Below are 65,528 nucleotides of genomic sequence, written 5' to 3'. Positions count from 1 at the left end.
AATGAACCACTCGTGCCCGATGTTACATAAAGCACCTAAAACAGTCATAGCTGGAAACTCTCCATGACAATCATGGCCTGTTTGTTCCTTTTTCTACTCATTAGTTTGTAAAGATAAAGCATGCTAATTGTAACAAACAACCGGAGACTCCCCCCAAAACCTCTTTACTCTGAAAACTAACAGTTTTTGCACAAAAGGTTTGGTATAAATAAAGAGTTAAGCTGTTTAACTCTCAGATGAAAACCGGTGATCAAATATTAGAAGTTTTAAAGTATTAGTCACAACAGATTCTTGTACAGCCATCTGTCTGAATCTGCAGCATCTGTTGGTGTATTTTCCATCTTACCTTCACTTGATTTGTTATATATACGGAATTAACGCTTTTTGTTTTAAATTTGATCTTCTTTTAGCTGCCTTTTTTATTTAATTGGTATACTGTCTGCTTCATTTCTGAACTTGTGACAGTGTTGCAGGTTTGTGCTTTCCTCCTGGCATCTTAACATATTTCCATAGAATTAGGTTTAGCTTTTTTTTGGTTGAAGTACCAGCTGTGGTTTCTGCGGCAACCTGAAAGTGCTTAGGATATTCCCCATGCCCCAAGGCCTTGCTGCTATTATCATTAATGCTTTGTTAACATCATTAAATATGCAGAATGTGTTGTTGTTCTCTATTCCAATTAAAGAAAAAAAGCTCTTGTGGTGCAAAAGAAGCAAGTGTTTTGACTTAATGTGCTTGTACTATATGCCACATGCCCTCTGGGATGACTAATAATAACATAGGGGAAGGAGATTCTTGGAAACACCGTGTTTCCACGAGAACACTTGTCAAGAGTCGTGAATTGTCACCGTGAAGGAGCATAGAAATCCAATAATTAACCTTTCGTTCAAGAAATTTGAAGCTGTTGTAAATCTAAAGGACATGGCTAAATAAATGTTGTTACGAGGCAAACCGTTGGCGTCCTTTCACACACTTCTGCATCCATACCTGGCGTCACTGGAGGCAAGCCGAGACAGACGGTCAGATCATACAATTACGACTGCTCAAAGATTGAATGCCAGCCAGCTTTTTGCATTACCTTTGCATGTGGTAACCATGGAGATGAGTTTCCCCTCATTGTCTGAAAATGACAAATGTGTCTTTACATTTAGGAGCAGAGTCCAGTAAATTAAGGAAAATGAAGCAAACACTGGGTTAAACTACTGACCAAAATACAGGTTCTAGACATTCTTCTGAAAAGCATAGGCACCACAAAGGAATTTAAGGATGAAAGAGTTGGGCATACACACCAAGAACCAATCATTAGATGAATAGCTCTGTCTAGACACGAATGTGAGATTGAAAATATCCCAAAGTTCTCCTTTCCTTATCTTATTGATTTACACTTTGCTCAAGCTAAACCTGAAACTTCAATAATTTTTGAGTTTTTACCATTGACTGTACTAAAGACACGGAATGAGCGAGTGTGACATCATCTATAGAAAATGACTTACTTCAGGCTCCAATGAAATAAAGTCAATTCAGTTGCCATTTTGCAGTGACACAGTAGCCGCCATGTTGGAGCCAGATGACGTCAGTAAGCAGTGATTGGTTCAAGTCTGTCTCATTGTTCTATGGCAACCAGGAGTGTGCTTGTTGGAAGTCAACATCCTACCACTGAATAATTTGCACTACAAAAAGGGAAAAAATACATAAGGATAAGCAAGACATGTTAAAAGCAGAACAAGAGTGGTTATTCTGATAAATATGATGACTGATTAACATCTGTATATTTATCTATAAAAGCCTATGAGATTTTGTTTTTTTGGCGCCAGCGTGCTCTTCATATTTGTAACGCCAGGGGGTGGAATCAGTCAGTTCTAATTCACACTCGCTGGCTTTAATGTAAAGTTGTAGTTTTTGCCAAATTTTAGTATTTGAATCAAAAAGTATTAAAACATTTCCTTTAGGAAAAACTACAAGATTATTAAATGATGGTGTTTAAAACCGGAGCAACAAAAAAAAACAAGAAAACGGAAACCGAACAAACTCAACATTTACATGATTCTTCTGTGAATAAAAGAAATTACTTTGAGCTCACAGCTTGTTCTATCTGCTTACTATTATTTAAGTTACTAAAATATATAATGCTAAAAATGCGGAAAGGTAAAAAAAAAATATGAATATGTGCTTGACCCTATCAAAAAAGAAACCCTAACTTTTAAGAATTTGTCGGGATAGTTCACTTTTTCAAACTTCATAGTTTGCTGACCAGTTTTGAGTGGCTATGTCAACATTAGGCTCAACACTTGTTACATAAACTATGGTCCAGCAGGCTGTTATTGAGGAAGGTACGCTACGGTGTTTATGACATATATATTGTCAGGAAATCAGTGTGAGAAGCAATGTGTATCACATGTCTGCATTTATGAACTGTTATAAGAAGGAGTATAAATTTTAAAATGTGTTAAAGATACATGCACAAATTAAATACATATAATCATATTAGTGACATGGGGGTATATTCTTTGGAATTTATATCACTTACTGAAAAATATAGAGTATGTTTCCAGTATGAGAAGGCAAGAACAGCAGACTATAATGGAGTGATTAAGAACACAGTGAAAATGTCAGAGCTGCGGAGGTTTTGTGAAGGTTGTAAACAGATTATTCTCAAGGAAGTTCCGATACTTGTAACCAATAAAATATGTTAATACGTTGATTTATTGAGGAATTAGTAAAAACCAAAAATCCTAACCTGAAACAACACATTTTGATAAATATGGTGAAATGAAGGCACATGTAGATGTAATTATAAACATAAAATTTGCTGCCTGTGCATTTTAAGGATGATCTGGCTTCATCATAAAGTTCTTGTGATGTTTGTGGTTTCTGAAACAAAAGAAAGAGCAAAAATCCCTCCCACCCATGTTCTCACTCTGCCTTTACGAGAGCGTAGGCTGAAAGCAGTGCACAGGTTCCATGCTGTAAAACCCTGGGAGACCACATCTACTCACCCACTGGAAATGGTTCGATGTCCAGTGACTCAGTATGTTGTACTTTGGTCAAGTAATGTGTTCTCACTAGTCTCACTAGTCAAAGTTGTTTTTCTCGTCACACCTTTTTTCTGCACTGCGGCAGTAGTTCATTACAAACTCGCCTCTGGGCGAACCACTGACATAGAGTAAACCCCCCTTACCCTCCCTGTTACTTCTTAGAGCTCTCTGTTTATATGCTCTCCTGCTAGCTTACAGCCCCTAACACTCCCAGCCCATTACCAGTGCAACAAAAATGGTGAACAGTATTGGAGCTGTCCAGCCGTACAATTTTGAGCTAGATCCAGACGAGAAAAAAGAAGACGTACACAAATCTATTTGTCGACAAGTGGATGCATCAGAATGGAGCAGAGCTGGCAGCCTGTGGCCCGCCTTGTGTATTTTTCATGCAAAAAATACGTTCTTTTTCCAAAGATATTTTTTGTCTGCTTCTGATTCACTACAATTTGAAAAAGAACTACCACATAGTGCAATTTTAAGCTTATATTCTTTATATTTGTCTCCTATCATAACAAAAAAATGCAACAAAAAATTATAAAAATGCCAAAAATAGAATTTTTGTGGAGTTCTTTTTACATTTGCCAATGCACAAAAGCACACACTCAAACACACACACACACACAAAGTCTGGTTTGTTTCAAAAACCCCACCAAAGAAAGGATTGATGTGTATTTATACATCTTGAGGTCTGACTGTTGAAGATGAATTTCATTCTCTTCTGATGAATGCAGTAATTTGCATTCAAACTTCCATTCAGCATCATTATGTCCATCATCTCATTTGCTGGGGCCGCATCCGCACTGGGCAGACCGCAAGGCTTAATGACACTGACGTCCACATTTGTTCAAATTGCTCTTTCAGAATCTGATGGTTGCATTCTCATTTCAATGCCATCCAGCTCTCAGCACACTCATTCTGTCAGTGATGGGTGAGATGGAGAGCGCGTGTCTTTCTGATCATGAGCAGAGAACAAGCCAGTCTGCTGGATATTGTTCATCAATCAAAAATCATTGGAATGCCAGAACCTGTCTTGGATATGCAGTCCATAAGGTGGAAGTATAAAGGCAGGACCAGGAACCATAAAATTTAAAGCTACTGTATTTCTCAGTGAAGACACAAAAGAAGTGATTAAATCTGGATGTTTCAGTTCACCTCAGGGACTTTACAAATACAGTAGCTTGCAGCACCACATCAGCTCACTTTTTTTACACACTTGTGTAAAAAAAAATCAACTTTAACAACCTCTTAAAGCGCACCCGAATGTTTTTTAGTATTTCCAGTGCATCATGCGTTGGTTAATTCCCTCACGGGTCAACTGAGACTACTGGTATGTTTCAACGTATTATAAAAAAAGAAAATTACCTTGAGTTGACATGAAATAAGAATATAAATGCTGCCATAACTTGTCATGACTTGCATCACTGCACACGCTAATGCCACACGTTACAGTCAGCCAAAGTAAATACTGTTTGCATTTGAAACTTAGACAACAACAAAAAAGTACTCAGTCAAGTTACATGAAACTTTCAGAAGGGTTTGGGCTGAAAAAGAAAAAAATCTCTTTGTCTGCAGAAATGGATCATTTGCTATAAAATACAAGGGGCCATTTGTCTATTCAACCTTTTTTGTGTGTAATTCCATTGTCATGAACTCTTGTACAATGCTATTTTCCATGATAAAAAATTGCTACTGACATTCAAGTTGATAAATATAACTTGAATAATGACTAGAAATTGCCCCTAATGGCTATTTTGAAAGGGCTTAGTAATCGCCATAGGGGTGTAAGGGTACACTAAAATCTCAATTCGGTTCGGTTCAGAATTTCATAGGGCTTGTTTCGATACATTTTCTGTATTTTTTCGGTACAAAAAAGGCAGAAATAAATTTCTTGCAAAATGCATTTGGTTTTATATAACAATAAAGAAAATAACCTATGTAGGTGATCTGCTAAATAAAATAATACAACTATTAGCTGTGAGGAACCAAAAACTTTGGATACTTAACACTGGCCCGAAAAAAAACAACATTTTAACTTGCACATTTGTTTTCTTGTAGACCCGATTTTTACAGTTGGGTGATGCCGTTTTAGTTGCGTTAACAGATTAGATATGTAACCTGTGGCATATGCTATCTTCGTGTAACATTAAAATGTCGAAACACAGCATTCAACTCATCCAATTTTCTTTTTCTTTCATCCAAACAAATCCAAATCCTCCTGCAATGATGTTTCTGACTGTGGTCGGAAAATGAAGGGGAGATCCTCTCCGCCGAAGGCGGGTCTTCCTTCAGGGTTCACTTCCCCGTTCAGACCCTCAGAGCCTCCAGAGCGGCTCAGTCTGGTTGATAAAAGAACCAGACTGAGCAGCACACCCTGAACGTGCGCTCACACACACACACACCCTTGCCCTCTTTCCTAAACGTGCACAAGCGCAGACACCGTTGAGCGTCTCGCCGGAAACTCATGGTTAACATCAGTTCTGCCTCGGCGCAAAGTTAATACATTTGGGGGGGGGGGGGGGGATGAAGACCGAAACGGTACAAATGTGAACTGAATCGAAATTGCCATACCGAAACTGTTCGGTCCAACTACGTGTACCGTTACACCCCTAGTAATCACTGTGTGATGCTGTGTGGGTGTGGCCTGCTTTCTTTCATGTCCAAAAACTCAGACTGAACAGGAAAATAAAATGTTTGGTTTGTTGGATTTTGTCAGCTTATGTACTTTCTTTTTTTATTCCCCATAGTTGTAGTCACTAGTAGTGACTAATCAGTCACTAATCACGTTGAGTTTTTGTTAATTAGTAACCTCAACATTTTTGAAGACTATGGTCTTAACTGATAAATAGTAGAGCTCTTGTCCCACTTTTGTTAGTCCTTTGCCTAAAGAATTTGTAATGTTTTTGTGAGGTTTGAGGGACTTTGTTTTTTGGTCATGTTCTTTTTGCTGTTTTCCCTCTGCCTGGTTTAGTTTGCCAATTATCCACAGCTGTCTTGGTTTGAGTTGATGATCCTCAGTGTATTTAAGTGCCTAGTTTTCATTTCTTCAAAGTCAGGTCATGTGCTTTGTCACATTACTATTTCACCATGGGTTTGTTATGTTCAAGTTTATTTACTAAATGTTTAAGTTTTTGCCCCCAAGCCTGGTCCCCTGCATATTGAGTCCAACACCACCAGTACTGACAGGTTTAGTTAGTGATGGAGAAACCAAAGCTTTGTGAACCACAGAACCAAAATGAATAAATTTGTGTTGAAATGGTTCAGGGTTTGAGTCATATTTGACACGTTAAAATTAGAGACATCTGTTGGCCAAATTTCAGAATTTTAACAAAAAGAACAAAATGACCAGTGTGTCATAAAAGAGTAATTGTGCGTGTAAAACCATGTGCAGCAATTAAAATCATGTGATTTCCAAAATCAGCTTCTTTCATCAATAATCTCAATGTGGTTTGTGTTATAAAATGAATGTTCATGTATGAAATGTAAAGCAAATACTGTTTCAGTTTGCACTAAAGACTGACTCAAAAGAAATTAGAATTCCTTTAAATACCACAATCTACAAAACTAGTAGAACTATGAAACGCTTGTTACTGAAAAAAGATGATTCTGTAGTACACAACTGTTAGGTGTTTACCCAAGTTTGTGCTCAAGTCCAACTTAAAAAAAATATCCCCTCAATTTGGTAAAAATTAGCATTTGTAATATTTTCTTTTAGAAAATAGACAAACGACTATTTAAATCTTTGTCACATTAAGACAAATTAAAACAATGATTGGATCAATTTTAGAAAAAGCTGAACAAATCCCTTAACCTTGTCAGCATTACCAGCCAGAATTTGTTCTAATTGCTTTTGTCAAAGTGGATACGCTTCATTTTATAAAATCTTAACAGTGCTGCCAAACAGGATTTTGCCATAAAAAATAAACATCATTACACAGATGTAAATTGCCTTTTGTGTTTGCAGTAAAACAGAGAACAGACTCATAAAAGGAGCTAGAATAAGTAAGAAACAGGTACAAATAAAAGTTACAAATGATTATGTTGAATTAGTTCACTGCAATCCTTTGAGATGAGCTAAATCTCTATATAGGAATATCACAATTTTTGGCCCTTTTCCATGCACAAGAATCCAAAGAAATGATTGCACCAAAAATCTACTTTCTTTTTTACATAGTCCAAGTGGATAGAAGTACACTGTCTAATGATTTTGAAAACAACAGATGTGTATTTGGCCGTACTCTAGTCCAATTATTTTTCTGCAAAGAAAGTAACAGAAGGTTGAGTGCTGAACATCAGAAAGGTTAGGTTTCAAAGTCTGCTAGCATACAAGGGTGCTGGCTTCTTCTTTTTGAACGGAGCAGTGTTTAGTCCCTTCAACATCATGTGCACCAGGCGTGCACAAGCGATGTTTTCAGTGAAATTAAAAAAGTCAGGGTTAAAACAGCTCAAAGAACACGTTAACCCTGTTTGATTTATTGAAAACATTTTTTAGAAAAAAAACAAATACAACAAACAGAAAAGCAATATACAAAAAACTGTTTTTTTCCTTGCAATTTCTGTTTTTCAAATCCAGATTAAAGATCCATCCATCAATATTTTACAGTTTATTCAAGTGAAGGTCACTGCATAAAGATGCTCAGATTCTTCTTTTTGTCAGTTACCATATCCAGAACTTAATGGAGGGGATACTAATATACTAATAAAGCCAGGAGGGACTTTTATGCATTGCTGTTTCTGCAAGTCATGATGTGAAAGAAAGTTGCGTATTTTGTAATCTCACCAAATGTCCTAACAACCTCAGCTGGCTTCTCCTGACTGATATGAGCAAATCTACAATCAGTTTCCACATGATTGAACTTTGGCCAAGCTTCAATATGTAAAATGGCATCATAGTTCCCCCTTTTTTTTATAAAAAAACAATTCCTCCATTACTATGACCAAGGGTTTGACCACCAAGGCATTTGACTGTTCTCCAAGCCACATTACACCAGCCCCTCAAGAGCTCTCCTGCAGGCGGTGGGTCCACAGGGGAGAAATCCTGGCTGCCTCCCTGGGAAGGTGTTCCAGGCATGTTGCACCAGGCAGAGACCCTCCAAGGAAGAGCCAGAGGGGAGACTACATCTCCTGGCTGTTCTGGAAACTCCTCTGGAGTTCTATGGAGGTGGAGGAAGTGGCTGGGAAGAGGAAAGACCCGGCATCTCTATTTGAAATACTTCCCTGCTCCTAATGAGTGGAGCGATGGATGGATGAGAGACAGGATCTTTATATGTGAAACCAATGTTTTCAATCAAAAAAGTGCCTGGGTATTTAAAGCTCTATGAGGGCTTTAAATACCTATTGATGATAAATTATTATGGGTGTCTTCTTCAACTGTACCACTTGTCTATACCCTTCATTAATGCCCATGTCATTGCTGCATTCAGTAACTCGTTTATCTAATAATGGCCAGACTAAGAAAATCTATTTAATGTGCCCATTTTCTGAATGACAAAATGAGTATGACTGACTTCTCTCATTATAGTTTTAAACGTGAAACTTATGGTGGGATTTAAAAAAAATCAAACCTTCCAGAAAGGAATGGAGTTAATTACGTTTTTTGTGATATACGTTGATGCAGTGACTCTTTTTCAGGATGTGGGATTGCCGTAAATCCTTTTTCAGTGACTGAAACATAAAGGATGCTTAAAATGGATTGCTGCCTGAATCGACAGGCAGACAGAAAGCTGAAACAATGGCAATCACAGAAATCAATAGTTGTATTTTAGATAAAAAGAGGTGAGAAGTTGTATAGAGAAGAAAACACAGAGGATTCCACTTAGCTATACCAAACTGTTGGTCTGGGTCTGCACAATGCGTGTAGCAGGACAGCACATTGCATTTTGCTGCTTGTTTTTGGGAAGTTGAGTATCTCGACTTTTCCATTCTGCTGTGTTTGTTCCCAAAAAGAACTTAAAACTCCTCATTCCGTCACCCTTATTGATAGAAGTGAAGCAGGAGGCAACATTGTTGGCTCTCTTGGTGCACAGATGTTCACACATTATTTTCCAAAAAAGTGAGAAGATCTGACATCCAACCCAACACACACATATAGATGATTAAGGCACACGTGTGTAAACCTCACTGATGCATGTGCACACACTAGGTGCAGCAGTACACAGTAACTGGAGTATGTTGGTTCATTTCATCCTCCTTTTACACTCTTTTTCTTTAGACTAACTGTCACAAAACAAACAAAAATAACATTTTCCTTCAGATGTCCTCTAACCTTTATTTATACTGGCTTTCCCTCTGGTCAGGGTGATATGGTGCCTCTGTCAGACTCCTCCCCCTTTCCTCTCCGCTTGGCTCCTGATTCAGCCCAGCTGCAACCACTTACCTCATCTCATCACCTGCCTTCATAAGGAGCTCCAGGATGAGTATTCTTCACCAGTCTGTTGCCCCTGATGGTGCATATTTGGTCTCTAAGTCAAGTTCTTTATTCTCTCGTTACGCCTAGCCTGCGCCTAATCTCTCTGTCTACTCACCCCCAGGAATCCATAGCCACAAGTGGTCGCCTGAATCAGCCTCAGCCCGGAACCCTCATTCTGCCTACTCCTCTAGACCAGTGTTTTTCAACCAGTGTGCCGCGGCACACTAGTGTGCCGTGGGAGATGGTCAAGTGTGCCGTGGAAAATTGCCCTCATTAACTGATCTAAAAACATTTCCCATCTCCAGGATTCCAGCTCTGTGTTCATCCAAACAGGCCCTGATAAAACACTGAGGAGTTAGGAATATAAAAGATCGTAAAATACTTTTTCTTTGCGTTTATTTTATTTTATTAAAGACATTTTGATAAGAATGACCGTACCGCGATTCAGCTGCAGCTCCGGCTGTATTTGGGAAAAGTCCCGTCCCTTTGACTGTCTCCACCAATCATTCTTGAGGGGCTTAATCACATGTCATCAGTCTGACCAATCAGAAGTGGTTAAAGTCTTCACTTCCTTGTCCCGATTTAGCTCGTAAAGTCGCTCAGTTCTAACAAAAATACCAGCTAAAGCTCGTCTTTAGCGGTGTAGCTTTCCACAGAATCCGGTATCAGACCGTGGAACAAGTGAACAAAACAATGAAGCTCCGAAAACCGATCTCCGGCCGTTTTATGCACTACATCTCCCATGATGCATTGGGTTGTGAGAGTGACAGGGCACAAGGAGGTCTGTCGTTAGACGTCATGAAACCAACGAACACACATAGACTATTTTTAAATCTTCTAACTTAACTTTTATTGAATCTTTTAGAAAAAAACAGCTGCAGTTTCCAGCTTTTTCTGCAACAATTATCTCAAAAATGCATGTGAGATTGTGGAGGGGCTGTAGATCAATACAGACTATGAGTTTCTCCTTCTTTTTTTAAATTTTTGGATGCTGGTGTGCCGCGGGATTTTTTTTAAGGTTAAAGTGTGCCGTGGCTCAGAAAAGGTTGAAAAACACTGCTCTAGACACACCTCGAGCCTCTGCTGTTTCTCCTGTCCCCGGATCTCCACTGCCGACGACAACTTCTTTCAGGACCTGCGGAGGAACCCACCAGTGACGCCACCAAAGTCTGCCTCATGTGTAGTGATATCCACGAATCCTGCTCACGCTCGTCTAACTTACCTGTCCATTAAATCTACTTACCTGCCATGCTCGTCCTCCTCTGTTTCTTCCGGGTTCCAGTGTCTGGGTTCGAAATTGTTCTGTAGCCATCACACAGGGTCACATGAGGAAGAGCTCGTCCAGCTGAGATCTGGAGAGAAACAGGGTAAACCCTGATCAGATCACTTTTCCATCACAGCCCCATTCAACAGTAAATGACAAAACCAACCATGCATGCACGCCCCTATGGCAGATTAAGAATCAGCAATCATCCCAATGTAAATGTTTCAGAGTGTGAGAATGCCAGAGAACACTGAAACTCCACATTCTAAAAAGAAATATTAATGTCCTTTTAAATTGTAAATTGTTTTCTTAAATGTAATATTTTGTGCTTAAGTTAAAGTATGGTCATTTGGGAGTTTTGTAAGTTAATTAAAAAGTATAGATACATGCAAATCTAATCCATCCAATCCAGCATGATTTTTTTTTTTTTCTTTTGTAGATTTTAATTTCTCAAATTGCAAAGGCACAAGACGAAAGACTGGATATGTATTATCTTCACTGTAATGAAGAAAAAAAAATGAAAAACAACAAAAAACACATGTTTTCACTACTTTATTTGTCCCACATATTTAAAAAAAAATCGTTCAAAGGAAAAGGACTAACAATGATAAAAAGATGTTTCAAAAACACTTTGCAGTCCAAGAAAACGTATTTACTGACATTTATTCATTTTTATCCTAAAGTTAGTTCAAAACAGATATATTTCTTTGACATTTAATTGCCCTCTATACTATGACACTGTACAATTAAAATCAATAGTAGTACATCGAGCTGTGTTTTGATGTTTATTTCTATGGTTTGTGATGTTTTCTTTTCTTAAATCCTGTTAATTACAAATGCTCAAAATTAATGGAGTTCTTAAGCTCGCAGTTTAATAAACCACCCATTAGTAACTTCTAAATGTAGCGGCCTTTGGCTCTTTCCTTTAATAAAAATAAAAAGAGAGGATGCAAGAAACCTCATTAAACTCGAATTAATGGGGGTGATCCATGCCAAGGCTAACGAATTTGTCTTTATAAGTCTGTGTTTAATGCACAAATGGATAAAACAGGCTTGTCGGTTTAAATCAGATTTTGTTGTGGTTTAAATATGGTCAGTAAAGCCTAATATTCATTTTACTTAACATGTGTTTCATGAAGCTAAAAAATTGTAGCAATTGAGTGATTCTTTTCTGATAAGAGATTGTATTGATTGTATTACATTGCTAGTATTGCTCTTGTGGTCACACAGTCTGCCAATTCTTATGAGACTGCTATTGAAGTACTGGTTTAAAAAAACAAACCACAGAAAAAACACATTTGTTTTCACAAATTGTCCCTTTTAGACTGACTTATACAAGCAGCTACAAACAATTTGATAGCTGTGAGCATAAAAGCAAGCCAACAGTTGAGCTCTTTCACATGATTGAAAGTTTTCTAGACTTCTTACTGCCACAAGAAGTCAGTCCAGTACTTAAAGAGACCTATGTTATTTGTGACAAGACATTTTTGATAGAATCGATCTAATAACTAATTTCTCCTTTGTCCAAGCTGTTTTACTCACGAGAGACAGCTTTCTGTGAGATAAGGGCCGTTATAGGTGTGACATGTGAGACAAACTGGTTAATTCCATTGTGTAGATATGATAACTTAGTCAATAACATGTGACAACATAGTCAGGTTTGTAAGTATTCTGTCATTGTAATGTTGGTACCTAATAGTAATGTTATTTTATGCAATTATTAAAAATGACCAGGTACTAAAGAGCAACCATGCGCATGTAACAGCAACTGACAGCTGCAGTCGCTTCTTTCTAACCCTAAATGATTAGAAATAAATGCTAGAAGGCTCGGGAAAAAAAGCTAGATATGACAATTAAACTGCCAAGATTATAACTACATGTTTTTACCCACTGTGGCATATATATGACAGTTTTCTTTGGGGAAAATCCCCCTTTCAAGATGACACACGGTGAGAAATGTTTCATTTCCCATGCTTAAACGCTTGACAGTAAGTGCACCGTTTTGGCTACGCGGAGATGGAGATGTAAAATGAATTAAAGCCAAATCTCATACTGCAATAAAACTGAAAAAGCTGCCTTTCTTGATGGCACTTCTTGTGGGTGTGATGGATTATACCAGTGCCCTCAACCGTGCAAAAGTAGGTATACAGAAATATTTATTTTAATTAAAAACTGCCACAAACAAAGTCACACTGTTACATTCTTAACAAAAATGAAGAAAACACAATAGTTGTTACTAATGTATGTCTTGGCAATGTTATAATGAAATTGCTTCTGAAAGCAAAAAATGATGCATCCAATTTAAGTGGCAGGTCATGCCACCTAGAAGGACAGCTGTGGATTCAAAATAAATGCAATGTGCTCTTTCAGTATAAATTCACTAAAGTGCTTTGAGAGCGATTAAATGTTCTTGGGTGACTTTTTTTGAGCTCAAATTACACAGAGAAACTCTAAAAGAGCGTGTAAGAACATGCTTCCTCATCACCTTTTAGAGGAGTGTGAGACTTCAAGCCTTCCTTAAGACATCAATTTTTTCTTTTGACCCAAATGCTCATTGACCATTAGTGAAACTGGAAAGTAAAAAAAAAAAGTTAAATTTAGCTGCTATAGATTCATAGATAGCTGCTGTGCTTTTGGAACATGTCAGCAGAGAAATAAAGGGTGCACAGTTAAAATGTCCCCATTTGTGGTCATTACGTATTGTACTGCAGGATGTGTTTGGACAGAACGTGCTTTCTGTAGCATTCTTCATTTTTATTTTCCTTTTAGGGTTCAGAAAAAGGTTAGGCAGTGTAAACCTGCTGCCGTTTGTATTTTCTATAGAGGAGCTGCTTACTCACTAATAATATCAAATATTCACAACAATTTGAAAATATTCACAACAATTTGAATTAAATAAAACTTTATAAATAAATTTAAAGTAGCAAAGAAATTACTGGAGTTTAAAATAGAACAACTAATAAAGTTATTGTAGATTTTGATATAAGAAACATAGGTCTACAAGAAAAATCATCTAACAAAAAGGAAAAACTTGTAGGGATTCTGTGGTTTGGTTTGGTTTTGTTGTTCAAGTTTTTGGTTTATGATCCATAGCTGTCTTCAGTTCAGTTAATTGTCTATTTAAGTGTCTTGTTTCTGTTCATCCTTGTCAGATCATCTGCTCTTTTCTACTTTATCACCTTTTTGTTGCTCCCCAGGATTTTGTCATTTTTCAGTTTGTTTATTAAATGTTTTATTTTCTGTCACCAAGCCTGGTCTCCTGCATTTTGGGTCCTCCACTGCCAGTTCCTGAAAGACGATAAGCATCTCAAGAACCCATACACTGTCCCTCACTGAGAAAAACATCAGTAGCCCTCACAGAGAGAAAAAAATGTAGAAAGCTCCAAAAACCTCTACAACCTACCGAACACTTGGAGCTCTTGCCTATATTAGGGTTTTTTAACCAGGGTGCCGTAAGAGATGGTCACGTGTGATGGGGGAAATTACTACGTTTTATCCAATCGGTCGAAAAAACATTTACCATTGCCAGGATATCAGCTCTGTGTTCAACCTAACAGCCCTAAGTTTCACAGAACGTAGAACATGAAAGATCAGATAGACTCTTTGGTAAGAATGACTATGTTCTTAATACAGACTACAGAATTTTTTTTTTTAATTTCTTTTTAATTTTCAGTTGTCAGTGTGATGTGAGATTTTTTGTTCCTTGGCACAAAAAGGTTGAAAAACACAGTCTGAAAACATTAGCAAGAGTCAAAGAGAATAAGCTAAATCTAAAACAGCAATCCACCAGAACATGAAGTGGTCAGACAGTGCCAGATCTTCAAGTGAGAGTTTCAAATATGAAGGGTCAAATTGTTTCAGAAGCTAAGATACTTCCTTAAATCAATGCATGGAAAATCAATAGAAAGCATTAACAAACTGGTTAGAAACCGGGAATATTAAGAAGAGAAGCTAAATGTTTAAATTCTTGAGTGGAGCCCAGACAGGAATTGAAAGAAGTATCAGAGAAGGCAACACAAACTACAAACTGAAACAACCGTGCTCCTCTTTATAAGTTAACCACAACATCAAAGTCTATAAAGTCTAAAGTTGAACAAAATCTAAGTAATATACTCATCGATTTTAGACTGAATCACCATAGCAACTGGAGAAGATAGAAGCCAATGACATTGATGCTACATTCACACCGGGCCTGGGTCACATGTTCTAGAATGCGCTTGACCCGGGTTCTTGAAGGCGCTTTTAGACATGTGTTGCAGAGGCCGGTGTGAATGTAGCATCTGAAAGCTCCTAAAGGTTTCTCCCAAATTATAAAATACATGTATGTCTTCCCAATGAAAACTCTAATTTTAAAAGTGTTGTTTCTCAAGTCTGAATGTTAAACAAAAGTCTAAAAAGCAGAACTTTAAGAAGAAAAGTATAAGGAGGACATAAGCACAAGCCCCTGTGTGGCATGTACCATTTCTTTCTTCCAGGGGCTGGAAAGGGTTGGCAGACACAAATGGAGCACTTATCATAGCAGCACAAGAACTAGCTTAGAGCAATGGAGGGTAAAGTCTACAACACCAGACAAGACTGCAGGGGAAGCATGCTTTTTGTTTATATTTCACATACGCAGTAGTCATGTGCAAATAAGATAGATTTGGAATCTATTTTACTAACTCTGAAGTTCTGCAGAAACATTTATCAATCTGCAGTTTTTCACTCCAACATGCTTGAGCAAAATTAATTAATCTGGACCATTTTAACTGTTTAAGCTCAAGAGAAAAGCTTACAGACCTTTGAAGGTCACAAAGTCAAGCAGTTTGATCAGAAAAACGATTTCGATTGGATATCAAGCAAGCTAATTGAGATAACAAATGTGTACCTGAGAGAGAAAAAAAACATCACAGAAGGAACACGCTCCATAGCAACATGGCAGGTATCTGCATTTAAAGTCTACAATAGACCTAAAAAAATAAAAATGAGAACATGACTGCTTGTTGGAGATTGAACAAAACGTACTTGAATGATTCTTTGTGGTGACAGAAACCCTGAACTACTTGGCCACAGGGGATGTTGGTGATGCTTTCCTGTGAAAAGAAAGAGGCAGCCATGAAGAAAAGGAAGAAAAAGATGATGTAAGCAATACAGTGAGATAAAACAGACAATGCAGCAGTTTTTTTTAATTTATTTTTTTCAGAAAACCAACTCGGGCAGGTTTTGATTAGGTTCGAATTGGTTATTCTGATGCATTGGAAATCTTCGTTTGGTTTTCCAAGCAGCACTTTCAGAGGCGTCTGAAGAACTGAAGTGAACCGAATCACCACAAAATGTGTGCAGTTCCAACAGCTGCTCATTTGTGAAAAATAAAAGCTCTCACTAGGAAAGGAGATAAATGCTCCAAAAAGGAAAATGTGTCTTTGGGTGCAGAAGCCTTGAACAGTCTTTATCTTTGACACCAGAAGTGGTGGACAACAGCCTGCAGGTGTGAAAATCAGGCCTGTGCTAAAGAGTATCAAGCAGCTAAAGCACTACTATCTGTTCTCATTATTCTTTACCTGCTAACCCCTGGCCTTCCACCAGTCCATTTCTCCCATCTATGTGGCACCTCCCATCACCCCCGCTGGCCACTTTTCAGCACTGATGTGGGTCAGGTGTTAGGTGCCTGGGGATGGCTCTTGTTTATCACCTCAAACTAAGTTGAAGGGCATGTAAAACTCCATTGCAGTGGGCGCCTTTTTAATTTACAAGAGCCTAGATTTCAAGTGTGCAGATCCCCGGGGTCCTCAAAAAAAGATAGAGGGGATTTTCTGTTCAGGCTCGGGAGGCTGTGGGGGTTTTTACCCCCTTTGCCTTGGTTGGGCAACCTGATAATCTGTAACCCTGGGCCATGATTTTAAGATTCCTGCCAGCGTGCATCAGTTTAAAGAGGAGGACTTCCCTTGGTCTTCATTCATTTATTCTGCTTTATTTAGTTTTTCCACCTACTATGCCCAAATCGCTACCTTTCTCCTCTGTCAGCCTAAGCTCAAAAATAGACAAATAAAATAAGAAATAAAAATAGACTACAGGAGTTCAAATAAATACACTCTAACACTCATTTAACCCCAATGGTTACATTAAAATTACCTTAGGTATACAGTAGGGGGAAAAAAGTTTTGTTTACCGCTGGTACTTTGATCAAGGCATTTCCAACTATTCTGTGATTTGTGCTTTTCTTTGGGTTACCTTTTCGCTCCTTCATTTTTCTGCTCATGCTTTGAAAAGTCCACAGAGCACTCACATGGAAGCAAAGCCCACGTTAGTTCATCTTCAAGTAAACTGAGACCACAGATTGCTTGTTTAGCCCTCACCCAGAGTTCAGGTGAGCCTTTTGCACTTGTCGAACTGAAACAGATCGGCCATGAAATTGTATTTTGGTGCAGATATGACCTGTCAGTGTAAATATGCCTTAATTAAACCCTGCCACCATGAATGTAGGCGAGAGAAACACAGATGACTGACAGTGCCACCTAAAAAAAATGCCTTTTACGAGACACAGCAACTAAAATGAACAAAGTGGCCCACATCCCAAATATGAACATACATAAGGACAGAGTGTCAAAGCATTTTATTTTGTTTTTTTACATTTCAGAAAAATAGCTCCTGAAAAATAAAAATCCTTGAAATGTTAAAAGAAGCTTTAAAAGACAAAAAAAAATCTACCACAAAATGTTGCGTTACAATTAAACTAACAGAAGATTGTAGAGAATTAGAAATAAATCTATAAACAACAGATGATGTAACAGAGAGTGCGGCCCAAAGCTGTCATAAAGCTTTCACAGAGACTGTTAGAGTTTAAACTCTGAGTCTAGAGCCTCAGCAAACTGGGGAATGTCACTAAGAAGAAACAGAAATGATGAAGGAGTGAGAGTGAGCAACCAGCTCCAATTAGAGGAGCAGTACTGAACATTACTATGTGACTGTGAAAATCAGAGCCGAATGAATCGTTTTATCGGGCTAGGTATCTACAAAATGTTTTTTTTTAAAGATAATTCAAATCTGTACTTATAGACAATCACTAAAAAAAGCACAAAAAAACACATAAGATGTACTTAACTGGAAATGATATATTTGCATTTTTTTCCCTACAGAGAAACAAGTTTGGGACATAAAAGTCAGTGGAGCTAAATCAGCAATTCCATAGCATTTGCTAATATGAATGACTGAATGAATGCTCTCCCTTGTCTTGAAAAATTGTACTCACTGCATCTTTTAAGAAGCTTTCATAAAAAAACGATCATTTTTAATTACCCAGTATTCACTAAGAGAGAATGAGAGTAAAAAGAATCTAAAATATGTCATAACTCCCACGGATGCACCCAGGAGAGAATGGGGCTTCTGAAAACCTGAGGGTTATATAATCATGATGTTGACAAAAAACTGGTGCGACTCCGAAAAAGGGTGACCAACATTCAGCTTCAGAAGCCTTTGAATAGATTAGCCTGTCAATGTGTTTCTACTTAACTGGAAGAAAGAGACATGCACCCTATTAAGGGATCAGGCCAATTCATTGTTAAAAGACTTGCGAGAGAATAAGACGGAGTGATGGGAAAGAGGAAAAAATGCAAGGAGGGAAGGCAGAGGGACAGAGGGGACATGCTACAAAAGGAGATGTCACTGCCAACTTGATGCTTTCATCGGAATAGCACGCCTGTTACATTTCACAGGAGGAGAGGGTGCTTGTTTGCTGTGCTGCAGAAGCAGCCTTCCTCCTGTTCTCTTGGGTTTCCTTGAACCTTGATGTGAAGCTCACCATCTGTTGAATCTCATAAAACCTAACAACAAGACTGCACAGTCATTCATAAATGCACAGCTTCAAAAGCACCCGTTTATTTTCCGTTTTGGTGGTGTGAAAAGTTACTGAGGTAACAGTGGTGTGGGAAAACCACTGAAATATACCATACGAAAAGTTTACAATTGGCTCAAGCAGTAAAGTTCTGCAAAAATAAAAAAAAATATATTTTTTACTACCACTGCTGCTTTGCATGCAGCAGCATGTTTACGCTTAGCTGTTTACTCAAAAGAGAAAAAAAAACTGCAAATACCTGATAAGCAAATTCAGCACACAAGAGCTAAAAAAAATAGAAAGTGTCCCCCAAAAAAGGCCTGTGTTCTAAAAGCCATAGGCTGTATCCAAATTCCTTCACTACTCACTTCATAGTGCACTATATAGTGTGTTTGCCATTTTGTAGTGCTGTCTGAATCCACAATTCTAAAATTGAGTGTCCTAGAAATTTCCCTGAAGTCTCTGCAAAAAACCAGTGTGCATGATGCTCACTAGATTGGCCACATTTAGACCACAATGCATTGCGTTTGAACAAGTTTTGCAAAAAAATTACTTAAATGTACTTTTTGAATAAAGCAATGTTTTCATCTTCAGAACACAGTGAATAAATAGTCATCACAAAACGCACATTAATTAGATTTTCACTTCTTGAGATAGATGAAGTCATATTCATTGTTTATTAAAAAAAATAAAAGTAGTGAGTATTGTGTCTGAATTGCTTTTAAAATCCAGGGGACTACATAGTCCCACACTGTATAGTTTTTAGAAGTTAAGGATTAGGGTGAGAGATCAGACATTGACATACTGTTTTCTCAACCAGTGCATAAAATGTTACCTTTATCAGAGGGAAAGGACTGTGCTATTTCAAGATAAATATACAAATAATAAAAATGTATGAGAGGGACGAACGGAGTCCTATAGGTATATTCTAGATATCTACCGGTACTTATTTGAGTCTAATTTACCCTTTCGAAGGTGAACACAATGGCTTTGAGACTATTTTAGTAACAAAGGGGTATTTCTGTATTTCAACTGTCAGCCACAGGTTTCCAGTAAAGTAACGTGGTCTGTTTCATTGCATTCAAAGTGTTATTTCTCTGGAAAGTTGTGTGTATGCTCTCAAAAGAACGCCAGCAGGATGCCATTGAGATGTCAAATGAGTAGCATTATTCTTTATTTACTAGGATTGTAACAATTTATTTTAACAGCAGTTCAATTCATATCATAATTTGTGTTTTTTGATCCGATTCATAGTCGATATTGTCTCATTGTGAACAATCTGATTCCAACTGGTTCACTGACCTAAAATCGATCCAGAACATCTTTAGCCAAATTTTTAACCATTGTGACTCAGAGATAAATACACCCCTAGTACTTTCACACCTTTGTTGCCCTTTGTGCAACAAAAAAATTGTATTATTTACCTTGTTTACAGTTAGAATAGAACTTTACTGATCCTACATAAGGAGATTGATTAGTTATTCTCTAATCATCTAATTCAGTAGATGTTATAGTTTAGTTTGCGTACTACTGTAGTTCAACATTCTTTAGCTGATTTTCCTTCCTTTCATGCAGAAATAACACACCAAATAGGGCACCATTGACTTGATGGATAGTTTTAACTAAACAGCTCACTCAAAAGGTTATTTAAATCTCAAACATCTGTTATTCTTTCCAACAAAATTTACTTTTTTCCAATGTCAATTCCCTTGGGACTTGTTCGATAATTAGTTGTTGTAATGCACGAACTGTCGCAAACCAAATTGATACATGCTCATTGCACTTGAATTTCAGACTAAAATGAGGCCTTAATTTGAACTGCCTTCTGCAGCACTGATGACTTCAGTATGTGTGACAGATCCCACTGCGTTCACTGTTTTGCTTCGCTAAAAGACCTCATGTAAAGCAATAAGGAAAAATGTAATTATCTTTTTTGGTGTCAGCTTTGTTCATAACACTAATGTGCATCTTGTAGCTTCATAATCTTCATTATTATTTTATTTATTCCGGCCTGCTAACTCCCATCTCTTTTCTGTTCTGTATTTTTAGTACATCTCAACATTGATTACCTTTCCATTTAGTTACAGAAACTGGCTTGCCAGGAGTGTGTGTTCTTAATCACCATTATGTAAAGGTCAAGCTGTTAAAAAAATCAATGCTATCATATTGTTGGTAAAAGATTCCTATTTATCCTCCAAAAAATGCTGCGCTGAGATCATTTTTAGCATCTCTTTATCTATGGAGTGATATTTCTGCAATCATTGTCATGTGGGCGTCGTCGACCTCACCAAGATGGCGTCGCGCTCCGCCACCGTCGGCCAGGCTTCTAAAGCGGGCGTGTCTCCTCTAGCGATATAACTCATTGTCTGCTACCACGGCAGAGAAACCGAACCAGTTCTTGTTACCTTCAATGTTGTCTCTTTGGATGAAGACGTTTTCATTTTTTTTTATCATTTTAACCACAATTCATACTTTCTTTCTTTTGTAGCATTGATTAATCTTTATTTGGTCAGATTTGTGAATTTTTGGTCGATGATTTCCTGAAACTAAATAAACTGTGTAGTTTATATACTGACATTATATGAACAGGCCTGTGTATGAGATGTGTGAATCTTCCGGAGCAATATATTACAAAAAAAGTTTGATTTTCTTTAAGATCTGTTTGTTAAAACAAAACAATAAAATATTTAAAGCACATATTACTTTATGCTGCAAAAGTGTTTGGGATTAGATAAACAGCAATAATAAACAAAAGAATGATGGCTCACCACAGTAGTCTCAATGTATTTTATGGAAGCAATTGTGCAGCATAAATAAAAAGAAAAGTCAAAACCAGAAATGCTTTTTCATTTTCAAAATGTAACAGCATCAAATGACTCAAAATTAAAATGAAAAAGCAATATTTCAAAATGCTTTTTCATTTTATACTTAAAACCGCTTATTGTGTGTCATAATTAAAACGAAAATGCAAAGAGGGGATTGCATTTGCATTTTCACATCCACCCTGCGAACCTTGTCTCAATATTCATTTAGAAAAAGCATTTCCAGCGAGGAGGCAGGGCGATGACGTCACTGCTTTCTCCGTGTGTCCGGCTGCTGAAGTTGGCTTGCGATTCACAGCTTCTGATTAGCGAAGGCACTAAAGGAACATTCCACTGCATTTTTTGCATTAAGATCCTGGAATCCAGGTTTGAGCAGTCCAGGTCCAGCGGTTTGTGAACAGGACCAGGTTTTAGGTGATCTTAATGCGAAAAATGCAGCGGAATATTCCTTTACTGCCCTCGGGAATCAGAAGCTGTGAATCACAAGCCAACTTCAACGTCGTCTGTCTGCACGGATTTAAAAACAAATGATCGAGCAGAGCAGGCCCTTAAATATAATCTTAACTGTGTGATAAAGCACATTATGAAGATAGTCTCCTGCAGCTTCGCGCTGAGTGAGTGTTGTTGGTCCAACCAGCAAACGTTTAGCACGGTGAAATCTGCTATCTGTTGATGGGGCTCCATCTGTCATCAAACAGCAAATTCAGCGCGAAGCTGCAAATAAATTTGTAAATATGTGGGAATTACATCAGTCTTTATTTTTGTTCTGGACACCACTGGAAACACAAATTCATATGATGGTTTCTCAGATCGTAGCAGTATTTCCGCCTTCAGCGATCAGGAGATTCGCGCTCCGCTGTGCGGAGGCAGCTGGCGGTCCGAAGAAAAAAAGCTTGTCCGCGGTGCGTCCGAATGAGGACTGCAAAAGGCGAACATGCTGCTATGTAGTCCTGAGAAGCTGTGTAAACTCATCAGAAGTTCGTAACCAACTCAAAGCCGTCCTCTCTGCCGCTAACAGAAAGCTCCACTGCTCGTAGTCTGTCTGTCTCTTAGCAGGCGGACACACAGAGAAAGCACTGACGTCATCGCCCCGCCTCCCATCTAGAAATGCTCACTTGTAATTAATTTTGCTACAGATTTTGCAGGGTGGATGTGAAAATGCAAATGCAATCCCCTCTTTGTATTTTCGTTTTAATTATGACACACAATAAGCAGTTTTAAGTATAAAATGAAAAAGCATTTTGAAATATTGATTTTTCATTTTAATTTTGAGTCATTTGATGCAGTTACATTTTGAAAATTAAAAAGCATTTCTGTTAATCCATTTTAATTGTCAAATAAGACATTTTTAATTGAATTTTGCTACACATTTACCTGATAACTTTTTGAAAATGAAATGTCAAATACCATTTTCATTATCAGCCACAGGTTTTTGACTTTTCTTTTTATTTATGCTACACAATCGCTTCCATAGTATTTAGCAGATGAAGCATTTTTAACATTTATGTTCATTTTCACATTGTCTTGTGTTTTAGAACTCGTGAGCGTTTTTCCAAATTAAAAAAGAAATTACTCATGAAAAAAATGTTATTTTCTCTTAATATTTCAACATTTATTGATGAAAATAAAACAATAGTTCAGATACAAATCTTAAAAAGTGTTACTTCCTGCTGGACGGAGTCGGAGCTCTGACATTTTTTTTTTCTGCGGCAGACATTTTAAACACGCTGGTCACTACACTGACATAAATAAAAACAAAACTTGGTTCGATTTTAGTTGCTTTGCTGCTCCTTCTGGGTTTTACTCTGAGAGAAACGGGCCACAATGGTTGAAAACGGCAGAATCCCGTACAAACAGAACCAACACAAAGTCCATGTCTGCCTCCAAGCACAGTCAATAACAGACAGAGACAGCAAAATCAAAGATAGGGAAAAAGCGAGATTTGACACAATGCACGCGAAAACCTGTTTTGCAAACGCAAAAAAACGTTTTGGAAAGCAAAAAAAAAAAATTCAATGCAAAAAAAAAGTTTTTCAATGCAAAAAAAAAGTTTTTGTATGCAAATAAAAATTGAAAGGAAAAACAAAAACTGAAAAGCAAATATTTAACATTTTCATTTGCAACTTAGAAAGTTTTGTGTGCAACGTTGTGGCAGAAATATCACTCCATATTTATCTGGAGTGAGCATCAAGGATTTGGAATTTTGTAGAAAATCCTCCTTTTTTGTATTTCAGTTGAAATAATTTAAGTAAGTGTAGCGTGTCAATCCAGCATCATGTCTGCTTAAAATGCTCATGCACTGTCAGCATGTGAGCATCATAAAAGACAAAAGTTCTTGACATTCAAAGATGAGGACAAACCTGAAGCATAAACACAGACTGTATCACACTCAAAGATACACACTGAGACTTACGAGGAATGAGTCTGGCCATGAAACTGTGTAAACATGTCAAAGGGCGTACAACTGCATTGCACACTCTTGGGAGTGCTGTGCAGCATCAGCTCGGCAGACCTTAGACAACAGCACAAAACTAAAATGTTTAAAGTGTGTTTGAAGGAGGACTGGTAAATTCATCAGCAATCCATTACACTGGGATTTGCAAACATGCCTGAAATATTCAACTTACTAAGAAACATGTCGGAATTTTGACAAACTGCTCTATTATGGCATCTTTAAAATAAACCATCATTTGCTAATGTCTGGATCTATGCCTCTGGCACAAACCCATCACACACTGTTGTTTGAGGTGTTCAATGATAACTCTTTTGAATTGTTTAATATTAAATATTTACATTATGCATCCTAACCTTTATGCTTCCAGCTCATATATTTCTCTCAGTGGCAAATGGGCAATTGAAATCTGCTGTCAGTAGTTGGTAAGACTTAATATGTAGGAGGCTTGGTGGCAGAACTTTACACAACCCTGTATTTTCAAGGCACAGGAAGTGCTACAGCGGCAGCAACGCAAGAAGGTCTTGCCGAGAGACCCACGCTGGTTTTCAGCTCATTGCTCCCCTGAGAATCGAATCCAGGTTTCCTGCATTGTTGGACCAAAGTGAGCTGTCCAGCGTATAAAAACTATGGGTGTAACGATACACGTAGTTGAACTGAACCCTTTCTGTACGGCAGTTTCGGTTCGGTATTTTCGGTTTGGTTCACTTCTGTACCGTTTCGGTACATTTTTTTCTCTTTTTTCCTTTTTAATAATAGTTCATAAAATAGCAGTTCATATAAGGCAGATTTGTTAAACAGCAATACAGAACCGAAATGTACCAAACCAAGGACTATGAAATTCTGAATCGAACCGATTTGAGATTTTAGCGCATCGTTACACCCCTAATAAATACTGAGGGTAATTACTAGAAATGAAAACAGCTGAGATGATTACGAAGATCAACCTGGTGTAAGTGACTAACAAAAACATGACCCAAAAAAAGAAAAATTACACTGAATCTTTAACCTAAAGTGCCCAATTCTCAAGCTATTTCCACATCATTCTCTGCATGGGTCTTTCAGGCTTCCAAGTTCAAAACTCTCACGCGTAGCTAAGGAGTTTCTACAACCGTTTTTGGGTTGAACGTACCATGAAAGTTAAATCAGGTCAAACTTTGATCAATCAGGGACTCAGATTTAGTGACGTATGGATGGCGTCCTTTTTAATTCATGGAAGTTCCAACCGTTTGAAAATTGATAATGGAGGAAAAATGAATAATTGTGTTTTTTTCCCAGCCTGAATGACATGACATCAAGTCTTTCATATATTGGAATAGGGCTGTGAAAGAAAAAGCCTGGAGTAAAATTACCGTGATAACCTCTTTGTCATTTCACACCAAGCCTCTTCCAACTGGTGGGGGGCATGTGCTAGTGAACAGTAGAAGCCCCTCCCTTCTTGTCTAGTGTGAGCACCATGGGCAATATGCGGGTTCTTGAAAGCCCATCACATGCCTGCATGTAGCCTCAGTTGTTAACCCTAATGAGGTGGACACCAACTTCATTTTTTAACTAATACTGACGAATTTTCAAAAGTTTTATTTATTTATTTCTATTTGAAGAATACGTTTCCAATCAAAAGAGTGCTGAGATGCTGGTTTAATTCCTCTACCTCTGGCTGTGGCACATTGCGGCTCCAAGTGCGCACGGCCCCTCTGCAGCAGCTCTCTGCAGACCGCCTGCCAGGCATCTGGATCCTCTGCGTTTATTTCTGGAGCCGCAGCGCTTTGCTCCATCTCCCCCCTCCACCACCACCCCAACAGGTGGATTAAGTCGACTGGGAAAGAACATTGGGAAATCAGACCGCAGGGGGATAGTGGAGGCGCTGCAGATTCAGATGTGGTCTGCAGGGGAAACTTGTGCGGTTGTTCCTCTTTTTTGCTCTGCTTGGGTTTGTGTTTCGCGGCGAGCGGGATGCGGCGTTTGCCTTGCGTAAGAGCAAATCGTGATCAAAACGGAGCTGCTGCACCACCAGAAACCGATCTCCACCAACATGAGTGGAGAATGAAGGTTGGATTTAGAGAAAACAACTAGAGAAGACAAAGTGGCTCCAGCGGTGGCTGGAAAGCAGCTTCGTCAGTGTGGATCCGCGCTGATGGTTTCTCTTCGATGCAGGTTGTAAGAAGTTGAAAGGATTGTTTTTTTTCTTCATGCTGTTTCCCAAAAGAAGGACATTGGGTTTCCAGAGAGAAGTTCCAATGCTCAGCATCCAAAAGGTTTGTTCTTTAGGGTTATTTTGCAGATTTTTACGCATTGATTTGAAGTTAGAAACTGATGGGCTGTGAACACATTTCACGGTTTTCCTTTTGCAGTCCATGTTTTTCCTCTCAGTGAGCATGGGGTCTATTCTCTGATTGTACTGCACGATCTCAGCTGTACAGGTATTTTTAATGCTCCAGCAATTTTAATGCAAAATGTATACATTTTTTCTTAGCAAAAAAAAAAGTGATTATCTTTAAGTTAATGCACCCTAAAATAACACTTGTCCTCATGCAGGCTCCTTCTAGAGCAGCCTCACTTTGTGGAGGCAGAGCTTTGTGGTTATTTCTGTTCAGTTAAACAGCACCTCAGGCTCTCTGGAGAGTAAAGAATGTAACTGACTTGTATGACATAATCCAAAAAGAGTAAATATCTTCAGCTAAGCTTTGGTACTTTTTTGTTTTTTTCCTTTTTCACAAGAATCCTCACATAAATCTGGCAGAAAATTACAATATGAGCTTTCATAAAATGTCTTTAGTCACAGAAACTGACAACATGAATAAAATGGATGGGAGAAAATAGGATATGGGGAGAAATAAGTGACAAAGGTCATGATGATCCCAAATATAGTTCTTTTAAAGAAGTCTGATCATTCAAATTTAATCTAGCTACAATTTGTCACAGTTTTGTTTTAATTAACACAAATTTAACAGCTGCAGCATGAGGACATTTTTCAATTTCCATAAATGTTTGGATTTAGAATTGTTTTTTCAAGCAATCAATCTTTTCAACTCCTTTTTTGTCCAAATCAAAAGTAACTACCCAATATGCGGGGAAACAGAAGGTAAATACAAGTAAATAAACCTCATAAGTCATAATTTAAAATCTTACCGCGTAGACATTTGCCATAAATTCTTACATTTGTCAGGAACTCTGAGATGATTTATGGCGTCAGTTTGGAAACTGAATAATTAGTTTATATACAATACAAGACTTTATGGTGCTGCAGTCTACAAGTATTTCAGTGATTTACTATGTCACTATGTGACACTTCATTTCCCATCATGCATCAGCTGGACTAAGCCATAAATTTATCTTTAAATGTGCTACTATTTTGTTTCTGATTTACACATTTTTGCTCAGTTATATCCCTAAACTTTATATATGTCCTCAAGGCACCACACCGATGACATTTGGTAGATATTTATAGGAATACCAATTCAGCCAGAGATTTGAGAAATAATGAGAATTTAAATCCTAATCCATTGTTTTACAATAGGCTCCAGGATTTATTAAATAGAAGACACCTATTTTAAAAGAATAGCAGTGAAACACATAAAACAAACTTATTTCCTTATTCTTAAGGAACAAGTAATAAAATATCGTTTTCAGACATAAGGATCCCTTTTCTTATTTGTTTCAAAGTATAAAATGTCAACTTAACAAGGCATTCAGCTCCTAAAATTGTTTGCAAGGCTCAAGGTAAAAAAAAACACACATGTTAGAGAGTTTAATTGTGAGGCAATTTATTACAATACAGGCAGTTTCTGTGACTAAAAACGTTTTATGATTATTTTATATTGTAATGGTGAAGTATAATAATACTGCACCATTACAATATCAGCAATTTGAGACCATCACATTCCAAATCTAGAGTTATCAAATAATTAAAGCCCACATGGGGCTTTGATTTTAAATTTAGATAGGAGCAAACATCCAGGTTTCAATTAAGTTGATTTTGCGTCAATCTGCATCAGGCAAGGCTAATTTTGTAAAAAGTACTTTTAAAACCAGATAATTTCTTTCTAATCCTGGCAACAGTGTACTCAGTTTGAATAAAACATGTACTGCTAATTTCATTACTGGTTTGGGCCTTGAGCCAGCAGCCCTCATGCATTTCTTACTTTGATTAAAAGCCTCATTTGTCAAATATAAAGTTGGCAAAAAAATGTAGAAGTTTTTATCTCAACTTTCACAGTACTTGCCTGCAGTTTGCAGATTGTCAATTTTCAAAGAACATACAGCAGTTTTTTGTTTTACAGGGTTTGAGCTCAAATTTCTCAATGGCTACGTTCACACTGCACTTTTTTGAAAAAATCTGATTTTTTTTTGCAAGGCTGTTTATATTTACAATTAAATCCAAATTTTTGTGATCTCCTGTGTGACCGTGAAATTAGAAGTGACCCGCATGCGCAGAAGAGTACTCACCACTGAACGACGTCACTCCTTGTTTGCGGAAGTAGCTAACGTTAACAATGGATGTCAACAACAGTGTTGTCAACAGCGGAGCTCTTTTTGCATTATAAAATTTATTTTCACAAAGGAGCCAGCACAATTACAATCTTCTCATTTTAAGAAGGCATTGGAGCCGGGATCGTCTGGACCCACTGTTTTGGAACGGGGATGTGAATATGCTGGGCCGCGCGCGTGTGTGTAAGAAAGAGGAGAGAGCGTGTAGAGCGTCTGAGGGAGTGTGTGTGTGTGGGGGGGGGGGCAGCGGAAGTGTGTCAGGTGCGGGCATTCATGTTGTGTGTTAAGGAGGGAGGACAATGGTAATAAAAGAAGGCTTCCCCCAGAATAAATGCTATTGACTCTTTATTAACCCGCCCTGGAGAATCTGTGGGTCTGAACGGGGAAGTGAACCCCGAAGGAGGATCCGCCTTCGGCCCTGGAGAAGCCGGTCTCCCCCGTGCTTCTGACCACAGTCAGAAAGGGAAAAAAAAAGTCATTGCAACACCACGCTCGGCCATTTCGCTGGAAAAATTGTCAAAAATCGCCCGGTTGCGATAAGAGCCCTCGAGTTTGGCCTGAATTGAGCTGTCACCCAAAATATGAATCAAATCGGTGACCTCGCTTCCCTTCTACTGAATGGTCTCTGCAGCATCGTCCGCCATGGTTGATGTTTAGGTTCTCGTTCCCGCCTCCTTCAACGCAGAATGACTTTTGTAGCGTATCGATGACGTACGGGTCAGATACATGTGGCCTGGCCGTTCAGACGGAGGTCACATTTCAAAAGATCGGATACGTATCAGATTCAGGACCACATACCCAGGTGGCCTGGGTTGCATTTGAAAAGATCAGATCTGTGTCGTTCAGACTGTCACGAAAAGATCAGATACAGGTCGCATAGTGGCAAAAGAAATCGGAATTGGGTTGTTTCAGCCTGCAGTGTAAACGTAGGCAATGATTCCAGTTTGAAGATTAATCAAACTTAGGTTTGTTTTTAAAGTCCCACTCTGATCACTAGCTGCGTTTACATGGACAAAAGTAATCGGAAAGAAAAATGCGTCATGTAAACACGCCGTTCGGAATACTCAGCCCCGATCAGACTCGTTCGGATCAAAATTTCTTTCCGCTCGAGATAGGTGGGTTATGCCGATTGTTTATCGGCATGCCGAGTGTGTTGCATGTAAACGGTTCATTCCGATCGTGTGTCACTACTGCCCTGGTTTACGTCACGCATAGACGGTGCGGTGCTTCAGAGAAAGCTTTGGAGCTCAAACAGGACCGACCGGCTGCTCCGCACGAGTGAACCGTGTCTCTGAGCAGAGCAGCCGGAGTGATAGCTTTGTGTTTGCGAGCGGAGGGGGGGGCTTTGTTACGTGTGCGCTCAGAGGGGGAGGCTTCCGTCCCGCCGTTCCGAGTTTACGATGTGCCAGAACCATGCTTTTGGGGGGGTGGGGGGGGGGGGGGGTTAGCTTGTCAAAACAGAAATGCCACTCAGTCCTTAGAAACCGTTGAAAACAATCACGTTGATTTGTGTTTCCAGTCGTGTCCCGACAAAATAAAGGCTGATGTTATTCCCACATATTTACGTGCAGCCAAGATGCAGATTGCAGCATTTCCCGCATGGATTTAGTGTTTTTGTTTGTTTTTTTGTCAAAAGTGTTTTATATGCCCTATGGAAATATCAAGATTTACATTTTTTATGTAGGTTTCTTTCTCCTGTGTTGTAATGTTATTTTCTGTGCTGTAGTACAAAGAAAAATGCTGCAGTACATTAGAGTTTGCAGTTAGACGGTTCTTTCTATTTTATAACAAAGGCTGGCGAAGTGAGAAGCCACAGCAGGAGGTCTTTTGTCACACACTGTCGTTAACGTCTGTTGGGTTTATAATAGTCCTTACAATTAATCTTATGACTCAGACGTCCTTCTACCACCAGTGACATGGCAAAATAGGAGCAAACTTTGACTTTTGGAGGCAAAGGTTTGTTAGGTCCTTAATTTTGGAACACATTTTATCCCAGCCAGTAAGGCCAAGTGGGCCCCATACAGTTTAAAAGTGGGCAGAAAATGTGGGCCCCAAATGGGTTTGTCCGCAGTTTCTGTATTGGCCCCACCTGTGTTTACTCACATAGATTGTAGCAATCTATCCAGCAACCTAAACCGTAATGCGTAATAAAGATTTGATGCTGCCCGGTGGACAGCGGACCTCTACGCTGTCCACCACTGAGTGCCCAGTTAAGCAAATGTGAGTAAACACAGGTGGGGCCACCAAGGAAACTGTGGACAAACCCATTCGGGGGCCCACATTTTCTGGCCACTTTTAAACCATATATGGCCAGTAAGGCCCACTTGGCCTTACTGGCTGGGATTCTTTTTCTCACAATACAACATGTTTGTAATCTATTTTTGGATCTCTTTTGCTCACAAGCATTGCTGCAATAGCTTTGGCAATTCCTTCTGGTGGTAAACAAATTAAATTTATTGTGGAAGGTTGAGGCTTTCCCCCTGCACTTTCTTAAAAGTCAGACAGGCAGAGGGAGCGTGTGTTTGTTTAATCTGAACGTACCGACAGCAGTATTAATTTGTTCTGTCCACGTACATTTTAAATATCAAAATACCTTTTTAGATGTTCTCTTTCAATTTGTCTTTTCACACTCTCATGAAAATGTCTTCAAACAGAGGTTGGCGGATAATGGTTCCCTGCTTGCATCATCGCCGGGCCCTTGTGTCAGAAGCAGGACCAAAATGCAAGATTTTAGAGAAATTCCTATAGAAATGCAGCTATTTTATTCAAATCAAACAGAACTAAAGCAAGAGGTGCTGTTAGAACTCTGAAAATAAAAACAACCCTGACTCAAAAACTGTGTAAAATATTATTAGAAAAAATTTTAGGACCAAATAAAATGGAACATTTACTACTGAACTGAAGTATTTCCAATTCTTGAAAAATATTTTACTCAGATATTTTGACAGAAACATTTTCCACCCTTTTAGAAATGACAAGAATTGTACAAATGAGGGACATGCAGGCATGTCTCTGTTTCTCATTTGAGAAACATTTATGAAAACGTTGACTGTGCTTATGACTCACTCAAGGCAATGAGCAATAGAAAAAAAAAATTATTTTTCTTGTTTAGGTTGTTAAAGGGTTACATGGTGGGATTTTACTTTGATCTTGGTCTTAGAAATGTTAAAAAAATGGAGAAGAAAGACGATCCAGAGTGTGAAGAGAACAATAAAGTTAAAATAAATGAAAAAGAAAAAATGTCTTGCTAATTGGAAAGTGTACAAATCCTCCTCCAGGATATGTTCCAGTAGCCTGCAAAGCTTCAGTTTAAATAGCACTGATGTCACTGTATTTTCTTAAAGTAAAAAAAAAAAAAGAGGTCAACTTTTAAGTGTCCAAAGGTTAGCGTGACCTCTTTCATGATTTAAATCCATCTGTTTTTTCACTATTTCTTACTTGAGAAAGTCAAAGCAAATAAGTTTATTTTTACACGTTTCCCTGGTAGTGTGAAGTCCCTCCGGCTGGCACCAACTGCAGCAGTGTTAACAGGGTGCTGGAAAGCTGAAGACCAGGGAGATGTCACAGCTGTACTACCGGAGGACTGACAGCTCTTCCTACCGGGATCGCATCCCACTGAGAATTGTGCGGGCCGAGTCGGAGTTGTCAAATCTGGAGAAAGCCTACCTGGGAGCTGTGGAAAAGGGGGACTATGCTAGCGTCAAACAAGCTCTGGAGGTGATAAATTGATTAAATAGAAAACTTCAATTCTGAATTAGATTGACTATGTGTCTCTCTGATACGTCAGTTTGATTACTTTTTAGTTGCGAAAACTTTATTTCTTTTTTTGCTAGGAGGCTGAGATCTACTTCAAGATCAACATCAATTGCATCGACCCTCTTGGCCGCACAGCTCTGCTGATCGCCATCGAGAACGAGAACCTGGAAATCATCGAGCTCTTGCTAAGCTTCAACGTCTATGTTGGTGATGCTCTTCTGCACGCCATCCGCAAGGAAGTGGTAGGAGCCGTGGAGCTACTGCTTAATCACAAGAAGCCTAGTGGAGGCATGCAGGTGAGAATTGTACCAAAAGCTTCAAATTTAGGGGATAATCGCATTTGACCTGCAGCAGAAAAATGTTTGCACGGATAGTTTGATTGCTTTGGAAAATACAATATTTTCTGTGGCATAAGGCAAAATTTACTAGGTGCAGTTTCAAATACTGGGATTTTTTCTGTAGGTAACGCATACAAGGGGAACGCACCGTATTATAAGACATATGCTAAAACATACAGTTTACAAAAAAAAAAAAAAAAGATTATGGAAGCAAAACTGAGTTTAGTTGAACTTTGCTTCCACTAGTCAACATTACAATAACATTCATTTTTGAATCAATAGTCTCCCACAAATCCATCAAAGTCTTCTATGTCTGAATTGAACAGATCTTACAATTAAATGTTATCAGCAACACATAAGTAAGGTACTCTGTGAGGTGTATGAGGAAATAGGTTACCTATTTGAATAATGTCGGACACTTTCAAACCACCACTCATAACTCATGATGTCCTTAGTCAGTAAACGTTGGTGATCAGGTTTTCAAATTATAAATTTTTTCTTGTTAGAATTTTTTTTGAAATTGCTCCCCAAACCATTTTTTGTTTATTTCAGGTTTCTTTGTCATTATAACAACAGCTTGAAAGTTAGTTTGTATTCCTGTGTAGAACCTAGTGCAATTATTGACAAAATGGTTCACATACACATCGAATAAACCTATTGCTTTTCACAAATTGTTTTTTTGATATTGAATGCAATTTATATTTTATCTTATATATGGATTTTTATTCACTTTTAAAAGACTTAAGAAAAGCATGATATAGGCCATAGAAGGGACATGTATGTTTGTAGATACTTTTGGGTCTTGTAAAACATCATTTGCACCCTTATAAAAATTGTAAATTCTTGACTTTTTCCAGACAAGTGACATCATGTGATGCATAAGGATGAAAAGACACTGCCTAAAACTAAAAACGTAGCAGAATCAATTTATATGTAAGGCACTCCAGACATGGTGTGTGCCATATTGTGCAGAAAATAACTAGATTGATTTTTAAGTATGCATCTGTATCCTTTACATTCCTATTTTTTAGACATTTTACACCAAGACAACTAGTTGAAGAGCTACACAAGAAGGGCCAAGAACCGTAGTCTTGAGTTTTGAGTTTTGAGAACAAGAAGACTCCTCTTTTTCTTCTTGTATTAGTCTCCCCTGGGCCCTGCTGCCATATTCATCTTTTATTCTCAAAAAATATATTCTCATTGCCACTGCTGAGCCGCTAACAATGACAATTAAGCTCTGTAACTGGTGCAGTGCTCTCTGTATGTCTGTCTTTCACAGTGGTAAACTCACAAAGCTGTCAGGATGTGTTCAGATCTGCTGCTTGAAACTACACACAAAGGGGTGTGAATAAAAGAATTGAAGAACTCTAGAACAAACCAGGAGGGTTTTTTTTCTTTCCCCAAACTGGGTGTTGAAGCAGCTACTTTTGCTGTCGCTAAAACAGCACAACTTGTCCTCCAACTCATCGTAGATTCTCCCTGAGAATCCTGCCTTTTCCGTCTGCTTCACGGCCAAGTTCCCATTCAGTACCAGTGATGAGGATCCTGGTGTGCCGTCTCATTACCTCACAGGCACAAAATCTGTGCCAGAGCGTAGGAAGCATATTGCTGTTATGAAACACTCACCAAAATATTACAGCTAATAGATATGTCTTTTAACACCCAAGCCTAAAACCATCTTCCAGATTATGTCAATTAGGTCTTGGGAGAGAAGCTGCAATAATTTAAATTGGATGTGAGAGGAAAGCGGGTGTAGCAAGCATCCCATAATCTGCTCCATTCTGAGCAGCATTTGTCCTGTTTCCTACACGGCTAAGAATATCGTGACACTACGTTGCTAAAAATGTCCGCAGGAATATAACACTCCAGTATTTGTAGAAAAATGGAAGGAGTCAGCTGAACATTGAAAAGAAGCACAATTTCAATTGACAGCTCAGACCTATATAAAAAGGAAAAAGAAAGGATGTTCACTCCAAAGAGGACAAATTTCCCAGTCTGAATGGCTCAGCGGCGACATCAATCAGGTGACAGATCACATCTTTACCTCAATGCATTTGAAAGAAAAACATTCTTTGCATCCCTGTGTGAAAAATAGATCACTTTAGTGTGCCAAACCACCCATTGAGATTCATCCAGATTAGATTAAAAAACTGTCTGGGAAAAATTAATCCATGCTGTTCTAAGCAGCAGAGAGATTTATTAATGAGAATTTTTGTTTTATGCTTTTCAGAAAGAGTGTATATTTGTCTTTTTTATCTCATAGGATGTCAGAATGATGTATTTTAACATCACAAGTGTCTGTGGCTTTTTATTTGCATGGATTTCAGGGTTTTAAATGGCTGCATCATATTAGAACAGATAAGCATCTGTCATTGGCACAGATGCAAAGGATCAGTGTTTGGTAATCAAAAGGGCCCGTGGGTGTTTTATTTGGGGAAAGGGGTACTTTGTGCCTGTTTTTTTAACAGAGAAAGTCCTTGAATGATTTTTTTTTTGCCGGTATCGATATATATATGTATGTAAAACAAGCATAATCATGCTTTTTTTGCTTTTTTTGCTTGTGTTGCTGCCACAGAAATGAAATTTCCCCATTGTGGGATTAATAAAGTCATCTATCTATCTATCTATCTATCTATCTATCTATCTATCTATCTATCTATCTATCTATCTATCTATCTATCTATCTATCTATCTATCTATCTATCTATCTATCTATCTATCTATCTATCTATCTATCTATCTATCTATCTATCTATCTATCTATCTATCTATCTATCTATCTATCTATCTATCTATCTATCTATTTGCATTGCAGCCTTGAGCACATGTTACAGATAGAGCTGCTTGGTGTCCCATTTTCTTCCAGTCTTAACTGTGTGTTTGTGTTTATTGTCAAATGAAGTAAAAAACCTGAGGGGCAGCTCAAAATAGAGCACAGGGAAACCAAAAATAAAGACCCAGTGAGCTTTTGTGGATGCTGGGGTTGCATGTTTAATCAATGCACTGATGGTGGAGGCCCTATGCTAATATGAGTAATCACATCAGATCAGTGGGCAGTAAATTCATCTTTTTTTCCCTTATAATTAGCATAACTTCACATCTAGCTTGGGTGCAGGCCAGGGTTGTTTGATGTAGATTGTTTGAATTCTCTCCTCCCACATGGAGAACATGACACTAAACTTTTTTTTTATAACCTCCTCTACAAAATATAATGTACAGACACGACATGGTTGTGTGCCACTTTGTAGTGAGTGATTGCTCTGAGGACAAACTAATTAGCATTTACATGATGAAATGGCAGTTTGGTGGAACGCGGATGATGAAACTGTTTAGAGAGAATTAACCAATATGCCAAAAAAAAACCTCTTAATATGTATAATATGTATTAATATGTATGTATTCAGCAAGATGTGGTGACAAAAAGTTCATGTCCAGGGTGTCCCCTGCCTTCGGCCACAAGTGGGCGGAATAGGCTCCAGCAGCCCGTGACCAGAAAAAAGGGACAAAAACAGCTTAGATGAATGAATGAATGAATGAATGAATGAATGAATGAATGAATGAATGAATGAATGAATGAATGAATGAATGAATGAATGAATGAATGAATGAATGAAAAAATGAATGAATGAACGTACTTTGCGGAAGCAACCGTGTGACACGAATCAGCGAATGGTTAAGGCATCCACTGTGTGTGTTAATTTCTGTAAATGCACACTACGTCGGACTTTATCCAGTATATAAATCTCCCTTTTACTTTTTATTACACTAACTTTTACTTTTATTACACTAATGGTTTAAACTTCATTCATTATATATTATCATCTCAAAATTATATTACATTTGAAGAAAGCACAACCAAGACTATTCTCTCATAACATTCCTCATCCTCCCTTTTTCCTTTTTGTGTGTGCTGGTGTTTGTGCTCTGGTAAATGTCTGTGAGAACATCAGAGAGATCTGACACTTGAAGCTTCCTGACCTTCGAGCATCTAGCCAGCAACAACCTGTGGGTGTGATTTTCACATCATTGTCCATCGGATGATCTTCTGAATATGCAAATACAGGGTTTACATACCCAGCCCATCTCTGAGCTCCGTTGTTCGGACTTTTGAATACAGCAGCTTGTTCATCTGTCTGTAACCCTTCGTGCAAATTTGTGCTTCTTGTACGAAGTAAACTACCACTAAAGCTAAGTATTGTCTCTGAGTCATTATTCATTCATTTCTGTGTGCAGGAAACTGAAAGGGACCAAACCTAATTTACCTATTTTACAGTCCTGTTTAGAATTACCAGTTTCCTCACACACAGTGTCAGAGCATAAAAAGAATATAAAAATATATAATAAATAAAACATTTTGAAACTGAACCATTTAAAGTCAGACATTGCCTTTTAATCATTCTACAGCAGAGTTATTTACAAAAATAAAATCTTGAAACAGGCCAGGGGGGTATTCCAGGAAGCATGTTTAAACTACCCTGACTTTAAGCTTGAACTCTGGCTGAAATCCGCCTGAACTTGCTTACACTGGGTGTGTCGGTTCCAAAAGACCGGATATGAGTTGGTGTAATTACGCTCGACTTGGTAACCCTGGGTTAATGCACGTGCACAGCAGGTACATAGAGACATTCTCAATAGGTCGCCGATTTCCGGAATCGCCATGGAAACGCGTGGTAAAAAAAAAAAGAAAGCGCTATACTTCAGTGAGACGGAGTCTGAGGTTTTATTGATGGCGTATGAAGATTATACGTCCATCAAAAAAGTAACACGGCTGCATCATCAAAAGAAAGAGTTTCTGCTTGTAGTAGAAGAACAGACAAAATAAACGCACGAGTTTCTGATCTTGTTTCCATTTTCCTTGTGACGCATATATATATATATATATATATATATATATATATATATATATATATATATATATATATATATATATATATATATATATATATAACTTATCCAATTTTGCCAACTTCAATGAATTACTTCTATTGGTAACAAATTGTTGAGTTAAATTTATTCAACCTAATTTCTTATAAATATAAACTCAATAATTGTTTATACAACTCAAATTTATGTATTTATCTAACTAAATGTCATATTACTCCAATTCAGTTAATATTTTTTCCATCTTAATTAATTATATTTCTTGAACTCTCATATGTCTAAGTTTGAGCCGGCAGATAGTCTCATACTATCTGCCGGCTCAACCACCACACCAGTGTGTGAATGTGTGAGTGAATGTGTGTGTGACTGGGTGAATGGGTCTGTTACTGTAAAGCGCTTTGTCCTTGTAGGAAGAAAGGCGCTATATAAGTATACGCCATTTGCCATTTACCATTTTTATAAAAATAAAAAGGACGGAAAAAAATGCACTGAGTGCATAAATTGATTAGAGAATTCTCTGTCATTGTAATTGTAGTAGTTGATTGTAGGGGTGCTATATAAACTCATCATCCTCTCCTTTACTCTCACTCATGGTGCAGAGACGTAAGCAAAGCAGGACAAAATAACTTGACAAAACACAGTAAAACAGCTAAACAACTAAACACATTTTGTCAAAAACCCAAACTTAAACCCAAATCCGTCCAGACAGGCAAAGGGAATGGTATCCCACAATCCCTTGCGGTGCCGATCTAACAGCAGCACCCAAGTTACACCTACATAATTTAATTACTTTGAATGAAAGTAAAAGAACTGTCTGAAAACTACGTGTTATTTCTAAGCTGACTTAACAAAAAAAATGATTTATCTTAACTGAAGCAAATAATTAAATTAGATCAAAGTAAAAAAGTTTATTTTTCCAACATCCATATGTGTTCTTATCACCATCTCATGGTGGAAAAAGTATCATCTGAGCTTCTTCATCCACTAAATCATCTTCAAATGGACACGCCATGCTGCTTCACCTCTCCGAAAACATACTAACCTTCAACTAAACCTGCTCCAGATCTGGGGGTATTCCGGAAAGCAGGTTATGCTAGCTCCCACGATAAGTTTGAGGCTAAGGAAGTTGATAACCTCAGCTTTTGGTTCCAGAAATGGAGGTATGTTTCAGGGTAGGTCAAGTTACCATGGCAACTCATGCTCTGAACATAACCTGGTCTGGAGCAGGTTTAGTTGAAGCTTAGTTTGTTTACAGAGAGGGGAAGCAGCATGGCGTGTCTGTCTTGCACCGCAAGGGATTCTGGGATATCATTCCCTTTGCCTGTCTGGACGGATGTAGGGTTTAAGTGTGGGTTTTTTACAAAATGTGTTTAGTTGTATAGCTGTTTTACTGTGTTTCACCGTGTTTTGCCGAGCTATTTTGTCCTACTATGCTTACGTCTCTGCACCATGAGTGAGAGTGAAGGAAAGAATGATGAGTTTATATAGCACCCCTACCACAGGAACCTGTTATGACAGTGACAGAAAATTCTTTAATGAATTTTTGCACTCCGTGCATTTTTTTTCCGTTCTTTTTATTGTTATAAGAATGAGCATATCTGCCGGCTCAAACTTAGACATATGAAAGTTCAAGAAATATAAGTAATTAAGATGGAAAAGAGATTAATGGAGTAATGTGACATTTAGTTAGATAAATACGTACATTTGAGTTGTATAAACAATTATTGAGTTTGAATTAATTTAACTAAATTATTTAAATTATTTTTCAGCCATGTTACTTTTTTGATGGACTTGTAATTTTTTTCCGCCGTCATTAAAATCTCAGACTCCGTCTCACTTAAGTACAGTGCTTTCTTTTTTTTTCACCACGCGTTTCCATGGTGACTCCAGAAATCGGCGATCTATTGAGAATGTCTTTATGTACCGTGCGTTAACCCAGGGTTACCAAGTCGAGCGTAATTACGCCAACTCATATCCGGTCTTTTGGAACCGACATACCCAGAGTAAGCAAGTTCAGGCGGATTTCAGCCAGAGTTCAGGCTTAAAGTCAGGCTAGTTTAAACATGCTTCCTAGAATACCCCCCAGGTTATGTTCAGAGCATGAGTTACTATGGCAACTTGACATACCCTGAAACATACCTCCATTTCTGGAACCGAAAGCTGAGGTTATCAACTGCCTTAGCCTCAAACTTACCGTGGGAGCTAGCTTAACCTGCTTTCTGGAATACCCCCCTGTTGTACCTTTTACTTAGTATTTTGTTGCACAACCTTTTGAGGCAATCGATGAGACTTCTGCACCTGTTGACAGGTATTTTGGACCACTCGTCATGAGCAAACTGCTCCAGCTGTCTCAGGTTTGAAGGTTGCCTTTTCCAGACTGCATGTTTCAGCTACTACCTTAGGTCAGGGCTAATAGAAGGCCACTTCAGAAAATGTTTTCCTCTGAGCCATTCATGGGTGTTTTTATATGTGTGTTTTTGGTCATTGTCCTGTTACAAGACCCTTGACAAAAAAAATCCTTACAACTGTGACTGCACCTCACTACTTCTCCAGAGGATCAGATCGGTGAACAATTTTCATATATTCAGGTGTGTAGCGATTAATGTGAACCCTGATTAGCCTCAATTTCCATAGATTTTAAGTCTGTCTCAGGTGGGTCACCTTATCTAGCTTTATATACCTCCAGACGTTCTTCCCCAGCAGTAAATCAGATAAAACATCTACTATTAAAAGAAGGAATCCCCTCCTTTGCTGCTCACAGCTATGCATTTTACAATACAGAGACACAGAATAAGCTATAAGGGACTTTGCTACTGTATTTTTCTTTTCATGTTTCTTATTTAAATAAGTGAAATGCTGTTTGTTTTTTTTATTATCTTTCATGCTAAAAAGAAATCTGGAAATAGTTTCTTTTTTTTTGTCTATGAAGGTATTCATTCAGTCCGGTCTTATTGTCTTGGGATTTCTGTTCTTCATTTGCTCATCCGAATTGCTTTTTCATTTCTAAGGAAATTATTTCTGATTCATTCTATATAAGATCTCCGTCAGGACCTGTCAAATGCTTTCTGAGATGACCAGTAGATTCATTAGTTCCTTTTTCAGCCAAAGCAATTACTTGTAATATCCAATGAGCAATCTGCCTGGAACAGAAACACCAGCAAGAGTACAAATAGTCGATAAATCCCAGGCCAAGGCCAAGTGTTCAAATGTTTCTCAAACTGCAGTCAATATACATGTGTGACTGAAGCTTTATTTTCTACCCTTTCCTAAAAGGTCCCTCCTATCCTTTTGGACAAGCAGTACTCTGACTTCACCCCTGACATCACTCCTATCATCCTTGCTGCACACACCAACAACTATGAAATTATCAAGCTCCTGGTGCAGAAAGGAGTGTCAATGCCTCAGCCACATGAGGTGGGTTCACCAAACCCTTATTCACGGTTCAATGTTTTTTCCTGCCTGAATGCATTTAATTTGTCCACCTTTAAAAGGGTGTTATTTACTATGCAAATATATGCATGAATGAAGGTTAATAATGAGCCACTGTGCTTGTAATGTCTGGATGTCATACCCAGACATGGCAGGATGCAGTTTATATAATAGATTTCGGGCTTGCTTTGCTAGACCGGAACATGATCCATGACTAAACACAGAGAGGCCTCATTAAAATGTGTCCATCTTTTGTTTGATGTTCCAGGTGCGCTGCAACTGTGTGGAGTGTGTGTCTAGTTCAGATGTGGATAGCTTGCGGCACTCGCGCTCTCGCCTCAACATCTACAAAGCACTGTCGAGTCCCTCTCTAATTGCACTCTCCAGTGAAGACCCTTTCCTTACTGCATTCAGGCTGAGCTGGGAGTTGCAGGAGCTCAGCAAGGTGGGGATAAGAGAGACTGCAAAAATGTCCTAAAAACTATTTGATGGCCACTCTACATGTTTAAAAACCTACTCCAATCATCTTTAGAACTATTGTAAAAGCATTCCCAGTGTTTTTTATATTATGATAATGCCAGTTTTAGCCAAAATCCAAAAATCTGTGTCCTGGACATAGATTCTGCAGAGCGGCAGGAGTTCATCAGAAATTTGCCTCTGAGTTGTGGGCAGGACTGTTGGTATATAGCAACCCCGCCCCCCAACCCCTCCCCATTGCTTGTGCAGTGGCCCGCCCAGCACATTTTATATGTCACAAATACGCTCATTTTTGGAGCCGGTTTAGCTCGTGCTGGTTTGCGGCACCTTCCGTCCGTGAAATCAGGGTTGGAATCCGGGCTGCTCCCTATTCCCTTCTCTGCTTCTGTGCCCGGATGAAGCCTGGATAAATTGAGAGGAATACATCAGGAAGGGCATGTGACTCATCCACAAAGGAGAGGTTTTTTCGCTGTGGCGACCCCTGATGGGAAAAGCCGAAAGAGAAAGAAGAAATGCGCTTATTTTTGAGCTGCATTTTTTCTTTTGCCCCTGATTCACAACGTTTTGAATAAAAAAAATACTCAGAAATGCAATTTTTAGCTTAGTTTTCTTTTTATATGTCCTCCATCATCGGAAAAATGCCGTTAAAAATATCAAAAACAATAAATGAAGAAACATAAGCACATAAACTGCTTGTTTTCTTAACTTCAAAAATTGAGGACTTTAGGGAGCCAAAATATTTTTTTGAGTTCAAATTTAAATGTAGCTGTATATATTTTTAATATATAAAAACAGCTACTTAAAAGTAAACGGTCACTCTGTTAAAATATTTATAATAAAAAGAACTGGGGCAAAAATAATGTTTTGATGTTTGAAGAAGTTTACATTCAGGGATTGGGGACACATCCTGTGATGAAGTTACATGCAACTTTGTAAGAAATAAATAAATAAACTCTCCAAAAGGGCCACTGAAACGCTTTGAATCAAATTAAGCCTTCAGCTTAATGGATAAGACAGATGGAATTTAAAACCACAACACATATTTGGCGGACATCTTTATTTTGAAACCAAAAATAATATTTCACACCTCATTTGAGTTAAGAAAGTTTCCTATTTATTTTATAAGAAATCTTTTTTTCACAGAACGCTGTGGCACATTTTTAAACCGCATCATAAAACAGCTGTCACTGAATACATGTCTTTGTGATGCAATATCCTACTTTGTATTCTCTTCCACTTCCAGGTTGAAAACGAGTTTAAGTCAGAGTATGAGGAGTTGTCTCAGCAGTGCAAACAGTTTGCCAAGGATCTTCTGGATCAAACCAGGAGCTCCAGAGAGCTGGAGATGATTCTAAACTACAGAGATGACATCAATTTATTAGACGATGAGGGGAACAACGAACTTGCGAGACTGAAACTGGCGATCAAGTACCACCAAAAAGAGGTGAGTAGAACAGAACTATGAGAAATTTAGGACCTTAATTAAACCAAACAAAAAATAAAGTTCTCAGAAACAATTGGAGGAAAAATTTGGAGGAAAATTTTGTTTTTTTCCTTTTCTTTCTTTTAGTTTTTAGAATTACTCCACAGTGTCTGCCTCCTCTCATATCTGCAGTACAGTCACTGTCACAGACTTTGTAATAGGGGAAATAAGAGTACTCATTTTCATTATTTCTTACTGGGTTTCCCTGTGATACAGTCAGGCCACTTTCAAAGCAGTCTGCCTCAGGCAATATTCAGCCTTTTTTGTTTCAGGATCATTGCCAACCCTGAAGCTTCTGCCAGAGCAAGTCAAACTCCTCTCCCTGGAGTCAATACAAGCCCCAACGATGTTAGATTAACATCAGCTCAAACCCTCACACACATTTCTGCTAAATTTTTATCTTCCCTTTTTTGGCCAGCTTTCCCAATAGTATGGAGAGCCTTGAATTCAATTACTAGAAGTGTTTTAGAAGAAATTCAGTCCATTTTGAGATCATAGCTACACATTAAAACATACAATGCTTTAAAATAATTCCACAAATACATTTTTTTTGAAAGTTTCTATAAAACCAGTCGCAAGTAACGATGACAATTTATGGCATCTGCATGCAATGGCTTTAAGATTAAGAAGGAGTTTTTTTTTCAAGAATTATCACAAAGTTAAAAAAAGAGAAAACTATCTGCAAGCAATTTACTGAGATTAAAACACTGCAGTCGGCATAAATGTGCTGCTTTTACTAAGAAAAAACTCCTTAATTAGAAAAATAAATTTACTGGCTTTATTTGAAAATATCAGCAGAGCTTTTGTGTGCTGTGGGTTTATGGCTCCAAACTAGATCCAGTTGTTCAGTCTTATGTATTATTACTTTTTTAGTCAAGCAATTTGTTGCGCAGTTCACATGCATTATCATGTGCTCAATGCACAGAAGAGAGCTAAAGTGTATAGCACACCTTAAGTATTTCAAACAAGTTGGAAAATAGGTTCAAGCTAAACCTACACGGGCTGAACTACAGATTTTTTGGGGAAAATTTCATATTTCAGCTATAAGTTAGTGATCACCTACAACTTTAACTTTTTATAGTTTAGTTGTTCCCTTGGAGTGTGACAAAAAAAGGGATTCTTTGCAGGATATTGCATGCACCATTCTCAGCATGAGGTAGACACAAGAGAAATACCTAAAACTCATGATATGCAGAGTGACATCAGCCCCAAACCTAGAACAATCTAATGCTTTGGCCGGGAACAAGGCAGTTGTCTTTCTGTAGAGCATCATCCCTGGTTCCCATGACAACAGTTAAACTCTGAATCCATAGACTCACCTATCTTTTTGCATACTTTATTTTTCTCATAAAATTGTCTTGATTTTTGTAACCACCATAAACCACCATATCGTCTGAAGCGACAAATACTTCATTGTAATCGTCTGACAGAAACTGGTCTTCTTTTCACTTTTCTGTGTAAGTGTGAAAAAGAATTAGCAAATAAATCTACAGAACTGCAGTGACCTGCTAAAAAGCCAGACCAGAACCTTTTAATGGGCTTCATTATCTAGGATGGAGCCAAGTCACTCTGCAGCATTTCCAGCTTCCTATTAGGTCATGTGAAGGTGTGAAAACTAGGAAAACCTTTGGCATTTAAGCACTCATTATGTTTACAGTATAGTTTAAAAATCTCACAGGGAGGTAAATCAATATGGAACAAATGTGTTAAAGAACATGAATTGCATTTTAAATCCCATAATCAGTTATGAACATATCAGCCAAAACACAGCTCTACTGATTTAATTCTTCAGTTTTGTTGTATAACAGAAATGTTTTCTTATGGACAGAAGAGTTTAAAAAGTATTTGATCAATATTTACATGGAAAACCTGCAAAAAATGTTAAATGTTGCACATTCTGCATAACTGTTCTGCTTGAAAAATAAAACAAAGATTCCTCTTCGAAACAATTTTAAGTTAATTACACCAAACTTGTTATCACTTTTGTTCCTGTAATTGTTACAAATTACTAAACATGTATTTAAATAGTATTAAACAATTCACATTTGGTCAGTGCTCACTGGAATGCGTGCCAATTTAATCATCTTTGATTTACTTAAAAAATGATTGCCTGGCTAAAGACCAAAACTTGGGTTAAACTAATATTGTAATGCAGAGATCTTCTGAATAGAATGATGCAGCCAAGATGATGAAGCTGGGGCATCGCTCCCAAGAGCAGCTCATATTTAATTTAGCTCTTTTTGCTAGCGGCTCCAGCGGTTTTTAAGTGAGTCTCAGTTCACGACAATATTTTTTTCTTTCAAGATGTTGCTTATGAGCAACACATGTGTTGCCAGATGAGATTTTTGGGTCATCACAACTGGAGATAGTTCAAGCACACAGGTGGATGACGTGCAGTTTTCTGTCCTTTCACAATCCTCTCAGCTTTTGACAGTAAATCCTTTATTTGGCACAGAGTAAACAATCTTTGCTCCTGTTGCTGCTTGTGCCACAGATGCGCCTCAAAGCAGCTTCTGTTTTAATTATCCAGGAAATGTCCCAGTATTCTTTTTTATTGCTTTCTATCCATAACATTGTTCGATTTCACCAAGACTTTGATGGAGGGGAGTGCGTCAACTTGTGGGTAACGATCCACTCAGCTGCCCTTTTCAAATGATAAATGTTTCAGTCACCTTGACTTGTAAGAGATCCTTTTTTTCCAGAAAGATAAATCATTGCGATGAGATATTATAACATTTTCTTCATTTGAATCCAATCAACTATTTTGCTGTTTTGCAGCTTAAAATGTTGCAGTTAAAATTGCCCAATTAAATACAAACCTTTGGAAAATTGTAGTTACCCTTTTATTGAAAGAGAAATACAGAACAATGGCCGGTTTGATTACTCAAAAAAGTAAACAAAAAAAGAAAAATAAATGCTAGACATTAATATAAAATAATCAGGCGGTTAAGCAGAATGACTTTAAGAAATAAAAGAAGGAAACAGACATGCGTGATGGCACTTAACCTTTTCAGGTAATCAGTGCAATCAAATGATTTTAGCACCTGTCAACAGGTACTTTGGGTAACTCCTCATGAGAAAATGGCTCAAATCGTCTCCGGTTGTTTTCTTCATGTTTCAACTCCACCTACAGATATTTAACAAACAGTATTTAGATCAGGCATCTTCGAAGGAAATATTTATTTTTGTGCTTAGTCATTTTTAGCTGTTTTGGTCATTATCCTGTTGGGAAGTTAGTGACAAAAAGTCTGCGCCAAAGCTTTCACACAAGCAGCTTATTCACTCTATCCTTTGATGGACAAGATTTTATTCTGCACCCCCCACCCCCCCCACCCCCGCCTCTAACTGGGGCTGATCCACAAGTTAAGAGGCTTGACTGGCTGCAGCTTGTAAAGACCAGATAAAGACCACCTAGCATTGCCTCCATGGATTTTTTTTCTTCCGCAGGGAGGTTACTGCTGTCCTTTGTCTTGGTTTTGTTATGGTGAACCATGGCAGTAATAGACGCTTGGATGAAAAACATCCAATTCCAGATAAAAAGAAGCAATTTCACAGAGTAGACAAAATTCATCTTTTGCTAAGCTTCCTTTTTGCTTAAGCATGTCGTCAATGGGCCTTCCCCAAACACACATTTGTGTCACTTTTCCAAAGGACACTCTCCCAGGAGCTGTGTCGCTGGTGAATATGTGTTGTTGAGAATTCTAGACTCGCTTTTTCAGGATTTGTTTTGACAGAGGTGTGCTTTGTCTGATGTTCTTCTTAACGTTGTAAAATTGACCAAAAAAAAAATTACGGCACAGCCAGAAATGAAGAAAAAAACAAGATTTTGTCGCAAACAAAACAAAGCTTACAGTTACAGTTTCTGGGAGAGCTCATGGCCACCACTATAACCAACAACGCTTTCTCTGGCACTGGAAAAAGTTCTCCTCTTGTATAAGACCTAGCCCCTTCCATAGGCCATTTAACAAAACAATTTTTTTCAAGTCAAATTACTACTTTAACCTTGTAAATTGTAAATGCAGTGCAGAAAACTCTTGGTCCAAAAGAAAAAGACCCATAAGAACCCATGGTGACATCAGTGTAACAGAAACATATCAGTAATGGATTTTGTGGTCCACTTGGTTTGTGATAAAATACCCATGATTTATTTTTAAGAAAAAAATGGGTCTGAATTTGACATGTGATGTCACTTCTTGTTTCTAGTAGCAAATGTATATGTATTTGTATGGTGATGTGTACAATGCTCCCGTTTGGAAATTTGTGGTGGAAAGAGCTTGACGGTGAGTATAATTCTATTTAAAACCAAGTGTGCACCCTTAGATTCAAACAAAACTAACCATATAGTGTGGTGAAATGTGAGGGATTCATTTGTGTGTATGGGTGTGTATATAAAAGGTGGACATGAAAACAATGGACACTGCTGATGGACTGAGATTAGAAAAAACAAAACTCAGGCGGACACTCAGGTGCTGTCCTGCAACTTGTGCAGCTACTTCATCAGTCTCCTAACAGAATGTCTAACTTGGCTCAAAAGTGACGAACGAACCTTGAAGTTCACTGTCATCAGCTTTCTTCTTGTGGCCACCTATACAGACAAATGGACTACAGTCCTCTGGACTTTAAACTTCTTTATAAGTCCATCTGTAGTACCAGGAACTCTCCTCTTCATGTCTAGTGTGGCACAACGTGTCATAAGTGATTATTGTAACACTTTAAATTGGCAGATTTGACTGATTGCAAGATTGAAGACATTGTTTAAGACAATTAGAGGACACACCTTAACATCAAATAATATTTTATTCATTTCCATGAGTACCATCATTGGGTCCAGGTCCATTTTATACTTGTTTTTTATTATGTCTTTGTCTTTAATCAGTCAGAAAAAACTTAACAAAAAAGGATTTTTTATATTTTCTGGTAATGTTTGTTTGAGAATACAGTTCTTTTAGAAAAAATGTAGGCCTAATAATAAAAATAAATAATGTTAATGTTATAAATGTAATCTGAGGTGTTGCAATAAGCACCCAAAACCTCAGTTTGGGTCAACCTTTCAAGGGAGGGTGCTTAGATCTCTGTGTGTCTCTCCATCTCCTCCAGCAGGGGTGTCAAACTCATTTTCACTGAGGGCCACATCAGCATAGGGCCAGAAATAACTTATACATGTAACTAAATGTAATGAAAAATAAATGTAACTACTCCTTAATGTTAAATAACTCCTTATTTATTTACTATAACTTTTTAAAGTGACAATTACAGTTACATAGAAAACAAACGTTTGCTTGTTACTTTAGCATAAATCCTTTTACATTGGATTCTATCAGGTTAGGTCATATGGACAGTGTTTAAGTCCTATCTGATATTTTAAGTCAGGTTCCCCCTAGATGTGAATAAAAACTCACCAAATTTTATTTTTTATTTTAAGAAATTAAAAACTTTTATGTCTCTCGCGGGCCACATAAAATGACATGGCGGGCCACATTTGGCCTGCGGGCCTTGAGTTTGACACATGTCCTACACTTTCTTTTCACTGGAGTGTTGCTGGAACACACAAACATGTTGTGGCTTTTCCCCAGGGCTTTCCTTTAGCTGAACATATTAGAGCTAAGATGAAACTCTTACCAGTTGTCCAAACTCTGCCTGTTTCTCTTGATGTGAAAGAGTAGCACTGTCACCTTCCCTTTCCATGCTTTCTCCAGTTCTTCTCTGAGTCCCTGGTATTTCTCCAGTTTCTCATGTTCCTTCTTCCTGATGTTCCCATCGCTTGGCACTGCCACATCCACCACAACGGCTTTCCTCTGTTCTTTATCCACCACTACAATGTGTGACTGGTTCGCCATTATCATCCTATCAGTCTGGATCTGGAAGTCCCACAGGATCTTTGCCCTCTCATTCTCTACAACCTTCGGAGGTGTTTCCCATTTTGACCTTGGGGTTTCCAGTTCATATTCTGCACACCTGTTCCTGTATATTATTCCAGCCACTTGATTGTGGTGCTCCATGTATGCTTTCCTTGCCAGCATCTTACACCCTGCAGTTATGTGCTGGATTTTTTCAGGCGCCTCTTTTCACAGTTTACACCTTGGGTCTTGTCTGGTGTGGTAGATCTGAACCTCTATTGCATCTTATATTGTGTTGGGTCCAAATTTTCTCATTTTCACACTTAAAAAAGGGACAATTTTGACCCGCACACCATTTTAGGATTCCATTTAAAATGTATTAAATGAGCTGACCCTATAGCTGCGTTTTTTTGCTTCTGTCTCTTTGCCACAATGTGACATGTTTCACTATGAGATGATAGAATAATTTTCTTAGACACATAATAACTATAACAGCATGTGCAAGAGGGGTCAGGTATTTAAAAGGCTTATCATTACAGAGAGGAAGTTGTGCATATTATTGTCTTTTTTTTTCATTTTCATACCGTGATCTCTGTCTTGCTCTTTTAAATTTTGGAGAATAATGCTAAAACACTTGAAATCAATCTGGTACTCAACCAATAAGTGCTTTTTTTTTTCAATTTAATATTACAGGCTGTGCATGAGAGTTGCCGTGACTCACAAAAAGGCCATTTTGGACCTTCGGTAAAATAAAGAACAGCTCTCTGCTTAACCCTTTTGTGCTGTGTGCAGTGTGTGCAAACACCTGTTTGTTTCCCAAGGTTTTATTGTCACATCTTTGTTTGTTTTCTGCTTTGCTGCTGCTGTGCTCTCAGGGTTTTGAAAGGCAGCTCATAATGATCAGAAGACAAATCTCCACAGGCTTCCAGTTAAAAGCCTGGCTCACAGAGCAATCCGTGCTTTCATGCAGCAGGAGGCCAAATCAGATAAATATTATCAGGAACATAATAACATTGGATTGCTTATTGCCCCCCTTAGCTTCACTGAACAGTTTCAACAGTCGATTACTCCCATTTGCACCGATCCTCCTATAGAAAAGAGATAGTCAGGTTACTCACGCAGAAACCACAGCGTGACATAAAAGAAGAAGCCGGATGTCTCCTAAATGTTTGAAGAGGGGATCAAGGGGAACCTATTGATATCATATGCTGCAGTTTCACTTTGCCCCCTTGTGATTTCTCATAAAATTGCAATTTGGAGTCTCAACATGTTTGAAAGGAAATTACACTGCAAGATCCTTCCTTTGTTTTGGAAAACCATTAGTGCATTCAGTTCTGCGCTCTAGAGTGTCAAAGTCAATTATTAAATAACAAAAATTACTAATTATAAATAAATGTTATCATATGCAATGTAAAAAATGGGAAATATTCCGACATAATTAACAATTATAGTTCCAGTTCTGCAAATTTAGAATGTGATCAAGATACATGGAGCTGTGTATTTTTTGTTATATATATATATATATAGTTTCTAATCTATATCACCATGCACTGCAATAATGGGAAGAAAAAGAGAGGAACAGCAAGTACATGTTTATGCACTCTGACTTTATAAAGGTTTCTTGTCATAATTGGCTTCTCATCCTCTTAACTTTTTATTTGTTCCCCCCAAACTATCCATGGATGTCTTAAAATCTATTCAGGCATTTATCAATCAGCAAGGTACAGGCTGTTCTGTGCAGCTTTGACAACTTCATGATGTGATTTTGCTTTTAATTTTGCAGAAAAGGCACATGACTGCAGCTGTTTGCAAATGCAGATATTTTTATATAGCTATTGCCTTTTCTGTGCACAAACCAGTTTTTGCCAAATGCAAACAAAATTTTCTTGTTTTATTTTATTTAAATTTTCCTCATGAATGCAGCATATGTGTGTGTGTGTGTGTGTGTGTAAGACAATCTTTTGTATACAGTGAAAATATAGGCTTGGAACAGCTTTCATTGCCTTATATCAGTTTAAAAAGAAAAATACGTAAAAGTGCTCAAGGAATTCCATTTTCATACATCTAAAACACAAAACAGATGAAATTTTAACTAACACTAATAAGTCTATAAGTTTTTAAAAAACATTTTTACGGAATTCCTTTTAAATAAAGATATCGTTCACATGTTTACGAATTTTAGATGAAAAAGACCCACACTTAAATTATTTGCATACTGATGTAGGAGTTAGTTAGTTCAGTTGCATAGAAGGTGACATACAGTGTGATCAGTTTGTGGGTGTATTCAAAAATCAAGAAATGCATGTGTCATGAGGAGGTGTTAGCATATTTTCTTTCTGTGTGGGTGGATTTTGATTTAATAGGTCAACAGGTGCTGAATATAGATACTGACTCCAAGCCAAAGGTCTTTCTATAAAAAGAGTACAGATTTATAGAAAGCATAAAGCCAGTGATTAAAAATGCCATGATACATTTATGTTGCTGAAAGCTTTACGAGCAATGAAAAAAAAGAACCTCCTTATTTTAGAATATGGCAAAACCAACAAAAAATGCAAAGTTTTGAGCTTGTAAGTGTGTTTTCAAAAGTAGGGGAGAATAGTTTAGCACACCTTTTATGTTGGTAACTGCAGGCAAACATGTCTTCACCCAAAGGATGCTCTGCACTTGCAAAGCAAAGAAGTACTTTCCTGGCACTTAGGGACGGCTGTGAGTTCAGAAGCGGCATGTGGGGAGACACTTCTCCAGTCGGACTCAAGTTGTGTGAAAGAGCCACCTCGGGCAAATTTGGCACTTTCCCTCAACAGGTTTTTTAAGTAGTTGTGACAGGTAAAAGTAGGGCAGCGGCATCTTGATGCTTACCTTGTTTCAGCATTCACTGTAGAAAAGAACAGAAGTACTGAAATGAACTGTGACTGAAATGTAAGGGCGTGTGTGTGCCAATTAAAATCCTTTGCTCTGATTAGATTTTGAAAAATGTGCACTTCATTATTCCCAATGAAGATGAAAATTTACTTTTTTTCTAATTTAATTAATCCGGTAATTCTGGTAATGTTTTTTTTTCTCCTTCCTTTCATTGTCAGTGTTTATTAAAACATAAAGCAAAAAGTTTATTTTTTACTATTAAGAACTTAAAGGTACAAATGAACAAGTGACTTCTTTATAAACTGCTTGTCTGAGCCAAAAAAAAAGTCACTTATATGTGACAAAACAGATTTGATTTAAATGGATGAGAGTAACCCAATGTAGCTCAAAACTGCCACACATTTTTAAACAATGGCTTGTTATACTATCACTGTTTGATGTGAAGTGTGTCATTTTTTACTGAATGTGACTGAAGATGAGAGCTAAAAAGGCTTGGTCACATTGTATTTATTATATATAAGACATAATCTTTAGGATGTTGAACCAAAAAATCAATTGCAGAGGTTCTGTCTTTGTGTATCTTGAAATAAAGGAACCCAGTGAGAAAGAATAAACATCACTTCAAAATTATAGAAATGTCTTCTCTGTGTCCTGTCCTTTATTTCTATCATTTTTCCGCTCACGTTGTCTGACACTAACGTTGTTAAAGTACGGAAATGTGAGCTCTGGGCTGCATACCTCAAAACAGATTATTAATTGTAGTTTCCATGGAAACAAATTTGGCTCCTACCCTCAAAGAAAGACTGAAATAAAGTCTCGACATCATGATTTTTCAATATGTGAACTTGTGGAAATATGTTTTTGAATGTATTTGTTTTATCCTGTACTCAGCTATTGATCATTTTATTTAATGTCAGATCAGATACGTTGGAAAGTAGTTATCGGTGGAAGCCCTTCGTTTTCAGGCTTCACCAGCACCTCATTAGTTTGTTTTGCTGCCGTTAGCTAAAGCTCTTTATTGGTGTCCATTTTGGCTTGATGTCACGATGTTACTCTGGTCTGGTGAAGTAGAAACAGCTTCAGGCAGAGATTGCTGTGTCATATAGTGACCTTAAATACAGCTGTAGTGCATGAGACATAATAAATGTTGCTCTGTATCCACATCTGTTTCTATGAAAAAAAATGTAAAGACTAACGCCCTCTTTTCTTTTATCTTTTATTTTTAATAGTTTGTAGCCCAGCCTAATTGTCAACAGTTGTTGGCGTCCAGATGGTACGACGAGTTTCCGGGCTGGAGGCGGCGCCACTGGGCAGGAAAATTAATCACTTGCGTCTTCATTGGCCTCCTCTTCCCTCTGTTTGCTTTCTGCTACCTCATCGCTCCTAAGAGCCGCTATGGCAACTTCATCCGCAAGCCCTTCATCAAGTTTATCTGCCACACAGCATCCTACCTGACGTTCCTGTTCCTGCTGCTTCTTGCCTCCCAGCACATTGTTGCCACAGAGCAAGACCGGCAGAACAGGCAGGGACCAGCACCAACCACCGTGGAGTGGATGATCTTGCCATGGGTGCTGGGTGAGTGGAAGAATTTTCTTTTTCTATTCAAATATTTTGCTTAGCTTTCTCAAATGTTGGAAGGAGACACAACTTTGCCCTTTAAAGCCCACAATATCAAACAATTAGGAGAAAATTCAAAATTTTCTAAATTTAAAAACCCTTTAATGAAATCCACAGAAAAAACATAAATGTTTTAATGAAAAATAGATAATTATATGTTTGGTGATTTGGTAAGTTTTTGATCAGAGGTGTGCAGCACTCAGAAACTGAAATCTGGGGTTGCTGGGAGAGGAAGTACTGTAAAGACTGGTCCCGCTGGTGACCAGAGGGGGAGACAGAGCAATGACTTCTGACAAGCTGAAGGACCGTAGAAACTTAAATTGTGCTTCATAAGAGGCTATGTGAGCTGCACCTTTAGACCAGTTTATCAATAAATCTTCTTTCCAACTAGTGGGATTCAACATTTTTATGTTGATGTACTTGTTAGGATTCATTTGGGCAGAGATCAAGCAAATGTGGGATGGTGGATTTCAAGACTACATCCATGACTGGTGGAACCTGATGGACTTTGTGATGAACTCTCTATACCTGGCCACCATCTCCCTTAAGATTGTAGCCTACACAAAGGTAGCCATGTACCTGTACATAATGTGAATCAAATCATCCAAATTACACCTAGTTTTTCCAGCATTTCCGCTTTAAATGACGTTTTACTTTTTACTTACAGTACAGTGGAACTAAACCGAGGAACCAGTGGGAAATGTGGCATCCTACTTTAGTAGCTGAGGCCTTGTTTGCCATAGCAAACATCTTCAGTTCCCTGCGCCTCATCTCGCTCTTCACAGCTAACTCACACCTGGGACCTCTGCAGATCTCTCTTGGGCGAATGCTGCTGGACATCCTTAAGTTCCTCTTCATCTACTGTCTGGTGAACTAACAAACCCTTGCACACAATTCCAGATCATTCAAAAGGAATACAAGAAGTATCATAAAATTGGACATTTGATGCATTTTCCTGCAGGTTCTGCTGGCTTTTGCTAACGGGCTGAACCAGCTGTACTTTTACTATGAGACAAAGGCTTCAGATGAGAGAGGGAAATGTAAAGGCATTCGCTGTGTGGAACAGAACAACGCTTTCTCTTCGTGAGTTATCATAAGATTCTCATCTTTAAAGACCCACTCCAATAAAAAATGGGATTTTAGCATGTTCTTGTGGCCTTTTTCTGATGATAAAGGACATGTGTGAAGAAAATTAAGCTTAAAATTCAATTTCTGATTATTCTTTTTTCAAATCATTGTGAATCAGGAGCAGATGAAAAAATGCAGTTTGAAAAAGAGAAAATTTTTAATGAAGAAAATACATTGGGCGGGCCACAAGCTTCTTGCTCCAAGTTTTCGGCAACAGGGAGGGAAATGGGGTGGGGTTGCTCTGTCCCAACAGTCCTACCCATAACTCAGAGGCAAATTTCTAATGAAGTCCTGCCGATCTGCAGAAACTATGTCCTTGAAAATGACACTGTTTTGGGGGGATTTTGAATAGATCAAAATATGATCAGAGTTGGTCTTTAAGGGTGTTATGTTTCCTGATTTCCATTTTGGTCATTATTTAAAGGAGTTACATGTTCCCATATCTTTGACTTGCAGGTTGTTTGAGACACTACAGTCTCTTTTCTGGTCCATCTTTGGCCTTATCAGCCTCTACGTGACGAACGTGGATGCAGACCACCAGTTCACTGAGTTTGTTGGTGCCACCATGTTTGGAACTTACAATGTCATATCTCTGGTGGTGCTTCTCAACATGCTCATCGCTATGATGAACAACTCCTACCAACACATCGCTGTGAGTACAAGAGAGACATGCACAAAAGCACAATAATGACAATACTTTCACACTATAGGCTCTATAAATGTGTCCTGGTGTGGTTCCAGGATCATGCAGATATTGAGTGGAAGTTTGCCAGGACAAAGCTGTGGATGAGCTACTTTGAGGAAGGAGCTACTTTGCCCACACCTTTTAACATCATTCCCAGCCCCAAATCCTTTTGGTACCTAATGTGTTGGATCAAGAGGCGAGTGTGCAAAAGGACAAGGCTCAAGAGTGCAGAAAATTTTGGGACCCTGGGGGTAAGTTGGGCCCAAAACAAACACAACATAATTTTGAAGATATTAATACATATGTTGGGAAAATGTAATGATTATCTGATAATCAATAACTGACTTAGGTAATTTTCTCTGTCTTAGAGAGCTGTAGAGATACTGTAGAGATAGGAGAAAAAATCTGTAATTATACAATTAACTAAACGCAGATTTTAAGGGTAATTTTGCAAATGTAATGTCTATAACATTTTATGGTTCTTTTTATCTCAATTTATTTTAATCTGCTGGATGTTTTTTGCAGAGACGAGCAGCAGAAAACCTCAGGACAAACCACCAATATCAGGTAAACAAAAGTAAATCTTTCCTACAGCATTATGAACGATATTATATTCCTCTTGCTGTTGTGCTTGGGTTTCATTGGGCACACTGCATTTCCTGTCACAATTTCAATCTGCCACTGGAGGGCTGTTCCACTCTCACAGACAACAGAGCTGCCAGTTACACTCAGCAGGACACTCATCATCCTCCTTTACTGAGGAGTTTTTACTTTTTTTTCATCCCAATGCATGAGAATGTTGTGACATTTTTTATGGAGAAACAAAGAATAATAATAATAATTATTATTTTATATGTATTATTCAGGAGGTTTTAAGGAACCTGGTGAAACGCTATGTGGCTGCCATGATCAGAGATGCAAAGACAGAAGAGGGACTAACTGAAGACAACTTTAAGGTAGGATTTGGTCTCACAAGCAAAAACCAACCTAGAACAGTTCATTTAAATTAAATTATTTCATCATGGATTTGTGACTGACAAATAAAAATTTCTCAACATTTCAAAGAGGGAAAAATATACGTTGTTCTGGAACATTTTTTATTTGTTCTGTTATTTATCTGTTTGCATCGGTTACTGGATCATATTCAATAAAAACTAGTTTGTGCAACTACATGCAAAGAGCCACCATCAGGCACATCTACCTGCAAACATACAAAACAGATCACAAGAGGCTTTTTCCTGTCTTGTAACTTCTACTTTAAACTCCAGAAGCTGATAGTCACATTTTGGAGACAAACATTTTGTAAATGGGAAGAACACATCTTGAAACACTGATGAAGCCGAGCTTCATAGTTTTTGACACTTACATATTTTTTCTGATTTCTCATGGTTAAAGAGTTTAAGATGTGCTGTTTCAGATCCAATCTCCAAACTCTTCGTTAAAGCAAAGGTTTCTTGTGTAAAATACACAAGACACATATCTTAGCATTTATCTCTATGCTGTTATGTTGTATTGAAAAATCTTTTTCTTTTTTTAATTTTTTCTCTCTGATATGACCTAAACTGATCTTAAAATTATGGAATATTACTTGGCTTAACTCTGTCACAAAATTGACAGAAAATTCCAATTTTTATTTAGATGTTTTTAAACCCTTTGATTAAATCCATAAAATTTATGATATGAGTTTTATGAGATATAGATGGTATAAATTATGATATGTTGGGTAATTTGGTAAGTTTTTGCTCAAAACTATGTTAGTTTGAAATGTTAAAATATTGATATGAGTGGAAAAAAGCACCTTATTTACCTACTGTCTCTAATTTGATCCACACATTTTAACATGGTGTAACTTCTTTCTAAAGAATTTATTATCAATAAATTTTGCATTCTTTCAATACAAGAAGTAGTCATTTTAGAAATTAACAACTACAGATGAGGTATTCTCACCATAAAGTTTTGAAAATTTCAAACTTTTTCCCTTCAAAAGTGCTTTTGATATTTTTGCGGAAGCAGACATTTTGAAATGAGCATGAAAGGCTCTTCTACTGCCCCCAGTGGAAAGATGATGAACTACAGGGAAACAAATATTGTCCAAATTATGCACAATAGGGTTTTAGGAAAAGTTTGGATCATGCTAATGAAACAATGTTCTCTGAAATGCATTTATCAAATATGATACAAATGGTTATATAGGGTTAAAAATGCCTATAACCTTTACACAAATAGAAAATTGGAAAAACAATATTTCCTCGATGTCAACTAAATTTTGTCAGACATGTTAAAACTAAAAATGCATAAAACAGTTTCTGTCCTACTTATCTTGGCATTTGAATTGTTTTAATGCCTTTTTTTTATAAAGCTCAAGCTCTTTTGAATTGTTTTATATTTAGTTTTACATGCAGCTGGATAGATAAACCCCAGATGAAGTAAATTTCCTATTACTATTAACATAAAAAGACTGATGTTCTTATGTGTGACAGGAGCTAAAGCAGGACATCTCCAGTTTCCGGTATGAGGTGATGGGCATGATGAAGACGGGAAAGCCTGCTCTTCAGGGTGCAATAGCCAGTGGCAGCTCTGTGGATTCTAATCTCGCCTACCCTAATTCCTCGCTCAAGATTTCTACCTGCCCAGCAATCAGCCAGGTGAAGAAAAAACTAAACCGGTTCAAGATCACCACATCCCTTTTAAAGCAAAGCAGCTCGTCGGCTTCACCCAGGCCCCCTGAATCCTCCAACGGCCTGCTTAATGGCCTCTTGCCTCTGGCCTCAACCGACAGCTGCAGCCAGACGTCAAGACAGTGGAGGAACTACCCTAAAAACAATAGTGACTTTGGTATGTTTCACAAACTCCACTGGGGGGGCACAGATGTCACAGGAGGCACAGGGGAAATTTCCAGGGAAATGTACTGTTTATCAGAAGAAATGGGAGATTTTGGGGGTTCAGACACAGATGAACAGAGCAAGGAGGCTGCAAATGCAGCTAAGACTGACAAAGAGCCACCAGCAATTAAAAGAAAGAATGAGGCTCCAGAAACTAAAGAGGTGTCAAGCATGAAGGGCAGCTTTGATAAAAATGAAGAGAAGAAAACTGCAGAAGGAAATAAAGATCCACTTTGCACAGACTCTGGAGCTGATGAATGCTTGCCAGGATCCACCACTGAAGATGCAAATGAGATGTGATGAGAAATGACTAGCCCTGATGGTTAAGGAGATGTTGGACCCAAAAAAGAGACTCACAAAGGCTGCATTCACATTGCAGGAAACAGCAACACAAACCCTTCATTTTATACTTTGATCAGAGACTGAACAATTTAAAAGTATTAAAGACCCACTCCTATCATCTTTTGATCTATTGTAAAAGCGTTCCCAGTGGTCTTTGAATTATGATTATAGCCATAATTTCAGCCATAATCAAAACCTATTTTGTTTTCTAGAACATATTTTCTGCAGAGCGGCAGTAGTTCATTAGAAATTTGCCTCTGAGTTGTGGGCAGGACTGTTGGCGGGGAGTAAACCTTCCCCACTTCCTATCATCTCTCTGTTTACTCCGGTGCAACAAAAATTGGCGAGCCATATCTGAGCCATCCAGCCGTACAGTTTTGAGTCAGATGCCAGGTTAGACAAGGAAAAACAAAGACGTACATGGATCTAGTCGTCTGCAGGTGAATGCAGGTAAATGGAGCGGAGCAGGGAGCTTGTGGCCCACCGACTGTATTTTTTGGGAAACAATTACAATCTTTTTCAAATGGCATTTTCTCATCTGAACTTGATTCACAATGATTTGAATAAAGAAATACTCAGAAATGCAATTTTAAGCTTAATTTTCTTCATATATGTCCTCCACTGTGAGAAGAAAGCTACTAGATCATGTTAAAAACACTGAAAATTGGAGTAAAGTGTCTCCACTGATTTCCTGCCTCAGTTCACCTTATTTACCCACAGAAAGTGAACCCCATACTATAACAAGGGAATCGTGCAGCAAGTCCTGCAGTGTGAATAAAGCCCTGGAGTTCTTGCAGCTGTTTCTAAAGGAATGGTCACTTTTGACTCTAGAGACTCAGGGAGACCAAATGGTTAGTGAACTACATTAGCAGAGGAAATGCAGCAATTGCGGAATGCAGGTTTGTGTGAACTTTCCAAGATGATAAAACTCGTCTTAACTGCTCTACATTGAAGAAAGGGAACAATTATTCCCTTCAATAGATAGGAATTCCCTTTTGATCTGTTTCACTTTCTCTTAATCTTCTCAGACATGTGAATCCCTGTTCAGATGATCCTGTTGTTTAACCTCTATTACCAATCTCTCTACCTCTTTTCCCTTTTATCTCAACACCACTTCAACATCCTCCTGTCTTAGCTCGCTGAAGCAATAGATGTGTTGTTTTTGACCTGACTTCCTGCCTTAGACTGTCTGTTTCTGCACTTTATTCGACTCACACTGGCATTCTGTCACTTAGCTGTCATCATGAACAATTTCTCATCCTGTCAATGTTTTTTCTATGCAAAAACCTTGCAATTTGAGTCATCGTTCTAACAAGGTTAGCTGTCAGTTTGTGACAGATGTTCCCTAACAGAACTGAGCTTTGACTGAAGAGAACACAAATGTCTGTCACTTGATGCAACAGATTATTCATGTTTAAACACTCAGACCCAATTAGCAGTTTTTGTTATTTAATGGTAGTTTCAATGAGTGGCATAAAAAAATAAAGAAGGCATTAAAAAATGTCATTTTTGTCCGTTTTTTCTAACAAGAGTTTTTAAGAAATGTTTTTCTGATACATACTATTGAAGATATATAAAATGTAATGTTTTTAAATTTTAACAGTATACATTTCATCTGCTCCTGATACCAAGAAAATACACAATAAGGAAAAATAATAGTAAAACATTTACGTTTTGTGAATTGTGACTTTTGCTTTGAGGGGCTTATTTGCATTAAATTTTAATTTATTTCAACCTATAATGCATTTATTTGCTAACAAGCAAAGCAATTGGCACACATGAATTGTTTTACAAAAAACAAAAAAAAACGGACCATATTCCTGCAATTAAAAAAAACAACACTATGTCCTAAAACAGGGGTCTGCAACCTTCAACACTTGGGTCAATTTCTTACTGACCAAAACCTAGGAATCACCAACTCTTACTTCACCCTTTATAAAATTAGGCCACTGATTTCTAGATATGTTACTGTTAGCATAGGAATAAAGAGAAAACACCCTGTTTTCAAAATATGAAATAATTTTAACCTTTGACAGATGTTCACATTATTTTTTTCAAAATTAAAAGACACCCTGTACCACATAGGATCATTTCAATGCAGCAAATGTAGTAATGCAATGTCTTTTTACAGTTTGTTGCGCATCTCAGCCAGAAATGTATAAATGTAACTAATCCAAATTAAACCAGAGCTTATAAATTAACCTTTACTATATTTTTTACTGTATATTATTTAAAATCCTTAAATCTGCTCAAAAATAGTAGATCTCCTTTTTAGTTCAGTTCGCCTTCACTCTGGTGGTGCTTACTGACCTTCCAATTGATTTTCTGTGGTACACCAGTCTCAAAAATCTGTCAAAATGTTCTAGTTGGACCTATGAAATGTGTTTGTAACACTTTATATTAAGATTCTTTAACAAGCTTTGTTAACACATTAACAAGCATTATAAATTAATTTATAGGGTGTTAGTAAGACATTTATTAGTACAATAAGTCTAATAAGGTTTATTAAATTACTTAGTTAACACATTTACAAGCATTATTATTAGGATTTTTCAAGATGCTAGTGATGCATTTACTGATATTATAGGTGCCTAACAAATGTGTCAGTGTTGATAAGCTTAATAAGATTTATTAACAACTTTTGTTAACAAATTAAGAAGTATTATTATTGTTTAGGGTTCTAGTAAGATATTTATTAGCATTACAGACACCTGACACAAGCCTAAGTGTTCATAAGCTTAATAAGTTTTATTAACTAACTTAACAAATTATTTGGCTTTATTAATGTGTCAGATGCTAGGAAGATATTTATTAGCATTATAGATGTCTTGCAAATACCTGAAAGTGTTAATAAGATTTATTAACATCTACAGTCAGACCATTGTCTTCTAAATCCATATTACTAAACTGCTTATAAGCTTTACAAATGTATTAATTAACTTTGTTAATAGTTTATTAATTGTTTTGCAGCACCCCATCTAAAGTGTGGACGTTTTTTACCACAAACAACCACAAAGCATAAAGATTGTAAAAAGAACTTTATGACATTAAAACAGACTAAACATACACAAATCGTTCTGTAAAAGATATATAAAAATTCAATTCAGACAAATAAATTTTTTTTTTAAAACATATATACTGGTGTTGGATGACTAGCATCATAGCTAATAAGGATAAACTATTAGTATCTATCCTGAGTGAAACATTCATTGCAAATCCCATCACCAGGAGACAATTCTCGGCATTCAATGCCAACTGCATTCAACCACTGTTGCCTTGCTTCAAAGTCCACAAGAAAGTTACACAAGCCAGTCATTTTTGAAGAACGAAGACAATAAACCTACAGGAGCCATGCTAAAGCCAACACGCTAACCTGCCCATTTGATTTTGAATCAAAGATGGGCAGGTTAACTAATGTCACCATTGGCTAATGAATCTGTCAATCAAACTCATCAGCAAAACAGGCGTGCTCACTTTCAGCCAATTGAATGGGCTCTTAGACTTTGCTTTCACACAGGTGACGAAAAAAGCCCCGCCCATCTTTGATTCTGCACCGTTCGGTCGTTAGCGTGTTAGCGTTAGCATGGCTCCTGTAGGTTTATTGTCTTCGTTCTTCAAAAACTACTGGCTTGTGTAACTTTCTTGTGGACTTTGAAGCAAGGCAACAGTGGTTGAATGCAGTTGGCATTGAATGCAGAGAACTGTCTCCTGGTGATGGGATTTGCAATGAATGTTTCACTCAGGATAGATGCTAATAGTTTATCCTTATTAGCTATGATGCTAGTCATCCAACAACAGTATATATGTTTTAAAAAAAAATTATTTGTCTGAATTAAATTTTTATATATCTTTTTCAGAACAATTTGTGTATGTTTAGTCTGTTTTAATGTCATAAAGTTCTTTTTACAATCTTTATGCTTTGTGGTTGTTTGTATTAAAAAACGTCCACACTTTAGATGGGGTGCTGCAAAACAATTAATAAACTATTAACAAAGTTAATTAATACATTTGTAAAGCTTATAAGCAGTTTAGTAATATGGATTTAGAAGACAATGGTCTGACTTTAGATGTTAATAAATCTTATTAACACTTTCAGGTATTTGCAAGACATCTATAATGCTAATAAATATCTTACTAGCTTCTGACACATTAATAAAGCCTATTAATTTGTTACGTTAGTTAATAAAACTTATTAAGCTTATGAACACTTAGGCTTGTGTCAGGCATCTATAATGCTAATAAATATCTTACTAGAACCCCAAACAATAATAATACTTCTTAATTTGTTAACAAAGGTTGTTAATAAATCCTATTAAGCTTATTAACACTGACACATTTGTTAGGCACCTATAATATCAGTAAATGCATCATTAGCATTTTGAAAACATCCTAATAATAATGCTTGTAAATGTGTTAACTAAGTAATTTAATAAACCTTATTAGACTTATTGTACTAATAAATGTCTTACTAACACCCTATAAACTAATTTATAATGCTTGTTAATGTGTTAACAAAGCTTGTTAAGGAATCTTAATATAAAGTTTTACCAATGTGTTTGCCTAATAGTTTAATAAAGTTTGAGTGGTTTTTTTTTACATTACTATTTCCTTTTTTTTTTTTTTTACTTTACAGTTACTTTTTAGTTTTTTGGTTAATTTTGGAAATAATAAAGAGAGAGAATGTATCTACACTCAAAGGCTTTAATGTCTATTGAAAAAACTTTGGGAATGAACCCTTGGAAAAGACTGAGCTCTTGGTTTGACCAGGGCCACACTTCTCTTTAAAACCCTTGTGCTAACTTAGATGACCCCACCCTTGCATTAGCGTGTTCTCCCTACCATAACAGAGGGGAAAAAGGTGGAAAGATTTCATGTAATCCATGGACACCAGTGAAGATCACAAATCATTGAAGAAAAAAGGTTCAGTGCACTGTCTAGTGGGTCTAGATGACCCAACTCCCAACGTTAAAGTGCCAAGGATAGCACAAGGGTTACAGGATCCTAATGGCTTTGCTTTATTGGGCTTTATCCAGGTAAACACATGTCCTGTCACAGTCAAAAACATGCAGCTGAGAAAAGCTGTAATTACAATATCAACTTGTCTAACTTTGACAGTGAATGCAATTGATGTTTACCTTTTTGGGAGTTATTTTTATGGCGGCATGGCGTTTGGCTGACATTTCCAAAGGGCCTCCTGTCTCAAAGCCTGTGATCATCATAAAAGGCTTGTCCTTCTGCAGCCCTGTGATAAGAGTATTAAAAATAACCAAAGGAATAAATGGAAAGCAGAATTTACATCCCTCAAATTCACAGAAGTTACAGATAAGGACCACTAGGAGGAGATGACACACAAGAATCTGATCTCCATCTGCCTGTGCTTAGTTATCTGTAATCTGAAGAGGATGATAAAATGTGCATTTCTTCTTAAGAGTGTGATCTGAGCATAAAAGATGAAGGAAAAGTAAAATAATATGTAGTGTCAAGGTTATTTCAGAAAACACAAGACAGTATTAACAAAGGAAACAGACCCCGAGAGTCAAGTACGATTTCTCACGAGGAGAGCTGGAAACAGACAACCCTTCTGCTCCAAACCGCTCTTCCTAAGGGTGACTGCCTCGCACTTTTATTCAGTTCTCCCTATTTACATGGTGAGGGATTTATCTATGCGTCACAAGGTGGTTGTCAATAATTTTCTGCTGTAATCACAGGAAGTTCTGTCTTTCATGATCAAATTATCTCACATTCCAGACACTTCTTTCCTTACTGCTGAAGTGATCACTTTTCTGAAATGGCACACGGAAAGATTCTAACACAAACAACTTTAATTATGTAAGAAAAACAGAACATGCAAACTGTCTTAAAAACAGAAGTTTGAATAATAGAGAAAATGTATGCATTTAACATAGATTTATTGCATAACTCCAGAAATCCTGTTTCAGGGCCTGCTTATGTAATTTTTTTCAATTACATTTTTTCTGCAACAGTATCATAGAGTTTGAAACCTCAAATCCTTGTAGATGTTTTATTGTATATTTAAAACTCACCCAGACATTCAAATTCAACCTTTGGGTTAATATATATGAATGAAATGTCAATCATGTTGATGACTTTTTTGAAAAAATGGTAAAAAAAATAGTACACTTACTTATTCAGAAATTGTTTTTTTATTCATCGTCATTTTGAAAAGAGCAGACAGTTTTCAACTTCTTATAGCTTCAAATCAAGTAAAAAAATCCTCCAGCTCTGAGTGTTAATAAAAAACAAAAGCGTTTCAAATATAGAAACTAGTGTCCTGAGGTTTAGTCACAGCAAATGGACTCAACTTCAAGATGTCACAAGGATATCTGAAAACCTTGACCAACAGAAGGTGTAAAATATGAACTGCATCCCATAATGATACAACCCGTTCAGTAAAATCTGATAGCAGGAACTTCCCACATTTTACGTTTTTGTTAAAATTCAGAAATTACAATTAGAAATTTTCACCAGTCATCCACGGATTTGCAGACAATTGTTTGGTTTTTGAGAGAATCCTAAGAAATTTAAAATTTGACGTTTAGACTTTGATTTAGAGATGTGGTGTATTCTGAAAAGTAGGAATTAGATGAACTAATTCTAGCAAAGCAATAGTGGCATGACCAAAGTTGGCCCCACAAGGACTTGAGAAAAGTCAGGCTATCAAATCCTGAAGTTAAATATTCAGCGTATATTTTCAACATTCCATGATGCTATAATACTTCCACAACCCCCGCTCTGAAGACTGATGCCTTGCTCCTTAACCTCTTAAGACCTTTTTGATATACTTTATTTTCTTACAGGGCTCCAGTTAAGCAGAATTACCTACTGTGGTAATATAACTCAAAATGTGATGTCCACACATGTGGACGCTAAGAGCTTGAGCCATCGAGTCTTCCATCATCTTTCAGAGTGAGTTTAAGGTGGTGACTATCTTTGTTTTCACCAAAAGCGTTGTTTAGCATTTGTGCTCTGTGAGTTTTTTCTGTAATGTTTAAATTGCAGTGTTGCAGCCATTTTTTCTTCCGACAGACTTTCCTTGGTCAAATAAGACATTCTTTTCTTCACAGTAATTGACAGACAACTATGGTGTATTCTTTGTGATTTTTGCAGCGTTGCATCATCTAATCTTGAGATGAACAGATGTCAACATTTCTTGCACTTGTGCCGCGCTGTAAAGTCTTCCAACTGTTGTTAATTGTCCTCGTGGCCCTTTTAAAACCAAACGTTTGTAAAAAATGGCTCCTTCGGGGTTCATCCTGATGTCTTTATTGGCACTTAGTGGTCTTAAGATAGAGCAATTTTTTAAAGATGAGTAAACATTCTTCACAAGACTGCACATGTTTAAAAAAATATGGTATGACCATACATTTTATTTATTATTCTTTCAAAGATGCTATATTGCCTTTAGTTTAAGATGTTCCCCTTATTGATCCATTAATAAACCAGGAATGTGGGAACCCACCTGGAAGATAAATGGGATTTAAACGCAGCACCACTCATTAGCCAACTTAGATGAGTG

The 65,528-nt window shown here is 37.6% G+C and overlaps 1 protein-coding gene across 1 annotated transcript; it reads left to right on the top strand.

Annotated features, from left to right (window-relative positions):
- The first annotated feature begins 25,295 nt into the window (after positions 1-25,295).
- Positions 25,296-59,497, top strand: trpc4 (transient receptor potential cation channel subfamily C member 4). Its single transcript, XM_004076298.4, has 15 exons — positions 25,296-26,041; positions 31,762-31,991; positions 32,108-32,326; positions 40,523-40,663; positions 40,947-41,123; positions 42,399-42,599; positions 52,567-52,912; positions 53,382-53,521; positions 53,622-53,822; positions 53,916-54,037; positions 54,539-54,734; positions 54,824-55,018; positions 55,293-55,334; positions 55,634-55,723; positions 57,248-59,497. Exons 2-15 carry the CDS (start codon positions 31,833-31,835, stop codon positions 57,947-57,949), a joined length of 2,931 nt encoding a protein of 976 aa, XP_004076346.1. The 5' UTR covers positions 25,296-26,041; positions 31,762-31,832; the 3' UTR covers positions 57,950-59,497.
- The last annotated feature ends 6,031 nt before the right edge of the window (positions 59,498-65,528 follow it).

Source organism: Oryzias latipes, chromosome 14 (assembly GCF_002234675.1).
Source record: "Oryzias latipes chromosome 14, ASM223467v1".
NCBI classification, from domain to species: Eukaryota; Metazoa; Chordata; class Actinopteri; order Beloniformes; family Adrianichthyidae; genus Oryzias; species Oryzias latipes.
This window is presented reverse-complemented; position numbering and strand designations above follow the sequence as displayed.

Bases quoted from the DNA above. Each gene is read 5' to 3' on its own strand.
- trpc4 (XM_004076298.4), top strand. From the start codon at position 31,833: ATGTCACAGCTGTACTACCGGAGGACTGACAGCTCTTCCTACCGGGAT. The intron at 52,913-53,381 runs GTGAGTGGAAGA...TGTACTTGTTAG, and splicing joins GATCTTGCCATGGGTGCTGG to GATTCATTTGGGCAGAGATC. The intron at 53,522-53,621 runs GTAGCCATGTAC...TTTTACTTACAG, and splicing joins AGATTGTAGCCTACACAAAG to TACAGTGGAACTAAACCGAG.